This window comes from Vulpes vulpes, chromosome 2 (genome assembly GCF_048418805.1).
Source record: "Vulpes vulpes isolate BD-2025 chromosome 2, VulVul3, whole genome shotgun sequence".
In the NCBI taxonomy this organism is placed as follows: Eukaryota; Metazoa; Chordata; class Mammalia; order Carnivora; family Canidae; genus Vulpes; species Vulpes vulpes.
In genome coordinates this window covers 161,215,237-161,284,531 of record NC_132781.1, presented here as the reverse complement: position 1 = coordinate 161,284,531, position 69,295 = coordinate 161,215,237, and the positions used below count along the sequence as shown (strand labels likewise).

General features: G+C 58.8%; 1 protein-coding gene across 2 annotated transcripts; it reads right to left on the bottom strand.

Annotated features, from left to right (window-relative positions):
* Window positions 1-24,026: 24,026 nt before the first annotated feature.
* Window positions 24,027-51,654, bottom strand: EPHA2 (EPH receptor A2). Of its 2 annotated transcripts, none has more exons than XM_072751104.1 (17): window positions 51,497-51,654; window positions 46,853-46,920; window positions 44,265-44,934; window positions 35,528-35,683; window positions 35,090-35,422; window positions 34,500-34,615; window positions 33,705-33,858; window positions 33,156-33,255; window positions 32,608-32,663; window positions 32,234-32,359; window positions 31,952-32,137; window positions 31,703-31,764; window positions 31,413-31,622; window positions 31,034-31,183; window positions 30,170-30,363; window positions 29,423-29,578; window positions 24,027-24,984 (listed from the first exon to the last, which is right to left on the bottom strand). In XM_072751104.1, the coding sequence occupies exons 1-17, from the start codon at window positions 51,579-51,581 to the stop codon at window positions 24,879-24,881; spliced, it is 2,928 nt and encodes a 975-aa protein (XP_072607205.1). In that variant the 5' UTR covers window positions 51,582-51,654; the 3' UTR covers window positions 24,027-24,878. The 2 variants fall into 2 exon arrangements, with proteins under 2 accessions (XP_072607205.1, XP_072607206.1); XM_072751105.1 differs by lacking the exon at window positions 51,497-51,654 and adding an exon at window positions 50,479-50,682.
* Between the last annotated feature and the right edge of the window lie 17,641 nt (window positions 51,655-69,295).

The window sequence follows — 69,295 nt, the reverse complement described above, 5'->3', positions numbered from 1 at the left end:
GAAGCAGGGGCTCCTGACTGGGTAGTTGGTGGAACGTGTGACTCTTAATCTTGGGGTTGTGAGTTCAAGCTCCATGTTGGGTGTAGAGATTAATTAGCAACACAATCTTTAGGGGAAAAAAAAGGAGAAGAGGAGGAGAGGACACAGGTCAAAGACACACACAGGGATGGCAAGCAAATCCCCCCCAAAAAAGAAATTCTTAGGATTTTCACCTTACTGGATGACTGTCCTTATGCAGTGTCCCTTTTTGTCCTCACCACCAGCCTAGGGAGTGGAGATCGCAGGGCCACATGTGCATAGGACACAGGCTCAGAGAGGCAAAGCTAGGGTTTCGAATCCCCAGGGCCTAAGAGCATGGAGGGGAGGGGCAGCACCTTGAGGTCAGATGAGGATGGGTCAGCAGGGACTTTGTCAAGGGCTACTTCCTTTGGCGACCTTGAGCTTCAGAGCAGAGCTCCTGGGACGCCTCCATGGCCTGGGGAAGGGAGCAGGGTGGAGGTCACAGCTGAGCAGGAGCAAGGTCAGGCCTTCTGATCCTGGAGGTGGGCAGTGGGCAGTCATCAGTGTTCGCCAGGCCTTGGAGACTGACCGGGAGGAGCTGAGTGACAGTGGCCACCTCTCCTCCCCACTAGGGGAGCCATGGTGTCTTGCTGGAAGCACCCAGGCCCTGCCATCTCCCCGGTTCTCACTTAACCCGTATGGTGCCCGGACCCACAGCAGAGTCCGGCAAGGGGGCTCTGGATGCTTATCCGAGTCCCGAGGAAGTGCCACTGTGGGGAGTGTAGCCACTTGTCCTGTCCCCCGCCACTGAGAGGACTTGGAGCTGAAAAGAGATTACCCAGGCTGCGGGTGGTGGTGTGGTCGAGGCAGATGGGTGGGGAAACCAGAGCAAAATTCTGTAGGACCTCAGGCCCCCAGCACGGAGAAGCAGGCTCCCTGCAGGGAGCCCGATGCGAGACTCGATCCCAGGGCCCTGGGATCACGCCAGGAGCCGAAGGCAGACGTTCAACCACTGAGCCACCCAGCTGCCCTGTCAGGTGATTCTTGCTCCCAAACTGGCTGACTCCTTCCCAGGCCAGCCCTGCAGGCCATTTCTGCACCCCCCCGCACCCCTATCTCTCTCCTTGCTACCTCTTTCTCCCCCCATTATCAGCGCCTCTCCCCACGATGCCCGCAGCCTCCCTCCACTGCCAGCTGGGGCAGCAGGCCTGGAACACTCCTAACACTTCTCTCCTCTCTCCGGCAGCTGGGCCGGGTGCCTCCTGGGGCGGGGGCTGCAGGGGGCGGTAGCGATGGGGAGAGCAGGTCTCTGAGCAGGAGATGGAGGCTGGACAGACAAGGGAGAGTCCACCTGTAGCCAAGGGGCTTAACACGCCCGCACGCCCGACCTTGCTTACAGGTGGCCGTGAGGACCAGGGGTGCTGCACCTGGCACGGAGCAAGCGCACAAGGAAAGTTCGCCCTTATCATTGGAGACGGCCTCTCATGACCTTGTCTCACCCCCTTACTTCTCACCGGAGAAACCGAGACTCCGAGAGGGTGTGGGTTCTCTCTCGGGCACACAGCGCTCAGAGCCAGCTGGGCTGGCGCCTCCCCGGGGTGGGTCCCTTGGGGCGGGCTCCATTGTGCTCTCCCCAGCAGGAAAGCGCTGTGCTCAGCAGCCTGGGCAGCGGGAGAGGAGGAACTCGTTTGGCTACGTGACTGGCAGGCCCTGGAGGCTGAGCCGGGCCCGGCACCATGAAAACAAGCTGCCGAGGGCCGCCTGGGCAGGGCCCGTGGGGTGGGCACCAGGGTGGAGATCTCCCTGCCCCGAGAGGGCGAATGAGGGCGGCTGCAGCCTCGCTCGGGGATGGTGCCCGTGCCCCAAACCTACCTGCGAGGGAGCAGCGGGAGGCTTCCCTGCTCCCCTGACACGGGGAGGAGCGGGCATGTGGGCAGCGGGGCCAGTGGGTGTGCAGAGCCCCCGGGGTGATTTGCACGGGCTCACCCCTGCTCACCAGTGAGGCCTATAGGAATCTGGGTGGCTGTCCAGGAGGGCAGGAACCTGGGAGGGATTCGGCCCTGCCCACGGGCAGCTGGCTCGCAGGGGGCCTGGGTGCCCATGGACGCAAGACCCAAGGGAGAGGCATTGGGCCTCTGCCAGAATGCCCGACCTGGAGCAAGGTGGAGTCCCTGTCTGGGCCTCAGCTCCCCTCGGGGACTAATGGAAGGAACCGTGGAGTCCCTCACTGCTAGAGGAGGCCCAGGGCCGACTCAGGGCATGGCCAGAGCACTGAATGCTGAGCCAGTGGTCAGGATTCATAGGGAGGCCAAGTGGGGCCACTGCGGGTTTCGGCACAGGGGAGGCGAGCGGTCAGCTGACGCTACCGAGAGGGAGCCGACTGGAGGCCGGGAGGCCAGAGAGGAAGGCCCAGCTTGGGCAGCAGTGGGGACCTGAGGGGCCAGGCTTAATGGAAGCCGAGCAGATGAATTAGAAGTGCAGACACCAGTGGGCTGCCTGGGGTCATTCCTGGCTCCTCCTCCTGCCAGATGAAGTACTGACATATGAATGGGGTGCTAAACCCCTTGTATCTTCTTTGAACATAAAACAGAGCAAGCCTGGAACAGGGTCAGAGCAGAATGCCTCCCTGCCTCTCTCGGGACACCCCAGCACTGCAGGCCCCCGGCAGGGGGGTGCCCAGAGCCAGGCACCAGGGCACGAAGTAGCAGGGAACAGCACACAGTGGGGAGGCGGAGCTGTCACCTGGACCCCAGAAGGGCTGATGGGGAAACAGGTGACCCCCCAGGGGGCCCAGCAGTAATCCTGTGAGCTGGGGGGGAGCAGGCAGTGGACAGAACCTCAGTGGGGGACGGGGCAAACCTGGATGCCAGTCAGTGTCACTAGGGGAGCCGCTCCTCAGCCCTGAGCTGTTGCTTAAGGGAAGACCCTGCCTGGATGAGAAGTCCCCCGTGATTGGGGGGTGAGCTGTGCCCTTAAACTTCTCCTGCAAGCTGCCACACACCCAGGCCACAGCACCGCCTCGCTCCATCTCTGAGAGAGGGGACACCCCAGCTCACCACCAGTCTCCCTCGGACTCTCAGTAAGCCCCAGTTTCCTCATCTGTGAAAGGGAGCTGTGCTGGTGCCTGCCTCAGAGGGCTGATGGGAGGCAAAATTAAACCATGTGCAAGGAGGCGTGGCGGGTACAAAGTGTGCCACACAGATACAACCTGCCCATTATGCAGAAGAGGAAAACCGAGGTGAAAGGGATGGGCCCATGATCATCTGGCAATTCTAACCATACAACTCCCCAGCTTGGCTTCTCTGTGGGGTGATGGCTGGTGTGCAAGGAAATGGGTGGGGGTGGGGGGCTGCATGCAGTATCCTCATGCCCCTCACTTGGTATGAAGGAGAGGGGATCCAGCCTCCACACCCCAGCCCTCTCCCCCATCTGTCCTGGCCTGACTCCCCACCCCTGCCAAGGGAAGGCCGTGAGACAGATCAGGCCAGCAGCCCCAGCCCCATAAGCATCCCTTTCTGACTCCAGCATCCCTCGTAGGGCTGTAACGACTCTCTTGGCTCTAACCCCAACGCTTCCCACTTTACCAACAGCCTGTTTCTTTCCCCACCTGCCTTCTGGGCTGGCAAACGGCAGCCACTCTTACTGAGACACTCTGCAGCCCAGTGATGTGGAAGGGAGGTCACTAACCCCTTCTTCAAGGCCTCATCCCCTCTGGCCCAGGGGTGTCCGAAGCTCTACCCGCCAACCTCCGGCAAGAGCACCTGCTGTCCCTCAGACTCAGAGGAGTTGCTGCTGGCCCAAGAGAGAAATCAGCCAGAGAGGGAAATCAGACATCTGGTTCGAAGCAAGGAGCCAGGATCATCCTCCTCTGGCTCCCCTTCCCGGGCCCAAATCCAACTGGGCTGGAGCATTGAATGCCGACAGGAGCCAGGCAGGAGCTAGCCGATGTCTCCTGGCACACCTGGCCAGGTGAGAAGGCAGTGAAGCCAAGAGCCAGCTCATCGCTTGGGTGTAAACAGCAGCCAGTGGGGAGTTGGCAGCCGCCTCCTCTGCCCTTTCCCCAGCCCCCTCCCCGTGAGCCCTGCCCAGGGGAAAAAGGGTGTCCCAACTTGTTGGAGGAGTTTCCATCCCACACCTGTGCCCATACTAGGTGGGTGTGTGGGGTTGGCTGAAGGGGGCCCACAGAGGGTCTTTGTCCTCCAGACCCGCCCCCTGGCTTCTCTTCCCCGGTCCTGGGAAGGCGCCAGGGTTCTTGGAATGCCGCTGCCCCCATCTCATCCAAGCCATCTCAGATGCCTTGGCTGCTCATTCCCAGGGCCCACGCCAGCAGAGCCGAGCAAGGACAGTCAGGCCCTGAAGGAGGACCCCCTTGGTTCCCGTTCCCACCAGCTGAGAGCTATGTCCCTTGGAAGAAAGGGTGCAGCGCCAAGGTTTCCAGAAGCCTGAAGACAGCAAATCTCCCCCTGAGCACTTAGACCCTATGGCCTGGACTTTGCAGACATGATCTGGGAGACGGTATTGCTGCCTCGGCCTTAAAGATGGGGAAGTAAGGCTGGTTGCATGAGAGCCTGGGCTCTGCCTTGATTGCCCCTGTCTCCCCGGTGCCTGGCACACAGCAAGAGCTCAAGGTGTGCTTGTGGAACAGATGAATGAGGCTCAGCCCACGGAAGTGCCCGGGACAGGTTCACACGGCCAGAAAGTCACTCAACTGGGACCCAGGCTAGTTTGAATCCTCAAGTCAGGCTGTTTTCAAGATGCACGCACCAAGGCGGGGGTATCACACATGCACACGTGAATCTGCACACACAGCCCCGCTGTCAGATCCGGCCCACGCACATATACACAGCAGCCCTCAGCTGGGAGCCCCCACCTGCCATACCACTCAGACCCGTGTAAGGGGCCCTCCCCCCCATTATGGGCACACAAACTTCCTTCTGTGCTGGCCTCTCACGCCCTCCTGTCACCACCCCTTCCTCCACGCCTGGAGAAGGCAGGATGGAGCATGCCCTCGTCCACCCCCACAGCCTTGGCACCCTCTCTGCCTCCCCAGGCCCCAAGAACCACATTGGCACCATTGCTCTGGAGGAGGCTGGGAGCTACAGAACACCCCTGTTGGGTGAACACCCCCCGCCCGAACAGACCTGCTTGGGACCAGCCGGGGCCTTGGGTCCCTGGGCAACAGGGGCAGGGGACTCACTCTCCAAAACAGGCTATACATGGACAGGGCTGTCCCTGTCCTGCTTCCCCGCCAATGAAGGCCTCGCAAGGCAGGGGTGGTCGGGGAGGCAGGAACCCCACGAAGTACAGATGGCACATGCCAAACTGTGCTCGAGACTCTCCACACAGTCTATTGAATCTTCCAGCAACCCTGAGGGACAGGCACTCTTTATCGTAGGTGCCAATATTATTCCCATTTTCTGGAGGGGTAAATTGAATCCCAGAGAGTTAAGGCACTTGCCCAAGGTCCCCAGTCCCTGGCAGACAACAGGTGTTTGTTAGATATTTGTCAAGTGGATGAAGCTACAAGAAGGGAAGTGAGTCGTCCAAGAGCATGAATAAAATCAGGGTTTGAACCCCGGGCCTGACTCCAAAGCCTCTTGGCTTCCCTGCAGAGCTTCCTCTGTAGCCTTGGGACAGACAGACATTTACCCCTCACGGGCACCCTGTGTGACGTGCCAGCTTTCCAGGGCTCCGTGCTGTCTCCTTTCACATGGAGAAAGAGAAAAACAGCCCCTGACAGCCTGGCCCTCCCCGTGAGGCCCTGGTGTGCTCCTGTGAACACAAGCAATTTCACAGATCACCAACATCAGACAAGGCCACCCAATGACCTTGATGGATCAAGACAAAGACAAGACCACTCGGTAATCGTGCCTGAACACAGACAAAAATGAACATGGTCCAAACTACAAAAATGACCAGACGTCCCCCTATCTGGCTAAATGAGTGATAGCTGCTTCTTTGCCAAACACAGCTTTAGCCTCAGTTCGTTCCTCTTCCTTTCCAGATTAGAGTGATTGAGGCACCGGGTCACAGAATACCACTGCTCCCTGACTGCGGCCAGCGCACAGCGAGCCTCCAGGCCCCTGGAGTCCTCCCCAGGAGCACCTGTCACCAGCCCAGACCCCTTACCGGGCCAGCTCCCTCTGCTGGGACCCCACACCTTCCTGAGGGCTGTGACTCCCCCTCACCTGGACGGTGAGCCCAACTTTGTTCAGGTGTGTTTCCGATGGTCTCTGGCTGGAAAGCATTGGCAGAGTCTTAGCACAAATGAGCGAGATGTGTTTGTTCAGCCCATTTTGTTGATGCCTCCGGAGCTGCGGGCCAGGAAAGTGTCAGCCTCCGTTGAAGCATGACGGGGAGCGAGGGGAGCCCACAATCTCCCTCGGTCCCCAGGAGGCCGCGTTTCAGGCTCTCGGAGCTGGGGAATGGTTGATTCCCACAGCACCTGCAGCCTCATCCACCACAGCCCAGATGTGAGTCTTGAAGCCACCCCCAACCGTCACCACCAGGGCTGGGCATCAGGCATCTGTGTGGGATGATCAGAGGGAGCCGTGAGCACTGGGCCAGGAGTCGGGAGTCCTGGGTTCAGGTCTTGCCTCTGCTTCTCATTTGCCATGTGACCTGAGCCTCAGTTTCCCTATCTGGATAATAGGCTGGGGTGGGGCCAAGTGGATTTGATGACGAGGGGACCTCTCCCCAGCTAGAATCACTCACCCAGCTGGGTGCTATAAATCAGGACAGAGACCTAATCCTGCTCAGCTCCTGGCTCCCTGGGGTTAACCAGCTCTTCCCTCCCAGGCTTGATGTTGGAGGGGTCCAGGGAGCAGGTGAGGGACTGGGGTCCTCTTTGTCCCCAGTCGCTAGAATCCTGGCTGGGTAGGGAATGGTATCAGTTGGAACCATTCCTGAGGGTTCAGGGCTCAGTGTCCCCGCACCCTGTCCCTCCTCTCCATCAGGGAGCCCGTCCAAGTCAAATAAGATGGAGCCGGAGGTTCCGCAGGAAGGGCCCCAGGGCCTGTACAGAGGACACTCTGGCAGGGGTCATCAAGGAAGACAGTCTCTGTGGCTTCATTCAGCTCCACATCCTGCTTCTCCTGAGACAAGGGGATGTGGCCTCCCTCCATCCTGCCCCAGGCAGGAGAGGAAAGGAGCCGAAGCTACACTTGAGGAAAGAGCCAGGGACTGGGACCTTTCCTGAAAGGAACTCTTTAGAACAGAAGGTTAAGGAAGTTTGCTTTTCCTCAAGTGTAGCCCCTTCTCTGTCCAGAAAGTGAGACAGGTGCCAACCCCCCCTCCCAGCCTCACCCACTGGCTCCTCCTCCCCACTCCTGATTCACCAGCACCTCTTGGCAAAGACATCTCTTCATCTGTCTGAAGACAGATCTTCATTCTGCCTGGAACGCCCTTCCTTCCCCCACCCCTGTGCTGGGTAATTGCTACACATCCTTCAAGCCTCAGTTTAAGTATTATTTCCTCTTGGAGGCCTCCCCTGGTTGGATCTCCTTACAAAGTACTCTGCTTCCCTCTCCCAACCTTGATACGGCCCGGCTGCAACCAGCCATCTATCACCCTCCTCCAGGGTAAGGGACAGCCTCTGTGTTGTCCACAGCGCAATCCCCAGGGCCTGGGGTGGGCCTGGCATACAGCGGGTGAAACATAAATGTTTGATGATGGATAAATATACAGCAATGGAGATGTGGATTCGAGGGGACCATGGCTGAGAGCAAGGGACCCTGAGCTGGGAGAGCTTCTAGTGGCAAAGCTCTGTGTGGGGCCTTGAGGTTAAGAGAGCCTGAGATGAATAGAGGAAGGGTGTCTTCTGGGCACAGCCTGGGTAAAGGCAATGAGATGCCAGTGGGAAGGTGTGGCTTTTCGGGAACTTCTGATTCCAGTAATGGGGGGATAGATATTTTGAACCAACCCTATCCTGAAGACAGTCAAAATCTCCAGAGCCAATTCAAAAAGATCATCTGCTTAAAACCATCAAAGAATTAACTAGGTGTCAAAAAAGTTCCCCAGCAAGAATCTAGGAGAAGGCAAGAACCCAGGGAGGAAAGCCCAGGGTAGAAGAACACATCTGTCCCAAAGGCATTTGCCAATCTGGAGGACAGGGCTTCGAATCAGAGTTGGGATCTGACAGCCTCAAGAGACGCCAGGAAGGAGGGAGGACGAAAGGTAAGCCCAGCTTTTTGTCCAAGATGGAGAGCCTGATACTCTTTAAACTAAGATATCCTCAGAATAAGGGTGAACCAGGGTGCCTGGGTGGCTCAGTCACTTAAATGTCTGCCTTTTGCTCAGGCCATGATCTCAGGTCATGATCTCAGGGTCCTGGGATTGAGCCCCGTGTCAGGGCTTCTTCCTCTTCCCCCTGCTCATGCTCTTTCTCACTATCTCTCCTTCTCTCTTAAATAAACAAATAAAATCTTTGGGGGGGGGGGGGAAGGAGGGTGAACCAAAAGAAAACCAAGCCTTGAGTTCAGGCACCTGTGTGAATCGGGAAACTCAATTTTGAACTTGAATTAAAGTGGCCTTGGATTAATAGTGTCTCCAGGTGCTTGCTTGATAGAAGCATCATCTTAGGCCTCATGTTATTTTCACAAATAATTTTTAAATACTGAGCAGAACACAAAGATAGGCAGACATACAAGGAAGTAAGATACCATGAGCAAGAATCAGCACAATTAAAAGACAACAGAAATAAGTAGTATGTAGGGACTCTTGGGTGGCTCAGTGATTGAGCATCTGCCTTTGGCTCAGATCATGCTCCTGGGGTCCTGGGATCGAGTCCCACATCAGGCTTCCCACAGGGAGCCTGCTTTTCCCTCTGCCTATGTCTCTGCCTCTCTCTCTCTCTATGTCTCTCATGAATAAATAAAATCTTTAAAAAAATGGAGAAGGGATTTGAATGGACACTTCTCCAAAGAAGATATGTGAATGATCAATAAGTACATGTAAAGACACTTGACATCATTAGTCATTGGAAAAATGTAAATCAAAACCACAACGAGATACCACTTCACACCCACTAAGATGGTTACAATACAAAAGAAGACATTAGCCACTTTGGCAAGGGTGTGGATAAATTGGAACCTCATACAGCGCCAGTGGGAATATAAAATGGTGCAGCAGGGGGACCTGGCTGGATCAGTCAGAAGAGTGTGTGACTCTTGATCTCAGGGTTGTGAGTTCGAACCCTACACTGGGTGGAGAGATTACTAAAAATAAATAAATAAACAAAGACATAAGTAAACCTAAAAAATAAATACGTAAAATGGTGCAGCCGCTTTGGAAAACAGTTTGACAGCACCTCACAAAGCTAACTGTGGAGTTACCATATGACCCAGCAATTCCGCTCCAGGGAAGATGCTTAAGAGAATGAAAAACATGTGTACAAAAAACTTTTTAAAAAAATATTTTATCTGTTTATTCATGAGACACATGGAGACACAGGCAGAGGGAGAAGCAGGCTCCCCTCAGGGAGCCCGATGTGGGACCCAATCCTGGGACCCCAGGATCATGCTCTGAGTTGAAGGCAGACGCTCAACCCCTGAGCCACCGAGGCGTCCCTGTTTACAAAAAACGTGTCGCAGGTGCCTGGCTGGCTCAGCTGGTAGAGCAACTCTTGATCTCAGGGTCATGAATTCAAGTTCCACACTGGGGGTAGAGCTCACTGGAAAACAAAACAAAACAAAACAAAACAAAACAAAACAAAACAAAAAAACTCTTATACTTGGATGTTCATAACAGCATCGCTCATAAATTGCCAAAAAGTGGAAACAACCTAGATGTCCATCAACAAATATGGCCCATCTGTACAGTGGGATATTATTCAGCCAGAAAAAATGGATGAAGTGCTGCCACATTGGGAACAAATCTTGGTAACAGTGCGCTAAGTGGAAGAAGCCAGACACAAGGATGCGTATTGCATTTATATGAAATGTCCAGAATGGGCAAAGCTCCAGAAACAGAAAGTAGATTAGAGGTTGCAGGGGGCGGGGGTGTGTGGGGGGGGTGGAGATGGGAAGTGATTCATCTTGGGGTGACGAAAAGATTCTGGAATCAGACAGTGTTGACAGCCATACAACCTTGTGAGCCTACTAAAAACCACTCAAGTGCATGTTTTCAAGAGGTGATCTTATGTCAATCATATCTCAATTGGAAAAAAAATTCCTTAGTTAATGTTAGTTTATTTTGGTTAGTTTTAGTTAATATTAATGACCAATATCTGCTAAGCACTAACCGCATACCAGACTTTACATGTATTAATTCACTTATTCCCTAGGTAAGTACGATTATTGTTCCACTCTACAGGGGAAAACTGAGGCAGAGAGGGGGCACTTGCGGGGGGTCACAGGAAGTGGCAGAGTCAGGATTCACACCTGGGTGTCTTTGCAGGACCGACTCTCCTTGATCATCCAAGCCAACTGGTCATTGTTCAGATCGGAAGCTTGAGGCCCAGAGAGGGGCGGCAACTTGCTCAGATCACACAGCAACCCGATGACACAGCCAGGATGGGAATCCGGAGCTCCTGTCTGGGTCCCCGCAGGAGGCCCTCGGAATCAGGTGTGGGCTGGGGGTTGCCGTCAGCGGGGGTCTGTGTGTTCTAGGGGCCTCCGGAAATCCTTTGTGAGAATAAAGGTCAACGGGCAGCCCAAGTGGCTCAGTGGTTTAGCTCCACCTTCGGCCCAGGACGTGATCCTGGAGACCAGGGATCGAGTCCCACGTCAGGCTCCCTGCATGGGGCCTGCTTCTCCCTCTGCTGTGTCTCTGCCTCTCTCTCTCCCTCTCTCTGTGTCTCTCATGAATAAATAAATAAAGTATTAAAAAAAGAAGAATAAAGGTCAACAACAGCTCCCATTGTCGAGCTGAGCTCAACCTTTACCACAAGCTGAGCTCAACCCTGATGCCTCATCCCAGGGAAGCCTCCCAAAGCCCTGTGTACGTCCCCAAGTGGGGAAACCAGGCGCTCAGAGAGACGATGACACTTGCCCGCGATCACACAGCTGCTGAGTGGCAATCGGCCACGGAGATTGGCGTCTGAGCTGGGACCACCGCACCCTGGGACGGTGCAAGGCTGGCCGGGGTGAGGAGAGTTCAAGCACCTCCTGGCAGGTCCAGGTCCAGGGTGCCCCTCGATTGGCTCTGTGGACGATGGGAGAAGGCCCAGGGCGAGGGAAGGCCGTGTAGGGGCGCTGGGCCCGCTGCCGGCTTGACCAGAGAGCCTGGCGGAGGGGCCCGGGCTGTGCCAAAGGGTGGGTGGTGTGGTGGGTGGTGCCAGCGGCCACCAGGCTGGGACTCGGGCCGGCAAAGGGCTCCAGGCAGCCCCTCTGGGCCCTCTCCCCATCCGCAGCCCTCAGGGGCACCCACAGCTCCCCACTGTCCCTGCGCAGGCCGCCCTCCTGCTTGTAGCCCCTCATGGGGGTGCTGCCAGCTGGGCCATGGAGGGATTCACCCCAATGCCAGTCCCCCCGACCCCATCAGGGAGGCAGAGGGAGGGGCACGCCTCCTCCGCAGCTCCCAGGGGTGCCTGGGAAGGTCAACGGTGACTCAGGGCAGTGGTTGTGGCCTCAGGGCTTTGGCTGTGGCGGGGGATCCCCTGGCCGAGGAACCCCACGTCCCTGAGTCTCCTCACTGTCAGAATCTGCCCACGGGGGCCTTCTCTCCCTGTAGACTTGGGCCTCCTGCTTCTCAGAACCTCGGTTCTGACCCAGCTCCGGGCCGGGGGAGAGGCGAGAGGGCCAGGGTGCAGGGCCAGGCGGAGGGAGAGATGGGGCTCTGGGTTACCAGGCTGTCAAATCTCAGCACGTGCACTGACTGGCTGGGTCACTTTGGGCCAGTTACTTGACATCTCTGAGCCTCAGCTTCCCAGTCTATGAAATGGGTATACCGATGGTGCCTACCTCTTAGGACTGAAATAAAGTAATATATGCGAAGAGTTCTAAGCAAAGTCCTTAAAATAGCCCCTGGCTGTTCTAAGTGAGCTCTCAGTTTTAACACCCAGTACTCAGCGTCTGGGTACTGCTGAAAGCCAAAGTCCCCAGCCTTTATGGAGCTCACAGCCAAGGGGAGGGCAGACAAATTATAATAAAGATTTGAATAAAAAAACAAAATTGTCACAATTGGGGCCTAAGTGCTGGGAGGGAAACAAATAGAGGTTTATGACAGCGAGTGCAGAAGGGGGTGGCAGCGTCAGGAAAAACTGCTCTAAAGAGGGGCTGTTTGAGCGATTCTGGAGGAATGAGAAGACAAACTGCACGATGATCTGGGGAGATCCTATTCTAATCAGGACTAACAGCAAGTGCAAAGGCCCTGAGGCAGGAACTGACTTGGCTTGCTCAGGGAATAGAGCGGAGGTGAGTATGCTGGACGACTCTTTGTTGGAGGGGCTGTCCTGAGTGCTATCGGATGTTTAGCTGCACCCGTGGCCTCTACCCACTGGATCCCAGGAGCACACTCCTCCAGGCATTGCCAGATGTCCTGGGGTGGGGGTGGGGGTGAGGGTGGGGGCGGTACCAAATCCCCACAGGCTGAGAACCACTGGGGTAGGAAGAGCATGGCGGGAGGTGAGGTGAGCCAGATGCAGGGCCTGGATGATGGGTGGGCCCCGCCCGGCCTGGCCCTGCCCAGCCTCCTTAACTGCAGCCTCCTGCTGCTCCTCCAGAGGAAGTCGGCCTCCTGGCCTTCCCCCTCCCCTCCTGGCCCCCATGCTCTCAGCGCAGATGGGGGGGGGCCACTCTGAGCTTTGCTTCCTCAGGGGAGACCCCCCTCTGGGATGCACGCGCAAGAGGTCCTCAGAAAACTGTCTCAGGGATGCGCGGTCTAGATGTGCAGCCCCCGGGGATCCCTGGGTGCCTCAGCGGCTTGGTGCCTGCCTTGGCCCAGGGCGTGATCCTGGAGACCCTGGATCGAGTCCCATATCGGGCTCCCTGCATGGAGCCTGCTCCTCCCTCTGCCTGGGTCTCTGCCTCTCTCTCTCTGGGTCTCTCATTAATAATTAAATAAAAATCTATTAGATGCGCAGCCCCGGACATCGGGGTTCCTCCCTCTGTCCCCCACTCGGGCCAGCAGAGCAGGGAGCCTCAGCCGAGCCCCCTCCCCTCCAGGGCTGCTCCACCCTGTGCTCTGCTCACTGGCTCCCCCTTTGTCACACCCCCATCCTCTGTCTGGGCATCTCTTGGGGCTCTCCCCGCCTCCCCACCGGGCGTGTCCTCCATCAGCCGTCTGTCTGTCTGTCTGTCTGTCTGCCTCCCATCCCACCGCATCCCTCTGCCTCTGCATCTCCTCTCGGCCTCGGTCTCTTTCCCTTCTCCGGACCCTCCCCCCTCCCCCAGGCACCCGCCCCCCCCCCCCCCCCCAGTCTGTCTCTCTCTCCTCTAGTGGCTCCAGTGGTTTGGACACGCTCAGCTCCCTGCTGCCCAGTGACCTCATTTCCCCACCACACGCATGCACGCAGGCACTCCGTGTCACACACGTCCCCACAGGCGCGAATGGCACACACACCAAGCACGTGCACACGCACACGCACGCACACTGCTCTCGGGCTGGGTTTGCCCGCATCTGCCCCACGCGGCCAGGTCCTGGGAGAGGGCCCTGCCTACACCCCGCGGGTCTCTGTCAAGCAGCCCCTTGGCCCCCTCCCATCAACCGCCTCCCGTCTTCCCCTGGGGCTCGGGGGCTGACTCATGGGTCCCCCCACCCCAGGATGGACTAGCCATCTCCACTGCTCCCCACCCTCCCCTCTGCCTCCTGCAAAAGCTACCAGCCCTGGCCTGGGAGCTGGACACCTGGGTCCAGCTGGATCGGCCACTGAGACCCTGGGTGACCTGGTGCTCGTGCCTCAGTTTCTCCGTCTGAAAAGGTAATCTTGACGTCAGCCTTGCAATACTGGGAGGATCAAAAGGGCTCTTTAGCCCTGTGCCTGGCACGCAGCAGGCGCTCAGCAGTGACGGGCATGAGGATTCTGCGGAGCCACCCACCCGCCCGCCTGGCCGCTCAGACTCCCCCAGTCTGGGCCCTGGGCACCTCTGTAGTTAGCCCCCCACTGGCGGCCTGTCTCCAGGAGAACTTCCCGGCAGACTTGGGGGGTCGGAGGCAAGGGGGAGCCGGCCTCCTGCCTTCTAATTTAGATTCCTGGGTTTATGGCAGGAAGCGCAGGGAAGCTGACGCTGTAATTAAGGCGATTCCTGAGGCTGAGTGAGGAGGCAGGAGAGGAGCCCACCACAGGGCTGGCCCCCCACTTCTCTCTACCCTCTGCCAGAAGTCCCAACCTCAGGCTGCAGCAGGCTCTCTGCCTTACACCCCTGTTCCTGTGCTCCCTCTCCGTCTTGCAGCCCAGGAAACCAGAGATGGGCAGGAGCATACCCAGGTCACACAGCACACAGGGACACATGCCTGAGCCACCCTCGGGGGGGCCCTCTGCCAGCTGTGGTCCAGCCCTGGGGGTGCAAGGAGAGTCCAGACACGTGGCTTCTTTGTTCTATCCGCCCCTGGACCCCAGGCCCCATCTTTCCTGAGCCCCCTCCCCCCACATTCCTGAGGTGTCTGGGCAAAGTCTGGCCAGGGCTGCGGCATGAGGGGCAGATCCTCCCTGGGGGTCAAGACCAGGGCAGCAGCCTGGGCCTGAGCACCCGCCTCCAGGTTGGGCCTGCCCTAGCTGAGGCCTGGGGCTGGGCTGGGGCTGCCGTGGCTGGGAGGGCGTCTGGGGGCTTGGCACCTCTGACCATCCCTCCCACCCATGGGGGCCTCAGAGCTGGAGCTCGGCTCCTCCCCCCCCCCCCCCCCCCCCCCCCCCGCTCCTCACTGGGTAACGTGCAGCTCCCCCCGCCCAGCCTTGGTGTTCTCATCTGTACAAAGGGTGCGACCTTCACCAGGCAGGCCAGTTCTCCCCCCTAACCCTGGTGAGGCTTGGGCTGAGACCCCACCCTCTGCCCTGGCACCCCCTCCCCACCACCGCACCAGTCCCAGCCTGGCCCGGCTCTGTGGCCTCTGCACCCTCTTTGGTCAAAATTCGAGGTTTGAACAGAGTCAGGGGCTCAGAGGCTGGGAAGATTCAAAAACTGGGGCAGGGGTGGGTGGAGCTGTGACTTTTTGCTTTGTCAAGTTAGGGTATTTTTAAAAATATCAGGAAGCACTAAGACACGGGAACGGCCAAGGTGAGGCAGGGCCCTCGCACTCTGGCCCTTTCTCCAGCCCAGCCAGCTGTGGGCATCTGCGCTCCAGACTGCCTGGGATTCTGGACTTAGCTCAGGGCTCCCATCTGAGGGCTGAGCCGTTTGGGGGGTGCACGTGGGTATAGATGTGGGGGCACGTATGTGGAGGTGGGCAGGGGAGTTCCCATCCCATAAAGGGCCAGGGCTGCCTCACAGGCTCCAGGCAGGGCCGGTGCCCAGCCTGGGCCCCACAGAGTCAACCCTGGGGTCTGGGTCTCCACATAGACGGAGGCGGCGAGAGGGTGCCAGGCATTCCTTGGGCTGGGGAGAAAGGGGGCTTTGTTGCCTGAAACTGAGCCACCCCCAGCCTCCTTGCATGCCCGAGTACCCTGCCAAGGATGGCGAGCCCACTCCGGTGGTATTAGGGTATACTGAGCCCCTCCCGAAGCTGCCGCCTGTCGGCACCTAGGCATCTCCAGTTGGTTGCACCCTACTCCCAGCCTGGGGCCAGACACGTCCTTCAAAGGGTCCAGCTACCAGCCTGGGAGGGGCCTTGGCTGTGGGCTGATCCCCAAGGAGGCGGGTGGGGGTGGTAGTGCCAGCCCTGAGATGCCCTGCCCTCCACCCTCGGCTGGGCGCTCACTGTGTCTCCTCCAGTCGTCACTACAACCCTGGGAGAAGGGTCCGGTTAGTCCCATTTTACAGACGAGTAAACAGAGGCTCTGTGGGGGGAGGGCCTGCAAGTTCACTGCAGAAGAAGAGCTGCAAATCAGGCCCTCTGACCCCTGAGCTCGAGCCTCGGAGACACCTGGGAGAAGGACAGGCCACCTAGCTGTCCCCAGGCTGGGCCTCCTGCTCTGCGTGCCTGTTCAGTGGCCAGGTCTGTGGGTTTTTTTTTTTTTTTTTTTTCAGGTCTGTGGGGTTGGTCCTGGCTGTCACCTTCCAGAGTTTCCACCAGTACGGCTCTCAGTAGGAGTTTAATTAAAGTGCTCACTGGGGAACACCTGGGTGGCTCAGTAGTGGAGCATCTGCCTTTGGTTCAGGCTGTGACCCCGGGGGTCCTGGGATTGAGTCCCGCATCAGGCTCCCCACAGGAAGCCTGCTTCTCCCTCTGCCTGTGTCTCTGCCTCTCTCTGTGTGTCTCTCAGAAATAAATAAATAAAATCTTTAAAAGGAAAAAATCATAAGTGCTCATTGAATCTGCTGGGTGGCAGGCCTGTCCCTCTCTGGGCCTTGGTCTGCCATCTATGTCCTGAAGCTGCCTTCCGGGCACTTCTGGCTTCTGTGGCTCCAGCTGACTCGGCCTCCTTCTCCGGGCCCAGGGTCCCCTCGAGTCCCCCGGGCCCTCCCTAATCTCACAGGCTGAGCTCTCATCATAGAGTGGACACAAGAGGGGTGCAGCCTGCAGCCTCACATCACAGGCTCTGGCCCCAGATCCCAGGGTGAGATGCATGAGAGGCACAGGCCCTGACATGGGGGACAGTGGCTGGTGGTGACAGCAGGGCCTGCAGCCTGACCTGCAGGCCCAGCTGGGGGAGGTGGCAGGCTCCGGAATGTACAACCTCTTGCCATCCCCTCCCTCTGCAGCCTGTGACTCACTTCAGTCAGGGTTAAAACACAAAGCGCCTTCCTTTGTCCCCAGCCCATGCTTAATAGGATTGGGCGGGAGTGGGAATGGGGCCTCTGGTGGGGGGCACCTCGCCTTCCAAGGCCACAATGGGGCCCTGTGACATCACGCTGCCCCCTGCTGTGATGTCAGAGGCCACCACAATGGACCTTCCCAGACAGATGGCTGGGGATAGGGAGGTGGGGGATGGGGCGGGGACACCTGCGAGCTCTGGGGCTCAGTCCTGGGGGCCCTCTGAAGAGCAGGCCTGAGGGCCAGTCAGGCAGTGGCTCTGGTCCCACAGTGGCATGCAAAATAAATCACCTTTTCTTTTTATAGGTCAACCCTTCGATATGTGTACACACACACACACACACATTTTTTTTCCAAGGGGACAGCACAATTTTGAAAATCATGCAAGTTGAGATTTTTCTTGCCTACCTCCACTCCCTCTTCTTCCAGACAAAAACCACTGAGCTGCTCCCTGGTGCCCACCCTTAGGATAAGAGGAAAATCCCCAGCAGGGCAACAAGGCCCTCTGCGCTCAGACCCCTGCACACCCCTGCAGGCTCGAGCTCCCTGCTGCCCGCCCTGCCCTCAGCGCTGCCGTCACACTGGCCGGCCTTCAGCCTCGGAGCCCCTTCCTTCTCCACCCTCCCACCCCATCCTTCAAGTCAGCTCAGACACCACCTCCTCCCGGAAACCTCCCCTGACCTGCCCTACACTGAGCAAGTGGCTCTTTCTCTGGGTGCCCGGGCTCCCATGCTTGTCAAACCACAGGATTTATCTTTTGGGCATTCTTGGCGTTCCCCTGGGTCTTTCTCCCCAGCAGACTGGGAGCTTCTGAGGGCACCGCCTGGGTTCTCCCAATCCCGACTGTCTCCCTGGTGCCAAGCACCATCCATGGATTCCTTCATCAAATATGTGGGGGTACTCTGGGGGGGGGGATCTGGGAGCCACCAAACAGACTGGTCCTCACCCATGGAACTGGCCGCTGGGAAGGAGGTGAGCATCAGTGACAGGTGTTTAGCACATCCTGCGAGCCCATAGCCAAGAGGAATCGAAAGTGCAGGAAAGAAATACGGTAGGGGGTTGAGGGCATCTTTAGGAAAGGGAACAGGGTGGCCTCTCTGAGCAGAAAGGTAAGAGGAAGCTGGGGTGTCCCACCCGGGGTGGGGGGAAGAGCTCCAGGCAACGGAGGGCGCATAGCAGGCCCTGGAGAATGCCTGGGCTCATTCACGCCCAAACACACGAGTGTAGAGCCGGGCTCTGGGCCAAGGTGCCGGGTTCAAATCCTGACTCGGCCACTTGCTAGCTCTAGGGCTTTGGGAAAGCCCCTCCCTTCTCCATGTCTCACAATAGGGTGACCAAATAACTTATCATCCAAATAGAGGCAAAGAGTAGGGCAGCCCAGGTGGCTCAGCGGTTTAGCCCCTGCCTTCGGTCCAGGACGTGATCCTGGGGCCCCGGGATCCAGTCCCGCATCGGGCTCCCTGCAGGGAGCCTGCTTCTCCCTCTGCCCATGTCTCTGCCTCTTTCTCTCTCTGTGTGTGTCTCTCATGGATAAATAAATAAAATCTTAAAAAAAAATAGAGGTGCAGAGGAGCATTACTACTAATTACATAGGACAATCTTTGTCAGCCGGGTCCTGGACCAATGGGGTTCACAGTGCCCCCCACCCACGGAGTAGGTGCTCACAGCTCCCCTTCATAGAGTTCTTGAGGAAAGGAAGTTAGGCTGCTCCGAGGATGTGTCAGGGACAGACGGACACACCTGTGTGCCATAGGCTGAAGGGGGTCGTGGGAGGCCTGGGGCTGATTTTCCTCAACTCAGTGAGCAGGGGTGGTTCCGGAGGTCCCTCAGAAGATGGGGAATCCCGGCTGGGCCTGGAAGGCTGAGTACAGTTTTCACGACAGAAATAGGGAAGGGGCGTGGGGGGGAGAGGCTCCGACGGGGAAGCCAGGGGAGGTTGGGGCGCCAGGCTGGGCAAGAGTGTGCTGGGAGGGTGTAGAGTCCGGGGAGGGGGCGTGCTCCATGTGCCCTGCGGCTGTGGGGGTGCAACAGTCCCTGCCCAGATGCTGGGGTGCGTGTGACTGACCCCCGAGAGGAGGGGAGGACCCCTCCGCCCAGCAGGAGGCCTGGTCACGCAGCCGCCTGGCTCTGCCAGACCAGTGTGGAAACTGCATCCGTCCATCCAGGCTGTGGAGGCCACTGGGGAATGTGATGAGGCTGCTGAAATGGGGCCCAGGCCCAGGGGGGGAGAGGGGGCCCCCCGCCCCTGGAAGGCCGGGATGCGGCCGCAGCTTCCCAGAAACCGGGGTCTGGTTCTGCCGACTGAGACAGGCTGACAAGGTTTGGATCGAGAAGCCAGACCCCGAGGGGCTGGAGTGGGGCCTGCTGCTGCGGACGGCCTGGGAAGGCGGCCAGGGCAGGTCTGTGGGGGGGGGGGGGGGCAGGAGCCCCTCACCCCGGCCGGGATGGACTTCCATGAGCAGGCCAACTGAGACCCAGAGACACCGAGGGACATGCTCAGGGTCCCCCAGCGAGATCAATAGGTGCCCGATACAGCCCCTGAGGGATCTTGGCCTGATACCATCACGGAGCCGAGCCTCAGTGTTCCCCATCTCTAAAGTGGGGACAAATCCATGCCTTGCAGGGTCATTGTGATCCTTCAGCGGGACAACATGGGTTTAGGGCTTGGCACATAGTAGTTGTCCAGAAACGCTTATCCCTTCTCCTTTACCGCCTGCATGGTTCCAGCCCACCTCCACCTCTGCAGGGGGTGGGGTGGGGGGACTGCTACCGTGTCACACGCATCCCACCCCCAACACAACCTTAACCTCCTTTGGGGATATTGAACAATCTGGCTCCAAATGGCTCCCCACTGGGTCCTGAGGCCCCCCTTACCATCATTCATTTGTTTATTGAGCTAGTGTTTATTTTATTTTCTTTTTTTTTAAAGATTATTTATTTATTTATTCATGAAAAACAGAGAGAGAGAGGCAGAGGGAGAAGCAGGCCCCATGCAGGGAGCCTGATGTAGGACTCGATCCTGGGACTCCAGGATCACGTCCCGGGCCGAAGGCAATCGCTAAACTGCTGAGCCACCCAGGAATCCCCATGAGCTAGTGTTTCTTGAGGGCCTGCTAGGTGCCCGGCACTGCCCTGGGGAACAAGTGATCCAGGCGTGAAGCACCACATGGGTGAAGGCATGGGGGTGGCAGAGCTGAGAACTCCAGCACGTCAGGCCCCGTTTCCTCAACCTCTGCTGTAGCAGCATCTGCTGTGCGGCAGGCCCTGTCCTGGGGCCTGGAGCCGGTGGGGAGGAGGCGGAGCCTGCCCATTCCTCTAGGATTCGCTAATTAATTAGGGAATCTGAGCCCCAGGCCGGTGATACTGTTTTAACTTGCCACCTAGACTGGGAGCAGCGGAGAAAGAGGGCAGCCCCCACCCAGCTCCCTCCTAATTGCTGCCTTCACCTTCTGCAGGGCTTTGTTGGGTGTATCAAAGGGCTGCCAAGGGCCCTGCAGCTCAGAGCCGGGGGAGGGCGGCGGGCCGAGAGCCCACTTCCCAGCCCAGGCAACTGAGGTCAGAGATGAGGTTTGCTTGGGGTGGGAACGCGAGTGGGGCTGGCATCATAGGGCTGCTCACGGCTAGACAGCAGGGGCTAGGGTGGCGTTGGGACCAGAGCGTGCCTTGTCCTGGCCAAATGGGGGAGACTCGGGCCCTGCACACAGAGGTCTAGAGTCTGGAGTGCAGGGACAGGCTCTTTTGGGGGCCACTTCTCTCCACCTCATCCAGTAGATTCCCACTGACCTATGTTTCAGCTTGGATGGCTCCTCCTCCTCCAGGGAGCCTGCCTGAACCTCCCAGGCTAGGTCAGGTGCCCCCTTCTGGCTCCTACACACCCAACTCCTCCCCCTCTTAGCCTGGGTCCTGCTGTGAGGCCACTGCTGCCAGCAGCTGAGAACTCCCGGATGAAAGAGAGGGGCCTGATTGTGGCTCCACGGCCACTGAGTGGGCCACCGCCCACTGAGGAAAAGGGGAAGCAGCAAACCCATCTCCATCCTCAACTCCCCCGGCCCCAGTCTGAGTGCCTGGGGAGTGGGGCACTGAGGTATTTGGGGACCCTGGCCTCAGTTTCCCCAGAACCAGTGCTTTTCAGATCATATCTAGGGAGGCCCAACATGGCAGAGGCAGTGAGCATGTCCTGTCTAGGCAGTGGAGAGTGGCAAACAAAGTTTTTTTTTTAAGTAATCTCTATACCCAACATGGGGCTCGAACTCATGACCCTGAGATCAAGAGCCATTGAGCCAGCCGGGCACCCCTAGAGGAGCATTGGATTAGGGACTCTGTGGCATGGGACCGAGACTGCCTGGCCCTGATCCCTGCCCCTGCCACGCACGAGCAGGGCTGCTCCTGCAAGTTCCTTAACCTCCCTGCGCCTCGGTACAGGGAGAGCGAGCGGTGGCTGGCACCCGGGAAATCCCACGTAAGTGTTTGCTGATAGCTGATCTTGAGTTCAAGCAACATATCCCTGCTGCCCTGGCTCTGTTTGTTTTCACTGATGATGTCAACTTGGTTACGGTTGTGCTTGCAGGGTTGGTCCACTGTAAAATTTGTTTCTCCATCTTCTTTTTTTTTTTTAACCATTTCTGGGGTTCCTTTCTTTGGAAGGGTGTCACTAGGTCCAGCTCACACTCAAAGCTTGAATTTGGAATTAACCTCTACTTGCTGGAGGTGAGAAGCTGCACAGATTATGCAGAACTCTTCCGTAAGGAAAATTTGTCTAGCCACCCCTATTTATTTCTTCAATCCCTATTTCTATCAGCTTGGACTCATGAATATTCATTTTATTGGAGCTGAAATTTATGACTATGTTATTGTCCTGTTGTTTGACTTGGTTGGTCCAGGTTTGGCCATTGGGTTCTCTTTCGGGCTGGCTGCTGGGTCTGACATCCCCGCCCCCCACCCCGATCTGTTTATTTTTTGAGCATTTCCTTGCCTTCCATCCCTACAGGCAGCTCCAGGCTCATCCTGTACTATCCCTGCCTCAGCCTTGGAATCAGCCAGTTCTCTAAGGAGCCCTGGGCTCTTTTGTTAGAGAGTGGTGCTTAGGAGCCAACATCTGGGAGATGGATGTGCTTATTGCTACGGGGGTGTCAATGCTCCTAGTCCTCTAGAAGGCAGAGCTGGGTTTATTTTAATTAACATTTTTTAAAAGTTTTTTGGGATCCCCGGGTGGCTCAGCAGTTGGGCACCTGCCTTTGGCCCAGGGCGTGATCCTGGAGACCTGGGATCGAGTCCCGCGTCGGGCTCCCTGCATGGAGCCTGCCTCTCCCTCTGCCTGTGTCTCTGCCTCTCTCTCTGTCTCTCATGAATAAATAAATAAAATCTAAAGAAATTAAAACTTAAAAAATAAAAATTAAAGTTTTTTTTTTTGGATTTCCCCTATAGCCAATCACTGGGTCCGTTGGAAGCTTCAGACAGCTGCCCACTGGCCTTTGAGCACAGATCCCTGCCTGCAGCTCAGAGGCCTGTGCCTTTGGAGGGCGTCATATCCATCCAGGCCCTGAGGCAGAGAACACATGAGGCCATCTGCCTCCCAAGCTCAGCCACTTTCCTATGTCCACCTCTGCTCACCAGTGATCAGGTGATCATGTGCATCGAGGGGCTGAGTTGCTTTGGGAATGGGACTCAGGCCTGGCCTCGAGTGCCCTCAAGGCCCCAGATCGCTGTGGGATTGAGGCTTGCTCCCTGCTGGACCTACACTTCTGTCGGTGGTGATGGCAGTAGCCGTAGCCCAGTAACAGAGCCATGGTGGCCAGCCGGGCAGGCCCGGCAAGGGTCAGGTCCCAGGAAAAGCCTGACTCAGCCACCACATCTACCACACCCAGGTGGCCTAGCGCTAACGGAGGAAGGCCTGCCGAGCTGGTCCCCTGCTTCCTTCCCTTTCCCACCCCCCAGTCCCACCCAACGCTGCATGGCTCCCTGATGCTCAGTGGGCTGGACCCAGACCGGGCTCCCCACGGAGGCCACCTTCCTGCCGCGGCAGGGGCTCAGGGCAGAGCAGGCCGGGGTTGAGATCCCAAGGCAGGCTGAGTATCCTCACAACTTTGCCATCGTCCAGCTCCAAGCTGAGTCAGGAAGCAGGGGTTCCGGGCCTGCCCCTGCCAGTGCCTGTTTGAGGCACAGTAATCACGCCTCACCCTGCTTAAAAATCTTTAATGGCTCCCCACTGCCCTCAACTTAATGTCCCCACTCCTGGACCTGCCTTACGAGGCCCTGGAGACCACGTCAGCCCCCCCACGTCATGCCCTACTAACAGCAAAGTGCTTGTGGCTCCTGCTTGCAAACCTGCGTGGCTTCACCCCTCCAGTTCCCTCAGCCTGCACTGCCCTCTCCCGCTGCTGCACCGGTTCATTCCCGCTCGTCCCTATAATCCCTACTTGTCTCAGCTCCAGGGCCGCCACCACCAGGAAGCCTTCCTCCTCTGCCCCAGACCGTCTCTGCTCACCTGGTCCACGTCCCTGGTCACCTGTGCATGATACCTTCCTAAGGCTCACTGTGCATGACCTCTGGCATGCAGGGCCTCCGCGGCGTGGTATCCTGGAGAAGGCTCAGGGTTTGAAAAATAAGGACTCTAGTTTCCCTGAAGGCCTCTGCTCCTTCCTGCTGTGTGACTTAGGGCAAGTCACTGCACATGTCTGAGCCTCAGTCTCCTCATCTGTGAGAAAAGCGTCTGATTGGGATTCCCGGCCCTGCTTTCAATTCAGGCCTCTGCCTCTAACTTGCTGTGTGGCCGTGGGCAAGCCCTGTCCCCAGGCCCAGCCTCGGTTTTCCTCTTCTGTAAAATGGGGGTGCCCACAAAAACTCAGAAGAGTCGTGAGGCTCCAACAAGCCAAAACTTGTAAAACAGTTTTGTAAACCTCAGAGCCCTAGCATGGATGGTCGAAGAATCTATTTCGACAAGCTCTGCAGAGATGTGTGGGAGGAGGCACTGTTCTGCCACCACCTGCCCCCCCGCCCGCCCTCCAGAAGTCTAGAGATCAACAATGACAGAGGCCTGTTGGCATGGAGGCCAGGCTCAGCAGGGCCTGCTCCCTGGCCCCCTGCCCACCTCCCACGCACCCCCACTCCCACAGTCCCACAACGTGTGTGCCTCGGGCAAGCAGCTCTGTTTGGGTGCTCGGGGTGAGCTCTCCGCCCCCCACTTCCAACACATAAGGGCCCTCCAGCCCCGCTGCTCCACCAAAGACTCAAAACCATGATCAGATTGAACCATTTTCAGCTTTATTCCAGAGCAGAAATAAGTCATTTCCTAACAATAAATATAAAAAAAATAATAATAAATTAAGGTTCGAAAAAAATATCCAACGAAAACGAAATCAGTAACACTGACAGAGTAGTGAATGTTGCCTGAAGGGGAGGGAGGTCGGACGGACCGGCCCCCAGCCTGGGAATGTCCGACACAGGCCACCGTGTACCCCCAGCCCCGGCCGGGCCCCCTGCCACACACACATACTCTCCACAAAGTACAAAATATATATTTTAAAAAAAAACCTCAACACAACCAAGCATCCTGCGAGGGCCCCGGGGAAGCGAGATTTGGCCCATTGGGGCCGAGGACAGGGCCTGGGGGGCTGAGGAAGGCACCAGAGGGACAGGGGAACCACTTTGGGTCTTGCCCAGCTGAGTTTGCTGGCTGTCCTCTTCTCATCTGTGGGTGAGGCTGGAGGTACCCTGTTCACGGGGCCACAGGCCAACCCCTCCACCTCCCGAGACGGCGAAGGGGTTTGGAAATGTCCTGTGTGTTTGTCCACATGTCTTGGCGGGGCTCCTGCCCCAGGGGATGCTGGGAACACGGCGGTGCCTGCTAAGTGCTTGGCGGACTGTCCTTTGTAGATGAAGAGGCCCCCGGCTTGGGGTCCCTGAGCGTCTCCCCGGTTTAGGCCAAGGTGTCGTCCAAGACGCTCCCCCCCCCAGCAGAGGCCTCAGGGAGGCATCAATAAGGAGTAACTAGAAATAAATAAGGTCCCTGGTGGCCCAGTGCAGAGCTGGCAGGGAGGCCACTCTGTTTCTTCAAGTATTCTTGGCCAAGGGGGTTTGCGGCCTGCCGGGGTTCAGATGGGGATCCCCACTGTGTTCACCTGGTCCTTGAGTCCCAGCAGGCTGTAGGCGATGCGTTTCTGGTGGCCGGGCAGCCGCACCCCAATCCTCTTGATGTCACTGTGGGTGAGAGAGAGGGGGAGTTAGGGGCTGGCCGGGGAGAGGCGGGGAGGGGTGGGGAGGGGGTGGGGGGCAGAGGCTTGGCAGGAGGAGCCACATCCCGAAAGCTTGCTGACATCGACAGTTAGGAAAGGAGAGAAGTGCCCACGCTGTGAGAAGCTTCTCCCCTCCCCCATGAAACCGGCACAACCGCCTGTGAAGCAGGTGCTCTCTCCCCCACTATTTTGCAGATTCGAGAACTTGAGGCTCAGAGAGGGGACGGGACTCGTCCAAAGTCACACAGCCAGGAGGTGGAGGGGCTGGAAATCGAAAGTGCTATGAACACACGCCTTCTCTGCCCCGGCCTGGGTCTGTCCTCACTGTCCCCAGCCAAGGCCTCCTCCCTGGGCAGCACTGGTGCCATCACTGGGTGCAGGGGGGTGGGGGCAGGGACCCCCTAGGGGTGTTGCTCTCAGCTCTCCCTGCTAGGCCTCTTCCCAGCCACTGCTCTATTCCACCCCGACTCCGAGCGCCCACTGCTGACAACTGAGGAAGAACTCAGGACACACTTTGCAGCGGGACCTCAAGGGTTAACGTTCTGCTGAGTTCTTCTAGAGGGAGAGGCTGGCGGGTCACCAGGCAGGTGACCAGGTCACCCCGGAACTAACTAAGTAGGTGTTCTTCCTTTAGGATCCTCAATTGCCTCACCTGTAAGATGGGATGAGTGTCTAGCTGGAAGGTGGAGGGTGGGAGACCCCCGGACACGGGTGGCAGAGGCGGAAGGCGGCCTCCGTGCCGAATGGAAAGATGTGCCCAGGAGCCCAGAGCCCTCTCCTGCCCCCCTCCCCATGCCCCTCCATCCCCTTGTAAAACCACTTATGCTCCCAGGAGCCCTGGAGCAGGACGTTTATTGCTCACTCTGGGACTTTTCTCTACCACCACCCTCACCCACCAGCCCAAACCCATGAAAACACCCAGGTTTTTATGGGCCGTCTCCTGGCTGTAAATGAAACTAATTATACGGTGCGAGCTCCTGTTTGCAATTCCGGAGACATGACTTTCCCACAGGCTCTGGGAGCCCTCGGAGGAGAAACGCTGGGCAGGGAAGGGCAGACCCGGATGTGTGGGGAGGGGAGCTGGCGGGGAGGGCTCCAGGAGGGGCTGATTGCTCCACTGCAGCAGGAAGGCCAGCAGTCGGACGGCAGGTAGAACTTCCTAAGCCACCGCCGTGGGCCAGTCCAACGGAAACAGCTGTGGCTGTCGAGGAAGCAGCGCCACTTCCCCCGCACCTGGAGGTCTCTGAGGGTGGCTCCCAGGGAAGCATTCACAGCACCGGGGAAGGAGGCGCTACTGAAAAGCAGGATCCTGGGCCTCGCTCCAGACTCACTGACCTTGAAGTTCTGGAGGTGGGGCAGGGAGTCTGCATCCTACTGGGTCCCAAAGACCCTGATGTGCAGCTTAAGATGCAGGGGGTTAAGTGAGTGCTATTAGGGTGACGGCAGAGACCTGTCCCCTGGGCTCCAGGATGGGCCTGGTACATAGTAGGTCCTTTGAGGACTATCTGCTGAAGGAATGAACGGCCGCTAGTGGACATGGGGCCGCCGTGGGCCTGTCTCCCAGCCTGCTGCAGTTAGGCTGACAGGGTGGGGGCTGAGATTGCTCCTGAGACCCGTCTAGGAAGCAAAAGCCCTGGGCCGGGAAGCAAGAGGCCAAATTCTAGTCCGGGACGTCATCAAAGCCTCGGCAGGTCCTGTCCTGTCCTGCCTCTGGGCCTCAGTTTCTGTACATGGAAAGTGGGAAGCTTTGCTTAGATGCTCCCGAGCCACCTACCCCAGCTCCACTCTTTTTCAACACACACACACAAAAAAACCCCGCCGCCTTCCCTGCCTCATTTGCTAACCTGGGAGGTGCACAAGATGAGACTCATAGGCCAGCCTGGTCCCTGTGGCCCTTGCAGCAGACCAGCCCAAGACTGTTCCTGAACCAGCCTCGGTTTCCCTCTTGTCACTCCCATCAATTCTCATCACAGGGGTAGGGAGACACCTGACCGAGGCTACCTTTCCTCTGAGCACTCTCAGCGCAGGTCCCAGCCCTGGGAAATTCAGAGGCCGCACGTCCCCAGCAAGCACCACCTATGTGCTGGCCCTGGGCACAAGGAGGGAGAGAGGCCTCCTGGAGCCTCACATGTCAATGCTTCACTGTCTCAGCAAACAGTGCATCAGCACTAAGCCTATGCTGAGGGTACGCAGTGACCATAAAGCCCAGCGGCCTGTGCCCCGCTCCCAGACACTGGACAGTGCCTTTGGCGGGACTGGGCATTTTTCTGGACTACAAGATCCACTGCTTCCTTAGTTCCTCAAAAGACAATTAGAACCCTAGTCTAGCTAGAGACTCAAGCGACTCCGAAATAACGTGGTGAACGCTCAATGTGAGAAAATGTGGCCGTCGTGGGATGGCCCAGGGCCTGCCGGGGAGTGAGCAGTGGGTCAGGGGCCAGGAAGAGCAGGGAGGGGACACTGAAGCCTAAACCTCAACCCCATAGGGAAAGTGCTTAAGTTCTGAGACCAGCTCACTGGCTCCCACTGGGACTCACGGCATGTGCAGACACAGCCTTTGGGGTAAAAAAGTGGTCTAAGATCCCCACTTGTTTCACTGATTTGAACTAAAGAAGTAGGCAGGGGTGGTGAGTCACGCAGGCCCCAGCTCTGAGCACCACCCAGCTGGTAGGAGGCGGAGGGAGCGTAGAATGACTTCCTGCCTTTATTCAGACCTTTCCAAACACAGTGCACATGCACACACACACACACAGCCTCCATCCATCCAAGACAGCCCTGTCCTTGCTCGTGGGAAAGGAATTGGCCAAGCAGCACCCCGGGCTATTTCGGGAAGCTTCTAAGAACATGTGTTTCCTGTAAGCGCTTCTTGCCCCTTGCTCTGCTCACCCACAAGAGTAGCTGTGCTGTCCCCACTGGGAGCCCCCAGAGGCGCAAAGAGGCTGCTCTAGGTTCCCGGGCGAAAGGAAGGGGCCCAGGAACCCTGGCATTTGCCCACAGGCTGCAGGCTGAAAGCAAGGGGGCCGAGGAGAAGAGGACAGTGACATGGGTTAAGTCCCTACTAGGTACCAGGCATGTCACCTGCACTGCACCCATGCAATCTGCACAGCAGGGAAACAGGGAGCAAGCCTCAAGGACGGAACCTGATCTGAGCAAGGTCTCCCACTAGGAAGCGTCAGATGTGGGACCTGAAGCCAAGTGTGACTGCAGAGCCCGAGCCTGGAATCCTGCCGCTGGCTGGAGACAACAGATATCCTGGGACCCATCTCCTCTCTCCAGGCCTCCCTCTGGCCAGCTCCGTCCCTGTCTGACTCCCCGTCCCCTGGGATGGGCCACGGCCTGGCCCGAGAAGCTGTGACCAGCAATCAGAAGCCCAGCTCAGCGGTCTTCAGGGGCCCTGGAGAATGTTCCTGCTTAGGCCCAGCTCCCAGAACTTCTGTGACCCAGAACTGCGGGAAGCCCGGGTGGACCCCCTCCGTGTGATTCCCAAAACCTCCCAGCCCCCAGGGCCCATTCCAGCCCTGACCTTGGACCCTGTACATGCTGGGCTCTTGGGGCCTAACACTATTTTTAGAGGCACAAAAGGCTGAGAGGATAACGTCTTCTCCCTCCTGGGATGGGAAGAGGTGTCCGTGCCAAGGCCGTGCCGGGAAAGGTCCCCAATGTTGGAGGGGAGAGTGGAGCTCCCACAGGGTCGCCTGACAAAGGGCTATACCCAGGGCTAGGGCCGGGGTAACTGGCACTTCTTGCCAGGCTGGACCACAGGGCTGAGAGTCAACCACGCGGGGAGAGGTGTCCGGGAGGGGTTGGCCCAAGGCACTCTCTCCCGGGAAACGGCCTAGAAGCCCAAGGGCTCTGCCCATTTCTCTTCAGCACCCCGGAGAGGAACGCTGCCCCTAACCGCTGTGTGACCTCAAGCAGGCTACGTAACCTCTCAGTCTGTTTCTCCACTACTGACCTCCATGGTCCCCGAGCTCCGGGCCCTCACCGACCGACCAGGGCTGGAACCCCACTGGGCCTCTAGTGGCTGTGGGACCCTGGGCAAGTCATTGCACTCCCCCCCACCCTGTTTCTCACCTGTCCGTAGATATACGGACAAGGCCCACCTGCCAAGTTATCGTGAGGACGGATTCAAAGCGCTCAAGCACACAGCTGGCACACAGTTAGCCCACCACCAACACTGCTCTGATTATGACAATTACTATTATTTTCCCCTTCTGGAAAAGAAAAGATGCAGGAAGAGGGGGGAGCCAGGAGTGAGTGCCCAGAACTGCTGGCTGCTGGCCTGGCTCTGCCCTTCCTGTGAAGCCTCTCCCCACTAAAGAAAAGGAGAGAGAAAGACGAAGAGGGGAGCAGTGGGTGGCCGAGGTGGCCTCGGAGGCAGGAGAAGGCCGGGCCAGACTCACTCGTTGGTCATCTGCACCACCTTCTCGATGGCAGTGTAGCCAGCCGCCAGGAAGTGCTCTGTGTACTGCTGCATCTTGATGGACTCAAGCCACTCGGACACCGTGCGGAAGGGCACCCCCTCGGAGCCACTGGTGCTGGGCAGCCGGATGGACACCCTGAAACAGGCATCACCCACCTGCAGGTGAGCGGCTGCAGCACCCAGCCCGCCCCGGGGGAGGGGGGGCCCAGGCCTGCCGCTCCCCCTAACCACCCTGCACCTCAGTTTCCTTATGTGGGTAACAGGGGAGCCCAATCAGGTAGGCTTCAGGGAGACAGGCTGGCATGTCATGAGCGCTCAGTGTTTACAGCTCCTGCGCCCCCCACGCCCCGCCCGCTCCCCCTGGCAACACCACCACCGATAACCACAAAATAACAAAATGTTAAGATTCAGGTTCCTGGAGGCACAGCCCCAGCCTGGCGACCTGCCAGCACATAAAATACTTAATCGCCCTGTCTCAGCTTCCTCATCAACAAAAGGCAGATAATTACAGGACCCATCTCATCGGTCGTTTGAATGAGTTAAAACATGTTAGGTGCCGAGCGCAGCGCCCGGCGCGTTTCCCATGTATGCCGACTGCTGCTATAGGTTGGAGCCCCCGCCCCGGGCAAGCGAAGCCCACGTGTGGGTGCCCACCCCCACCCACTGGCCCCAGCTGGCCACCACACGGAAGCAGCTCGGCCGTGAAACCGGGGGCGACGGAACTAACCGGGGGTCAAAGTCAGCCAGGGTCTTGAGGGAGTCGGGAGCGCGGATGAGCTTGTCGAGGATGCTGACGATGTCGGCGAACTTGGGGCGGCGGGCGCGCTCCTGCTGCCAGCACTGCATCATAAGCTGGTAGATGGCGGAGGGGCAGTCCATGGGCGTGGGGAGCCGGAAGCCGTCGTTGATGGCTTTCATCACCTGGGGAGGCAGGATGGTCAGTGCCGCCTGCACGGCCGCCAGACCCCGCGGGCTCCCTGAGGAGGCCCCGGCCATGCAGGCAGGCGAGGGGGGCAGGGAACCCCAGACACACGTGGGGACGAGCCTTCTCTCTGGAGTCCGATACACAAGCGTCAGAGGTACGGAGGGCAAGTGCTGAGGGGCTGTCCCCGGAGTTCCATGGAGGAAGGGGCTCCTGACCCCGCTGTGTGCCCTGCAGCCAGCCTCCGTCCAGTCTGGGGACGTCTGTACCAGCCTCTCCCTGCAGCCAGAGCCCTCCTCCCGCTCCGTGTCTTCACCTGGCTACTTACTGCACCTTAGTCTCCAGGCTGCGTGAAGCACCGGGCACCCACACTCACACACAGATGCATCTATCACACGCACATGTGCATGCACACCCAGGTGCATGCACGCAGGAATGCACGCCCCCTCCCCACTCCTTGTTTCCTTGTCCTTCCACTGACCATAAGCAGACACTGGGTCTGGGGCCCAGCACAAGCCTGGCTCATAGGGGGCCCTCAACAGACATGTACTGAATGTGCCAGATGAAGATTAGCCCCTCCAAACTCTCCTCTGCCCAGCCATCGGGGTGTGGAAACGAGAGGGCTTCCGTTCAGGTCAGGAGAGGGCTGGGCAGGGTGACGGGGCCTACCTCATGGTTCGACAGCTCCCAGTAGGGCCGCTCGCCGTACGTCATCACCTCCCACATAACGATGCCATAGCTCCACACGTCGCTGGCTGAGGTGAACTTGCGGTAGGAAATGGCCTCCGGGGCTGTCCAGCGGATCGGAATCTTGCCACCCTGCAGGGGACCCAGGCTCGGTCACTACTGTCCCTCTGGCCCACCCTAGGATGATCGCAGCCAGGCTAGATAGAGTCAGGGCCCCTCGTCCATGCTCCCTGGAGGTGTTCTCACCTGTGTGCCTAAGGTCCACACTCAGGTACGTAGGTGAGAGGACCTGGAGCAGCATGAAGGCCGCTTCACCCTCAACCCCTTCATCCCGGGGGGCGACAGCTGCCCTAGCACTTACACTGGTGGTGTAGGTGGCCTCGGGGTCATCCTCCAGCACGCGGGACAGGCCAAAGTCTGACACCTTGCAGACCAGGTTGCTGTTGACGAGGATGTTGCGAGCGGCCAGGTCGCGGTGAACGTAGTTCATGTTGGCCAGGTACTTCATGCCGGCCGCGATGCCCCGCAGCATGCCCACCAGCTGCAGCACGCTGAACTCGCCATCCTTCTCCTGCCAGAGCACAGGCCCTCAGCCACCAGGGCACCCCGAGCAGCCCCAGGTTCCCCACCTACCCCAGCCCACATCCTCACCCGAAGGAACTTGTCCAGGGCCCCGTTCTCCATGTACTCGGTGATGATCATCATGGGCTTGTCTGCAGAGGGTGGGCACAGGTGTGAGGGGGTGGCCAGAGTTGTAGATGGGGGTGCAGGGAGCGGGGGGCCGGGGGGCACTGCTACGGACAGAGCCCCTGTTGAGTGGCCCTTCTTCACACCCACTGCGGGTGGTCAGGCCCTGGGATGGGTTGGGTCTCCCGCCCCCACCCTGGTGCCCGCGCTCACATTTGGAGACCACACCCTCCAGGCGGATGATGTTGTGGTGGCTGAACTGGCCCATGATGCTGGCCTCGCTGAGGAAGTCCACCCGCTGCTTCTCGGTGTAGCCGGCTTTCAGCGTCTTGATGGCCACGGGCACCTCCTTCTTCCCCGACGCCTTCAGTGTTCCCTTATACACCTCCCCGAACTCTCCTGCGGGAAGACGAGGTGTGAGGAGCACCCAGTCAGCCTGGCCATCAGGCGCCCCCAACAAGTCCCAGGCCCCCTGGGCGGGCGCACTGCACTCACCTGCACCAATGACCTTCTGCCGCGTGACACAGGACGGGTGGATCTCAGTGGTGAACTTAAGCACAGCCTGGTTGGGGTCCTCATATGTGTGGGGGTCCACATATGTCTTCAGGGGCTTCAGTTGCTCTGGACGAGAGGAGGAGGGGCAAGGTCACGGTTTGGGGGAGCCCCCTGTGAAGGGTCATCAAGGGGAGGAGGAGGAGGAGGCCACGGGATCACTGAGCTTCGGGCTCAGCCCCTCTGAGCTGCCCAGGGAAGCCCCGGGCCCCACCGCAGAGCTCTGGGAGCGCCCGGCTGTCCCCGTCTCCACCGCAGAGCTGGAGGGCAGAGTTGGGGGGCAGCCTGTGGGGACGGCGGGGGGCGCTGCGTCTCACCTGACTTGGAGAAGTAAACGTCCTCCGAGGACTGGCGGGTCCGCAGGCTCTTCCTCCTGAGAGAACCCCACGGGGAAGCCACGACATGGGGGAGGTCAGAGGCCTGCTCTGGCCATGAGCCTCCCGGCCCCCCACCTCCCTCTGGTCCTGAGCGGGGGCCTGGTGTGCCGGGGGCTCTGCTGAGCAGGCAGTGAGAGGCGGGGAGGAAATGAGCAAGCAGGGCTCGCTCCCGGGGCTCTACACCCCGTAATGGGCCCTTAAGTGGCCATAATGAGGGCTTTCCTCATTAGAGCTCCCAGAGCTTCCTGCCTGCGTGTCCCGAGGAAGTGTGGACGCAGCGTTACTAACGAGGGCACAGATGATGACCGCCACATCCCGAGCCCCCGCGGCGTGCCAGGCGCTGTGCTGGGCACTTTACAGCCCGCTGCGTCCTCTCGGCCCCGGGGGGGCTGGGGTCAGATCACCAGCACCAGACAGGAAACCGACGGTCCCGCCCCGCTGTAGCCCACCTCGGCCCTCGGGGAGCCCAGGCGTGGGCTCCAACCAACCTGCGATGGATGAAGAGGCCGATTCCTGCCAGCACCAGAAGCAGGACGATGCCAACGGCCACACCGCCAATCACTGCCAAGTTGCCAGATGCTTCCGTGGCTGTCAGGGGAGAGTGGCTGATGACAAGGGAGCCCCCCAACTCCAAAGACTGGCAATGTCCCCTTTGCATCCAAGGCCCACTTTAGGGACCTGAGACATATGCCGGATGCTTTTACTTGTGACGGTTCATGAGAATATTTATTCCCATTTCATAGATGGTAAGTAGCAGGCCTTCCCTAGGGAATACGGTAGGTGCGGCCAGGTGCGTGGGACACTTTCCGTGACCCAGTCCGCCAGTGTCAGGCCCCATGTCCTTCCTTCTTGCAACACTGCCCTGAATGCATGTCCCTGGTCCCCCTCCCCCAGACTTGGGGCCAACTCCCACTGGGCTCTCCTAGGCCCTGGATGACCAGGAAGGGGGCATTTTAAGTTCTCTGATCCATTTGCTCCTCCCAGATGTCCCAACTATTCTGTTTCAGAGCCTGCCCAGGCCCTGGTGCCCGACTCACACAACGTCTGGAACTCGTGAATCTTGCTGCCGGCACCCTGGCCCTCCTGCGTCAGCGCCTGCACCTGGATCAGGTAGGTGGTATCCGGAGCCAGGTCGTCCAGGGTCACGGAGAAGCCCTCAGTGCGGCGCACATTGTAGCTGTTGGAGTCCCCCTGTGGGTGAGGGCAGGGCATCAGCTGGGCCCACCAGAGGCTCCCCCAAGCCTGGTTTAGCAAGGCAGCTCGCTTACATCAGCAAACTCAATGCTCTTCTCTCTCTTTTTTTTAAGATTTTATTTATTTATCAGAGAGAGAGAGAGAGAGCGCGCGTGTGTGAGAACACAAGCAGAGGGAGGGGCAGAGGGAGAAAACAGACTTCCTGCTGAGCGTGCAGCCCAATGTGGGGCTCCATCCCAGGACCCTGAGATCATGATCGAAGCCGGAACCAAGATTCAGACACTCAACCAACTGAGCCACCCAGGTGCCCCTGGATGCTCTTCTTATAGATGAGGAGACTGAGGCTCAGGGAAACGAAGTGAGTCGCTCAAGGTACTGCCTGCAAATGCACGACCACCAGCAATGTCTGATCACCGAGACCCGGCTCTCTCCCCAACCCCGACTATCTCTTCTGGGGAGACTCCAGAACACTGTGTCTCCTCTCCCACAACTCTCTGCTGTGCTGGCCTGGGAGAGGTGACTCTCAGGAAGACCTCAGACCTCAGTGTCCTCATCTGCAGAACGCGGTAAGCATCTGTCTGTGACCAGCCAGCCCTCTGCTTGCCACCCAGCCAGGGCCAGCTCCGACCCCTTGTTACCTTCTTGCGGTAGGTGACCTCGTACTTCCACACACGGCTCTGCTGCGGTGGGGGGATGCTCCAGGAGACACTCAGCGAGGTGGTGGTGCGGCCCTCCAGCTTGACCTTTGGGGGCTCTGGTTGGGGGGCAGTGGGGGAGGGGTGTGAGGAGCCATGTCGGGGGTGGCTGGGGGTGGGTGGTGGGGTGAATGCCCCCAGACCCAGACCCAGTCCCGTCCACAGCCGGGGGCTCCTCAGACCCCAAGCCCGCATCAGCACACAGCCGCAGGCCCTGGACCCCAAGGGCTGGCACATGTAGGGCACCCCGTGACTATTTATGAGTGCATAAATAATAAAAGTAAAACAACAGCTGACTCTTGCTCTATCCTCTCTGCGGACAGGCACCGTCCTAAGAGCCTTATATATAATTTATTGAATCCTCTGGATAGCCCTGTTATTACTCCAATTTTGTAGGTGAGGGCATTGAGAGAGGTCACAGAGCTCGGAAGTAACCCAGACTGATTTTCACCACCTGCTGCGGCCTCTCTCTGGACACAGCCGAGCCCTGGGTGGCCATCCTCCCGAGGCCCCACCTGACCCCCCGCCCTCACCTGTCTGGTTGATGCTGACGCTGGCGGTGCGGAAGCTGCGGCTGGCCACCAGCTCCGACACCCCGTTGCGGGCCTCCACTGCAAAGGTGTAGTTCATGTGCGGCTCCAGGTCACTGACTGTCACGCTGGTGCGGGTCAGCGCGTGCGGCGGCTCGGAGTAGCGCACACTGGCCTCGCAGGGCCCGCACTCGCCCGACTCGGGCCAGCACTGCTCGCAGGTGACACTGTAGATAATGTCGTCCCGGCCCCCGCTGTCCTGGGGAGGCGTCCAGCGCAGCTCGACTTTGGCGCCCATGCCCACAGCCGTGAGGTAGTGCGGGGCGGAGGGCGGGCCTGCATGGAGGGCAGAGGGCAGAGCTCAGACCTGGGCAGCCTGACGTGTCATCCAGCGCGCCGCGTCCACCGCAGCCACCCTCCCTGAGCCAAGGCAAAACTCACGAGTGCAGGGCATGGACAGCAGGTCCTGGGGGGCTCGGAAGTAGCCTTCCTCACAGTCACAGAAGGTGGCCCCCTCGGAGGACAGCACCGTGTGCACGGGGCACTCCAAACAGGGGCTTTCGGATGCCTCGGACTTGAAGAATCCAGGCGAGCAGGCTGGTGGACACAGGGACAGACGTCATTTTAACCCGAAGTTCCCACCCAAAGTGACTTTTCCAGTGGGACCTCGTCCCAGAACCCCACACAGGTTGCTAACCTCCTCTGGGCCCATTTTCTCATCCCTAAGGCATCTTGCGATGACAAAGTGCATGGCAAGCACCTAGCTCACGCTGGGCACCCAGGACGCGCCTCGCCCATGCGCTCCAAACCTCTGCACGCTGCTCCCCACCAGCTCTCGCAGGCAGGGCCACACCCGAGCCGGGCGTTCAAGGCTTACATCTCACCTCTCAGCTTCCCGAGAATCCTATCTCACACCTGGCTCGGCCCCAGATGGAGCCTGCTGCCCGCCTGCCTCATCCCCTTTAATTTGTGCAGACCAGCCTGATGGGTCCCCACCCAGGCTTCCAGCGGCCCAGGGCAGTAACTGCATCTTCCCCGCTGGCCTCTGTCGACCCACTGTCACCACCACCACAGCCATATCAGCCAGGCACACCCGCTCAGGATGCCACCCCTGCAGGTGTTCCCCCACCCCAGGACCCGACCGCCTTCCTGTTCCGGGGCTGGCCCACCAGGAAGCAGGAAAGGCCAGGCCCCCAGCATCATCAATGGAGCTACTTCCAGGACAGGTCATTTTGGCCATTCAGGAGGGCAGCCAGGAAGCAGCTTTTCCTCCCCGGTGGAAGGTCCTGTCCTCGCCAGGATGACAAGGGGCTCAGGCACCTGACTCCAGAGGCTTCTTCCTCCCACGATCCTATCCTGCCCCTGCCCCAAGCCCCTTCCTGGCTTCACAGGCAGGAAGCTGCCTAGACACGGGGCCCACCGTGCAGGGCTGCTCAGGGCTTGGACAGCTGCCAGAAGGGCCAGGGTGGGGTGGGATCACCCTAGGGACCTCTTCTACAACCCCACCATTACTGTACCCGCCTCCATCTCATTCTGTGGACAGCAGCCTGAGACCCTCCAACCTCAGTGCCATGTTCATTGCTCTGTGACAGGGACCCTGAGATGGACAGAGCCCCTGAACTCAGGGCGTGGGAGCGCATGACTATGTCTGCCATAAAGGGGTAGGCAAGAGCTAAGGAGGCTGAGGAGTCATAGCGGGGATATTTCAGCCCGGGCTTGGAGGCTGAGTAGGAGTTCGGCAGGGTGGAAAAGTTGGAAGGAGGAGGTAGGGGTGAGAAAGATCCACACAGAAAGTATGAGTGGCTTTCTGGGCATAAATGGGGGAAGCAGGAGGCAAGAAGGCCGAGAGGTTTTCAGGGATCACACGAGCAAGGCCGTTAATGTTAGGCCAAGGAGCCAGGACTTTATCCAGGGGCAAAAACAGCCACTGATGGATTGATGTAGAGCCAATGGCACAGTCAGATCCACACTGTCAAGAAAATTCTCGGACAAAGTCTCCCTCCTTGTCCAGTTCCCTGTGTGAGTAGAGCTGGGGAGCAGGACTGGGGACGCCCCTCGCCCACCGTGAGTGAGCAGCCTGTCCTGCCACCACATCAAAACCTCAGCAGAGGGGCGCCCGGGTGGCTCAGTCGGTTAAGCATCTGCTTTTGGCTCAGGTCATGATCCTAGAGTCTTAGGATCAAGCCCCATGTGGGGCTCCTTGCTCAGTGGGGAGTCTGCTTCTCCCTCTGCTTCTGCCCCTCCTCCTACTCCTTCTCTCTCTTTTTTCAAATAAATAAATAAAATGTTAAAAAAAAAAAAAAAAAAAAACCTCAGCAGAGGCCCCGAGGGTGTTCGTCCAGGACAGAGGGGGCCTGGGACCCAACTCCTGCTCTGTGCAGTGACACAAACAGTGACTGCTGACTAAGCACCTACTGTATGCAGCTCCCGGGCCACGTACCTCACACTCACTCGGTCCCCACAATGAGCCCGGCACACTTGGGCACTTTATCGTTCACTCTACTTTCAAGGAGAGGAACCTGAGGCCCAGAGAGGCAAGACCACTTGTCCAAGGTCAATGAGCTCCTAAGACCCAAAACCCAAACCTAAACCCAGGAAGCCGGACTTTGAGTCCCTCTCCTCCCACAGGCATCTAGCTTTAGAGCAAAGAAATCGGGACGCCTGGGTGGCTCAGCGGTTGAGCGTCTGCCTTCAGCCCAGGCCATGATCCCGGGGATCTGGGATCAAATCCTGCATCGGGCTCCCAGCAGGAAGCCAGCTTCTCCCTCTGCCTCTGCCTGTGTCTCTGCCCCTCTCTCTCTCTCTCTCTCTCTCTCTGTGTGTGTCTCTCATGAATGAATAAATAAAAATCTTGAAAAAAAAAAAAAAAGAGCAAAGAGAAATCAACATTCTAAAAGGAGCCTGAAGAGACCGGAGATGAGTCCTGACCCATTTCACCAGTCAGAAGATCCCAAGACTAATTTCAGAGCAGCTGGGGGGGCGGGGGGGTGGCGGCATGTGTGCGGCACCTCCCGACATAGGTCTTCTCAAATGGGGCACACTATGGCCTCTTCGAGGAGAGAGTAGAATCAACCCCGGAACATCGACTGGGGAACCAAGTCTCCTATCATACTTTAGCAACCCACGTGTATTTGTTTTAAGATTTTATTTTTCAGTAATCTCTGTACCCCACGTGGGGCTCACACTCACAACCCGAGACCCACCGCCCAAGCCGGGCAGGCACCCCTCATGTACCCTGCATTCCTCCTTATATATATGTCACATTACAAAAGTAGCTCGCTCCTCCCCAGATCTTTGAATGAAAAGGAGACTCTGCAGAGCTGGGCCACTTGATCTTGGGATTTCAATTCCCCCCAGTGCCCTGACTTGTCGCTGGAGGGGCCGATACCCCAGGTAAGTGCTGGCTCCAGGTGTCCAGGCCCAGGGAGTCGGGATACTCAGGGGCCCCCAGAACCACCTTCCCTCCCGGGCCCTCAGGCTCAGGGGAGGGGACACAAGCCCCCACAGCTCGGGCTGGGTTCTACCGAAGGCCTTAGCCACCTGCAAACCCCCACGATGCCCCCGCGCCCCGCCACGTGGTTGCTCCCCAGCACCCCCCTCCCAGTCCTATGCCAAGAGGAGGAAGGGGGGGGAAGAGTCACGTTCCATTCTTTGGCCCCAGAGCCCGGGGGTGGCCTGACTGCTGCCGGCAGGAAAGAGGGAATTTGGAGAGATTTCCGCTGCGGATATGCCAGATAATACAGTGGAGAGGCGGCGGCAACAGGGCATGTGCCTGCCTGACGAGAATGCGCTGCCCCCCCCAACCCCACAACCACACGGGGCTGTCCCCAGGGCCCTGCCGGAGTGGGCCTGGCTCAGAGGCCCCGGAGTCCACGGGTAGGACACCAGCAAGCCCCCGTGTCTTCCTGACTTTGCCTGGCTGGATCTCCTGGCGTCCTGGGCACGTCGGGTGTTCACACACACCCAAACACACCAGCAAGCACAGAATACCCACGGTCCCTTAGCCGACCAGGGGACTCCTACGTATCCTTCAATACCCAGCTTGAGCTCCTCTCCGCAGCCCTCCCGGCTGCCCAACTTCTGACCCTTTTCTGCCCCACCGGGGCATCTGTTACTCAATCTTCTGTTTACCAAATAGAAATGGAGCACTTCCTACGTGTCTGGCACCATCTAGGATATGATGGTGAGACTGATAAACACCGTCACTGCTTCGGGGGATTCACAGCCTGGCTTTCATGCTCCCTTTGAAATTACTTCTGCTCCTATTAGAATCTTCTGTGAGAGCGGCAGCAGGTACAGAGTCTGATCTCTCCGTGGCCCATGGCCCGGCACAGGGTCCAGCACACAGTAGGGGTGCAGGTCACGTTGGTTGGCTAGGTGGACGGACAGGTGAATGAATGAATGAATGAATGAATGAATGAATGAATGAATGAGTGAGTCAACGACTAAACCTAGCACGTGTGCATTAAACACTCGCCACAGAAGTGCCCTGGGACACCCTACAGGGACGGCGCCCCAGGATGTCCACCTGCCTGGCACAAGAGCCTGGCCCGGGCACACCTATGGAAGGCTTCTCTGGCCCGGGGTTCCCTGGCGGGCCCGGGCCACCCCAAGCAGGGGGGCAGGGGAATTGGGGCACGGCAGCTGCGCCCAGAGCTGCACCCCGGTTTTTCCAGTTCCCGATGCCCGATGCCCGCCTCTCAGGTGGCAGCGTGGAGTGACTTAGGGACACCCGCCCTCTACAGTGACGCAAATCTAGCCCAGGGCAGAGCCCCTCCCCCCCAGGCCCAACCACCTCCCCAACTGGTCGTGGTGAGGTCACAGGGTCAAGAGATCACGGTGGCAATTCACCCAGGGCCAGTCACCTCCCCAAGCCAGGGGGGCAGAGCGTGGACTTTGTCTTGTGCCCTCACAGGCGGCAAATGGTGACCTGTAAGTCATCGACCCTGCCAATGAGGGCCACTGAGAGAGCTCCAGACCGGGGGGGGCTTCTCTTCCCCAGCAGGCCCGCGGCCCCATGTGGGGATGTCCCCAGGCCGCTAGCACCTTGCCCCCTTCACACACACCCTGAGAATTATCTTCAGGCACATTCCTCCACGGCCTGAGATAAGCGCCACTCCCCCCAGCCTCCGCCTCCTGCGGTCTCCCCTCCACCAGCCTTTTATCTTCTGTTTGCTTTCCCTTTGCCTCCTTCCTTCCGTTCTGGGGACCCACTTACCTCCGGTGAGGGCGGGAGGGGCCACCCCATGGGGCTGCCAGGGTGTGAATTTGCCCCCAGCGTGAACTGAGGCGGGGCGGGTAGGGCAGGGCCCAGACATGGGGAGCTGCCATCCATCCCCCCCACGGGTCAGAGGACACCGGGTGGCACTCCCCAGGCAGGGACGCGCCCAACAGTCAACAGCTCACAGAGCCCCCAGCCTGGGGACCAGTCACATCCTAAGCGGAGCTTCTGCCCACAGCTCCTGACACAGCCAACCTGCCCCAAGGCCACCTAAACCAGAGCCATCCCCCCCACGGGGCTGGGCCTGGGCCACTCAGGATCCCAGTACTGGAACCCTGCTTCTTGCCCCACATGGTGAGATCACCCAGTTAACAGCTTACCGGGGCAATCCGGGTTCTCAGGCTCTCGGTAGAAAGTCCCAGGATGGGACCCCTGGGTGGCTTAGAGGTTGAGTGCCTGCCTTCGGCCCAGGGCCATGATCCTGAAGGCCCGGGATCAAGTCCCACATGGGGCTCGCTGCATGGAGCCTGCTTCTCTCTCTGCCTATGTCTCTGCCTCTCTCTCTCTCTCTCTCTCTCTCTCTGTCTCTCATGAATAAATAGATAAAATATTTTTTTAAAAAAAGGAAAGTCCCAGAAGATAGATTCTGATCACTAGGTTAGCAAGGGTCCAGTCTACCCATTTCACAGGTGGGGTGAATGAGACCCAGAGGGGACTGGCCAAGGTCACACTGCTTATGGGGAGGACACCAGCCAGGGGCAGCTAGCTGGGGACAGCACACTGGCCCTCCTTGTGCCAGGCCCCAGCTCATTTGGTCACTGGTCACTGTTTCCTCTTGCTGGGCCTCAGATTCCTCATCTATAAAATGGACCTACCACCCTCAGCCTTTTGGGGTTTGTTTGCCTAAAGGAAACCACAAGAAATGCTCAGCCTGGTGCCTGGACTGGGGGTGTCCCTGTGAACTGGGGGACAGAGAAATTAGGAGACGTCCCCAGGGGGCTGGGCCCTTGAAGGAGCAGGAGCCTCCACAGAGGGAATTCCCCACGGTACCCACTCCAGCGCCAGCCTCCCAGCTGCTGGGCCGAGCCTTTGGCCAAAGCCGCCGGCCACCTGCTCACCTGGCCGGCAGAGCCCATGGCCGAGGCGCCAGGCAGGGCCCCAGCAGCTCCGCCGCCTATGCCAGCACAGGAAGCAGAGACAAAGCCGCCCCGGGGGAGATGACGGTCAGCCTGAGCGACTCCACTGTCCCCCAGGCAGGGCCGGGGGTAGGGCGGGGGACTGGAGCGAAGCTGGCTCATTCCTGACATAGCTCGGAGAGCTCCCCGGGCAGCGTGCCCACCTGTCCGATCGCAGCACCTGAGCGGTGCCTCCCTTCTGCTGTCCATTTAACTCTTTCCTGAGAGCCAAGCTTCCTGGGGAAAGAACCCCAAAAAGCAGTGAGCTCTGAAGATGACCCGGACCAAGTGCTCGGCGACCTCAGGGAATCCACACCCCTCTCTGGGTGCCATGTGTCATCAGTAAAAGCCCCAGTGGGAGGATCTGGGTCCTCGGCCCCGCGGAGGGGCGGGCGGGGAGGGCCGGCCCTGTACCTGCCTCCATTTCTCCCTCAGTGTGCTCAGTAAGGGCCCCCGATCACCCACCCTTCCGTCATCTGGGGGCTGCCCAGAGAGCTCGTGCCCCGTCCCCCTGCCAGGAGCTGAGTCAGGGATTCCAAAGGAACTGGTCATTTCCCGCCCCGTTTCCTGACCCATCCTCCAGCCTGGGCGCCGCCGCATCTCCTGGATTCAAATCCCAGTGTGACCACACATCGCTGTGTGGCTCCAGGCAAGTCTCCTCACCTCCCTGAGCCTCAGTCTCCCGACCGTGCCTCGAAGACAGGTGGGCCCCGATTCAGCAAGCGTTCCCACAGAGCGCCCGCGGGGCTCCCGCCTGCCCTGGAGAGCACCTGTCCGTAGGAGGTCCTGTTTTCCTCTCCACTGGCCTCGTGGTCAGGGGGGGGTGGGGGGGGTGGGCTGCTGCTGGGAATGTTGCAGGGATAAAGAGCAGCCAGGCTGGGGCTTCCCAGCTACACCGAGGGCCCCTAAGAGCACAATGAAGGGAATCTGGGTCGAGGGATCTCAAGGAGGAAAAAGCAGGGCAACAGGTGGCTGGCAGTTGAGAGGTTTCCACCAGTAAAGTCAAAGATTTTGGTCTTGGAAACGAGTCCTCCCAATCCGGGGCCTTTACCCAGCGCTTCACAGGCAAAGCCCCCCCTGACCGCCTCTAGGGGAAGGAAGGCTGCCCCCCCTTCCTGGAGAGAGTCTCCCCCCCACCCTCACCCCCCTGCAACCCCAAGGTCCACTTATCTCTGCAGGGCCTGAATCACCAGCCTGTGGAAAGTTTTCAGCTGCCCCTCACCCCCCACCCCTGCATTCCTGTGTGAGGATGTCATGTGGGAGGAGCGTGCTCGACCCACTGGGCTGCCTCGGCCCCCCCCACCCCGCAGTCATTGTCTGAAACTGGGAGTGTGCACTGGAGGTCACCTAAAGCAGCGGCCTCCTCGGGAAGAGAGCTGGAAGGACAATGGGGTGGTAGGAAGGACCGGAGCAGGGACTACACCACAGGCCTACTCAGGAACTTCTCATCCAGGAGTTTATAGGCTGTGTTAAGCAAGGTTCTGAGGATTTGTTTGAGGAGCCAGATAGAGCCTATCAGAAAAGGCTTTCAGGCTCCTCTGACATTTCAACCTACTTCGTGTGTTGCAGGATCTATGTCTTGAAAAAACCAAGTAGAAAGCCTTCTTATTTGAGGCCAGAGATGAAGAGAAATTTACCCAAGATCACCCAGCTGCAGGGCTGAACCCCGATTTCTCAACACCCTGCTTATCTCAGCAAAGAAATTCCCAGAGAGAGAGCGAGAGAGAGAGGATGAGCTGGCCTTCCAACGGTTGGCCTGCATTCCACAGATGCCCTGCCCCACAGCCATTTCTAGAAAAAGTCACCCATTGAAAAAAATCCCCATTGCTGTAGGGATTTCCGCTGTCACAGGCCCTGGCCGTGCCAACCCACAGCCTCCTGATGTGAGCTCACTAAAGCCCAGGCCCCATCCCCAGACACAGTCCCAGAGAATCGGCCTCTATTTGTTATCAGTAGATGTCAGGGGAAGCTGAGTCGGTGGCCCTGGGGCAGGCCGGGCAGGGAGGACGGACCTTGCACCTGCCTTCCACTTTGACCTCAATGTAGACATTTTTCAAAAGCTGATGGTTCATGTGCAGCCAGGGGATGTGAATCCCGGGTCTGGTTCCCCCACAGCCGTGTACGAAAGGGCCGCCTGAGACCCAGAGAGATTAAGTGGCTTGCCCAAGGTCACGCAGTGAGTTAAGAGAGATGGAACGAGCCCCGGGGACTGTCCCATGTGTTCACAGGGCTGGTACACAGCAGATACCGAAGTTACATTTGCGGGATGAATCAAAAATAACAACCACACTTTAAAAGCACTTATGTGTCAGGCACTGACCTAAGCACTTCGCGAGCATTAGGTCATTTGATTATCATAACAACCCTATGAGATAGGAGCTGTGTTCATCTCCATTTCACAGATGAGGCAACCAGGCAACAGAGAGAGGTTAAGCAACTGGCCTAAAGTCACACAGCTACACGTAAAGCAGGGTTTTTTGTTTTTTTGTTGTTGTTGTTGTTTTTTTAAAGCAGGGGTTTGAACCCAGGCATTTTTGTCCTAGAACCCTTGCTCCTAACCTCCACGCCACACTATGCTTCAACACGCCCACTGTCAGTGAATGAGTGAATCCCACCATCAACGAGGAAACCGAAATCCAGGAAGGATCGGTGATTTCCACTAACAGCACCACCGCACGTCAGGGCCAGAGGCGGCCTTACCAAGATCCCAGCGGTGCCAGGCCCAACAGCAGAACCCGGGACCCCGGCCCCGCACCCCGGCCACGCCCGTACGGCCACTCACCCTGGCAGGCGTCCTCCACCTTCTCGTAGCCCGCCTGGCACAGGCACTGACCGATGGGCACCAGCCACTCGCCGTCCACCGCGCAGTGCATGCGGGGCTCCTCGCCCCCGGGCGGCACCACCGCGTGGTCCACACACGTGCCGGCCACGGTGGCCAGGGAGGGCGCGTCGGAGCCCGCGATGGTCTCGGGGAAGCGGGCCAGGCCCTGCAGCAGCTCGGGGCACTTCTTGTAGTAGACGCGGACGGAGAGGAGGGCCACGCAGGCGCCAATGTCCTGGAACGCCAGGTAGAAGCCCTTGCGGCTGAGCGGCCCCACGGAGCGCTCCTCCACGTTCAGCTTCACGTGGCGCGCCTCGAAGTCGCTGCTGACCGTGATCTCGTCCGGCGCGATGGTGTCGATCTTGGTGAACTGGCGCTTCTGGAAGTTGGTGCCGTAGTCCACGTCCGACTCGGCGTAGTAGAGGTTGAACGTCTCCTTGCAGGAGCTGGCGCCACCGGGGAAGCTGTTGCAGTCACGCACGGTGAACTTGAGCTCGATGAAGATCCGCTCGGCCTCGCCGCGGTACACCCAGTTGGTGCGAAGCCAGTTGTCCTGGTCGCCGGCCACCACGTTGCACACGGAGTACATGTAGATGGGCATGTCGTCCATGATGTTCTGCATCAGGTCCCACTGCGCGGGGTGGGGGGCGCAGGAGGGTGACAGGTCAGTGTGGGCAGGCAGGCCCAGGGAGGGGCTTCGGGTCAACCTCACACTCTAAAAGTGGCTGAGCTAGGACCTGTCCCTCTGGTGTCTCTGATCCCAGTGTCCGGGTACTGGACCTCTATATGGGACTGGGAGCTGGGGGAGTCTGGGGAATCTGTGTGACCTCGGGTGGATCACTTGAGCTCTCTGAGCCTCAAAGTCTGCATCTGTACGATGGGGACAAGATCTGCCTCGCAGAAGTGCCGTGAGGATCAGTGATAGGGTAGCTACGAAATGCCAAGCACATTGCCTGGCATGGGTAAGACGAAGCAGCTCTCAGACAGGCGGCTGGTGTCATTAATAGTAATATTTGCCGCATGTGTGTGCGCACAGATGGGGTGAGTGGCAGGGAAAGGGTTAGGTCAAAAAGAATGGATGAGGAGTGCTTGGGTGGCTCAGTTGGTTGGGTGTCTGCCCTCGGCTCAGGTCATGATCTCGGGGTCCTGGGATCAAGCCCTGAGTCAGGCTGTCTGCTCAGCAGAGAGCCTGCTTCTCCCTCTCCCTCTGCTGCTCCCCCCACTTATACTCTCACATTCTCTCTCTCACTTTCTCAAATAAATAAAATCTTAGAAAAAGAAAAGAAAAAGAGTAGATGACTTCCCATTATTTAGATCCTGGCTTTAGAACAGATCAGCATACGTTCTTCCCTCCTCAGAACATAGCTCAGTGTCCTCTGGGAAGACTCCCCAAGTTGGGCCAAGTACCCCCTTCTGGCCCCCCCCAGTCTCCACACCCCCTTTATCACAGCTCTAGGCACCTATGTGGTGACACCTACATCTGGCTCCCAAACTAGATTCTGAGCTCGCTGCGGCAAGGACTGTACCGAATTCATTAATGCATCCCCAGGACCTACCTGGAACAGAGTGGGTGCTCAGGAAAGGATTTGTTGAATGAACAAATGAATGAGTGAATGAATAAAAGCAGAGGGGCTGGGGTCAGAGGCCTGGGCTACACCATGTGACACTGGCCAAGGCTTTGCTCAAATGCCCTTGGGCCTGTTTCCCCCTCTCTGTATAATGAGTTGTTCCCTCCCAGCAGGATTCCAGGATCCTGGAGATCCACAGAACTGTATCTCAGGCCCTCACGGGGCTAAGGTGACCAAGGACAAGGAGCTGACTCACGCAGATCTGGCCAGCAGTGAGAACTGCCCCAAGGAGCCCCCTAGAAACATACTTCTCCCCGGCACAGGGCCCCAGGGCAAACTCAGCAAGGGTCCATTATACAGAGGGGAAAATCAAGACCCAGAGAGCAGCAGTATCTTCCCCAAGGTCATGCAAAGCTGGGAAAAGGATCCCAGTGTCTTGCCCAGCAGTCCTGGTGACAGCCAGGCAGGGCAGGCATGGATGACTTGGGTGGGGCTGAGGAAAACAAACTCAGCCCCCAGCAGGAGGGGGAAGTAACAGCCGGGGGAAGGGGAGAAGGCAGAGGGGCGCAGCAGGAAGAACCTGGATCCAGTTTCCTGGGGCTATGGGGACCTGGGAGCCCCTGTTCCGTCTCTCCTTTACCCTTCACCCTCTGGGCTGCAGCCCTGAAGACAGGGAGCCTTTAATTCCTTCCTCCCAAGAGGTAGATGGAGGAAACCAGAGGGGGTTGCTCTGAGCATTGGCCCGCTGGGGCGCCCATGGGCCCTGCTCTGCGGGGGCCTCCAGCTGTCTCCCCAGCCCTGTCCGCCTCCCCCTTCCCCACCTCTCAGCCCCCAGCCTACCCAGTCTGGGGTGGCAGACTGAGCTGGTGTGGGAGGCAGGAGTTTGGTCCCTGGCTGAGCTGTTCAGATTCAGGCTGGCCCCATCCTCCCTGGGTCTCAGTTTCCCCATCCCCATGCCCCCGCTTGACCATGAAGGCTTACCCCTTTGCCATATGGGTGCGTGAGCCAGCCGAGTTCCCCTTTAGCTGCAGCAAAGTCCAGCAGTACAACTGGAAGAGACAGGAGGGCCAGTGAGCTTGGGGGCATCTCCAGGACTCAGGCCATGGAGGGAAAGGTGACAGTCCCCCAGCAGCCCCAAGAGGCCATGACAAGGGCTTCCTCAGCTTTCAGAGACTCCACTATATGGGGTCACTGTATCCCAAAGACCTGTCCCCAAAGACCTGTCCCTCGACGGATAGGGAAACAGGGAGGGATGGGCCCTAGTCAAAACCACACGAACTGCTGGGTAAGAACCAGGCCCCCTGTCTCCCAGGCCACCAGCTCCACCACGCCACCCCCCTCGGTCAGCCCCCAGCTGGGCAGAGCAGGACAGAGCTCAGCCCAGCGGGGGGACAGCAGCTGGCCACAGAGCTGGGGCGGGCAGGGCTGGTAAGTGACACCGCGCCCGCCCCGTCTGCTTCCGGAAACAAGGCCCCTCAGCAGCACTTCACACATGCACGTGGGCCTCGGGGGCACTCGTCCCTGCTCCTGCCACAGCCCCCCCAGCATGAAACACCCCCCACCGCACCCGGGCCACGTAGGCGCACACATAGGCTGCACACGTATGTCCATACGTGTCTCCTGGCACTCCAAGAAGAGAGGACTGTTAACAGGTGGGAATAGCTCCAGGGAGGAGAGGGGGGATGACGAGTGGGGGGTTTTCTGGAAACTGATCTTCCCACCACAAAAGCCACAGAGCAGGCAGGATAAAGCTGGGAACCCATAGGGGCCTCAGGAGGGGCCCAAAGATACACACAGCTGGAGAGGTTCCCTCCCTGGGAAAGTCGCTCCCACTGCCCTGTCCTTCACACCCTGGCTACTGCCCTGCCAGGGGTGCCTGGGGGAAGAGTTGGAAACCTTTAGAGGGGACTTCCAGCCCCAGAGGGATCATGTACCGGGACCGTACTGTCCCCAGAGAGCCATCTGGAGCCTGATGGAGGGACACGCTGCCAGCACCTTCCCTAGACCTAGTCCTGCCCTTGGGTAAATCCCATCGGTTCACCCCTGGCTCTCCGCCAGGCTCAGTGGCTGTAGCCAAGACCCAAAACCTAAGACCCAAGATCCTGGGTAGTGTCCCTCCTCCATTTCCAAGTAGAGTCCAGGTAGCTGCCCATAGGTGGCACCCTCCCTAGAGAGAAAGCTGCTGCGGGCACTGTGGGAGCTCAGGCAGGGAACCTATATGAGGTTGTACCCCCACCCCCACCCCTTCAGAGGGTAATACCCTCAGGTGGAGGCGGAGGGGACCAAGCACTCCCTTCCGTGGACTCAGGAGCATGAGGAATATGGCATATGAGGAAGAAGCAGCATTCCTCAAGACCAGGACTTGGAAGAATGACTCTAAAGGTGGACCTGGGCAGGCAGCGAGCAGAGATGGGCCTGATTTAGGGGCAGGGATGGAGGGAGCTGAGAGAGAAGTCTTAGGAACCCGCTCCTGGAGTTAGGATGGCCTACTCCCCTGGGCTGAAGGCCCCCAGGCCTGATGCGAGGCATTGCCACCGCTGCTGACCTGCGCCAAATCTCAAATCTCTCGAGGAAGGGCCCTGCAGCCCAGACCGGGAAGAGGAAATCCGATGTGGCACCTGTCCCAAGGCTATGGGGATGGGGAGGGTGGCTGGAGCCGGTAGGGTAGGGGCACAGATTTGTTCGGACATGCCCGGAGCCCAGGCTTGGAAAACTCACTAACCCCACTAGCAAATGGAATGTTCTGGCTACAAAGGAAACAATCTGGGGGTTCCTGGCTCCAGCTGAGTGGGCAGGAGGACGATAGTGAGTGTGCCCCTCGGTTCCAGTACATGTCCCTCCCCGACCCTTCCCAGACTGGTAGGAAGCTGCAGTCTGCACCCCTGAGGGAGGGGGCTCGTGGCTCCCAGGCTCTGAAGGGTTAACCGGCCCAGAGGGATCCCACCACCCCTCCCAGAGCACATTCCCCCTCCCAGCCCCAGGCCTGGCTTTACAAGTATCACGGGGCTCAATCTGAGAAGAAAAGAAGCCTTCACACAGGAAGGAGCCTCCCCAGGGGGCTTCCAGCCACAGCCCCCTCCCTGGAAATTCCCTAGAAGCGATCACCAGGAACAGGAGCCCAGCCCTGTGTGGCTCTCTCTCCCTGAGCTCTTCCAGGGACAGAGGGCTCTGGTTCCCTGGAAGGGGTGGGGACCTGGGAGCCACTTGGCTGCCCCTGGAACCTTCACTGAGAGGCCCTGGCTAGTCAGGGCCCATCCAGGAGCCCTCAATCCCTCTCGCCACCCCCAGCAGACCTCCCTCTCTGATTTCTCCGCCTTCGTTCCATCATCAATGTCATAAGGCTTTCTTTACTCAAACACGACACTACCTGGAGTCACCTCCCTGCTCCCTGCTTCCCACTTTAACCAAATCCAGCTAATTCCTAAAGAAAGGAGTAAGGCAAGGGGCTCTGTGGGGGAAAAAGGGAACAGAGGGGGAACCTGGACTCTTCTTACAGAACCAAGCCAAGGACTTTCCAGGACCCGAGCACACTCCAGCCCCCCTCCCATCAGCCACCTCCTCAGCGCCACTGCATCCGTGCCCAGCTATTCTGATTCCTAGGAAAATCAGCCACGAAACCACAATGGGCTCCAGCAGCTCTAGAAGCCAGACGCCCAGGCCTGGCCCTCTGTGCAAAGAAAGGGCCCTGCCTGGCAAGGGCTTAGCCGGGGCCTCCCTCAGTTTCCCCATTTGCAAAAGGAGGACAGATTCAGTGGCTGCTGAGAATCCAACAGGCTCCATCTGGGTCTCCAAATCCAGACTCTACCCACAAGGAGGGGGCGAAAAAGGAGAAGAGAAGTGAGCAGAGCCTGGGTTACGGGGTGGAAGGGGCCTGTGTGTCCTTTTGTCTGCCCACACCCCCCCACCATCTACTCCCAGGGAGATTTACCACATTTGGCCTGAAAACCAACGAACAGAACCCACCAGCAGCTGCCAGCTGGGCCGCCACCACCAGCACCAGCACCAGCACCAGCACCACCGTAGGCATACCTAGGGAGTGGTTCACTGGGGCTCTTGGAACCTAAGCAAAAATGTTCCCCCACCCCAGGACTCTCCAAACACACCCTTTGCCTCCTCAATCCCGCGGAGGGGGAGGGGGCTGCGACTCTGTCAGGCTGGGGAGGGCACAGTATGGGGCACAAGGACCAGGCAGCTCCAGGCTTCCAGGCCGGAGGCTGGGGCTGCTGCACACCCGCTCAGTGGCTCAGTAGCGTGGGTCCTGTCTAATCCCCTCACCCCCAGGACAGCCTTCCAGAAAGGCCTGTAGAGATTCCAGCTGTCTCTCCCCTTCCCTCGAAGCCCAGTCCCCCAGGAAGGGGGAGGACCACAAGCTGGAGGGTGGGGAAGGGAAAGGAGTATTGCAGATGGCAGCAATCCCTGCCGCCCACTCCTGCAAGTTGGGACCGGGAGCCCTGACCCATCCAGGAACTCGGACAGGATGCGCCCCCCACCTCCACCTCCAAGAGCTCCAGCTCTGGCCTCTTTTCCTCCCAACTTGGAAAAAGCAAAACCTCCCGCCCCTTTTTGGGAGGCAGAGAAAGAAAGCGAGGCTCAAGGAAACTTCTCACCGGCCCGGGTTTCCTCTGCACTTCCCCCTGCTGGAGCCTGCGGAAGCCGCGCTCGGCCCAGGCCCACGGGGAGAACTTGCTCTCACTGGGGGAACCCGAAGCCCGGAAGGTGCTCGGCCGAGGGCAGGAGCCCCCATCCTCTCCGCGCCCCCGGCCCAGGGCGGCGCCCCCGCCCACGCACCTGCCCCGCCCAGGGCAGAGTCTGCGGGCCCCTCGCCCCTCGCCCTGCGCCCTGCGCCCCGCGCCCTGCGCCAATCGCTCGGGTGATTCAGGCCCCCACCCCCGGATGCCCGGACTCCGCGGTGGCCCTGGGGTGACGGCTCCACACCTTGAGAGGCCGCGCCCCCACCTGCCGCATTTCCTCGCCCTGAGTCACCCCTTGCTCAGAACGCTCGACTTTGGGACTTCCTGTCCGCGCTCGCGGCCCTCGAACCTGACCCCTGCGCCTGCCCCCGAGCCTGGCAACGCGGACTGGGAGGGCCGGGGGGAGGCTGTGCGTGGGCAGGGTGGCCCGAAACCCGCCCCCCACCCCCTCCACACTCTCCTGCCCCGGCTGGAGGCAAAGGGGGCGTGGAGGACAGCTCGGGGCGCACGGGCTTCTCCAGGGGGCTCCCCGCCCGCCCCAAGCCCCCTCCCCGCAATGAGGCCCCGTAGGAATCCTTCCCCGCGAACTCGGAGCGAGCGCGCTGCTGAGCGCGGATCACCGCAGGCCTCGGCCGCCCCGCGCCCCGCTGTCCAAGGGACCCCCGCGCCCCTGAAGCCGCCGCCCGGGCCACGACCGCGTGGCGGGCGCCGCGGCCCCTGCTCTGCGGCCCCCGAGCCGGGGCGCGGCCGCTCAGTCCCCGGAGGCCCCGTGACCCCGGGGCGGGGGTCCCCGATGCGCCGCGGAGGCAGCGCGCGCCCTCCCCGCGGACCCCCCGGGCTCTTCCGAAGTTGCGCGCGCGCCCCGCGGGGCTCCGGGCTCCGGGTCGGGGTCGGGGTCGGGCGCCGGGTCGGGCTCCGGGTCGGGCACACTCACCTTCCTTGCCCTGCGCCGCGGCGGCCGAGGCCAGCGCGCAGCCCCACAGCAGGGCCAGGCAGGCGCGGGGCCCCGGCCGCTCCATGCCGCCCCCGCTCCCGCCGCCGGCTCGCGCCCCGCTGCTCCGCGCGCAACTTCTCGCCTCCTGCCCGGGTCCTTAATGGAAGTTGGGTGAGAACCGGCTCGTGTTCATTCATGCCCCGCGCTGACGTCACCGAGGCCACGCCCTCAGGAATGTCTTTAAAGGGGCCGGGCTGGCACCGGGCGAGGAGGGAGGAGAGTCCCGAGGGGTTTGGGGAGGACCTGGGGCCCCCCCGGACTCCCTGCAGCCGCCCCCCCCCCCCGCCCTCCCAAGTTTCCGGATCCTCGGCCCAGACCGGGACGTAGGGATGGTTGGCCCTGAGCCATGCGCACCCTCTCGCCCCTGCCCTTGGGGAGGGGGCTCCACGGCGGCCTGCAGGCCTGGGCTGGGGGGGCCCTTGGGTCCTCAGCCGCACGCCTTGGGGGGCAGCTGCGAACAGACCCGGAGGGCCTTCTTCCTGGGACCAACCTGGCGGAGGTCAAGGAGAGCATCTCCGCTCAGGAGCCTTTGAGAATCCCGCAATCTAAGAGCAGCCACCTCTAGGAATGAGTCAGAAAGCATTACCTGCTGTAACTCTCAGCGGGGAGGCAGGTATCATTATCCCCATTCCACAGAAGAGGACACATGTCCGAAGGTTGCAAGGCTCAAAGCTGAGCCAGGATTGGAAGCCAGGTCCTAGTCTCTGCTCCAGACGCTGAGCGGCCAGGTGCCCGGGAAGGGCAGGCAGGGGGCGGCTGTGTGGTGCGCCCCATCCCCAACCCCGGGCGCCACTGAATCAGTCCAACTGTTTCAACACTTTGCAGGGCACCTGCCTCCCACCTGCCCCTTCAAGGAGCCTCTCCCCAAAGTTTCTTCAGACGTGAGCTCATCTCCCCTCCTGTCGGAAGCGGCTGGCTTTTGTGAAACAAACGGGAAATGTCCTCTCACCCTCGGCGGCCACCCACGGCTAGCTGTTGCCCAATAGCCATTTGCCCAGTCCAGGTGGAGCAGCTGTAGCGGCCTGATTCCCTGGGAGGCTCCAGGGCCTTCTGTCCACCTCCTTCTCTTTGACCCCATCCTTGACTCTCCTTGATCCTCCTCAACCTATTTGCCCAAAACCCATGCTGGGCTACTCCAATACCCACGTCCTCCCTCCCAGATGTGGACATCTTGGCCTCTCGGCCTTGGCGCCTGCCCTTGGGAAGCGGGTCCAGACACCTCCTCTGGAGAAGGAGGAGGGTTAATTACAGGTGTTGGGGTAGCGTAATTAAAGCCTTTGACCAAGATGATAGGAGCGTCTTGGTGTTCTGAGAGTCTGTGAGCGTGCAAGTGTCCATGAGAGTAAGCGTGTGCGAGAGTACATGTGGGTGGGCATGTGGGTGTGAGTGCGTGCAGATGTGTTGGTGTGAGTGCATGTGGGTGTGGGGGGCACGTTGACATATGAACATGTGTGTGAATGCATGTAGACATGTTGGTGTGTGTGTGCTTGTGCCGTACGTGGCAAGGGTGGAGAACATAGGCTGTAGAGCTAACCCACGGGTGTTTGGACATTCCCTTTCTCTGAGGCTCAGTCTGCTCATTGGAAATATGTATAAACTAACTTCAGAGGGTTATTGTGAAGATCCAGGAAGGTCGCGTGGGTCAAGCACACAGCTCATAACTGTGGGACACACTTGTTAAATCCCAGCTGTGACTACAGTTACAGGAGGTTAGGCCAGAGGAAGTAGCATCTGTGCTGGGCGGGGCCTGTGGCATGTACCGGGCATCTCGATGGCACACGGACAGTGTGTGTGTGCGTGTGTGTGCGTGTGTGTGTGTGGTAAATATATGGATAAATGTTTTGCATGTGGTGTTGGATGCTCTGGGCCTTGGTGAATACAAGATTTCAAGCGTGTTGTATGTAGGACCCTGCCCATACATGTGTGTTACTTGCCATGCAGGCTCTGTATGTTGCAGATCCTGCTCCAAGAGTGCAGGGGACATTTGTCTGTAGAAAACAGACAGCAGGGCACCTGGGTGGCTCAGTGGTTGAGCATCTGCCTTTGGCCCAGGGTGTGATCCTGGAGTCCCAGGATCAAGTCCCACATCAAGCTCCCTGCATGGAGCCTGCTTCTCCCTCTGCCTGTGTCTCTGCCTCTCTCTGTGTCTATCATGATAAATAAATAAAAATCTTTAAAAAAAAAAAAAAAGAAAGAAAACAGCACTGGACACGTGGCAGGGGATCAGCAAACCTTCTCCGAGTGAACGAAGTAAAGAGTGAATGAAGGTGTTGGTAAGTTCTGCATCTCCTGAAAGTCTCTGCGGGCTGCGTTGGCAGATCCTTCGTGTGGCACATGTAGTGGAGGTGCCCCTGCACGGCCCCACTGGGATGGCCCCACGTGCCAGGGGTGCGGGCAGGCCCTGCCGGTTGAGGGCCAGGCCGTGTGCCTGGAGGTATGTGCTCAGCTGGGGACCGACCGAGAGTGCAGAGACAGGTGTCGCTCACCTCTGACATGTGAGCAGAGGCCTGTGGGAAGGGGTGGTGTGTGGTGTGGTGTGCGCTGGCAGGAGGAGGGGGGCGGGGGCAGCTCCTCCATTTTTTTAGTCACTCACCTGATGACACAACCTTCCCTCTCTTCCTGTCCCATCCCGAGTCCTTCCCGCTCAGAGTGACTGGATGCTGACAAGGAAAGTTCCTTGGTGAGTCTTACAAAGCAGCGGCACGGAAAAGTAGTATTTATTGTGACATAATAAGCCCTAATGGAGATAGAATTACCCCATAAAGGCCCCAAAAAGCCCGCGGGGCCTGAGTGCCACTGCAGGAAGCAAGGCTTCGGGTACAGGCAGGTTGAGCCTGGGTATGTCTGTGTGCGGCTGCGCCGCCTCGCCTGCTCTCCCCACCTCCAGCCCACCAGCCTGGCTCAGGTGTCCACCGAAGCTGGGACTTGGCTGTGGCCTGGGGACAAGCAGACCACAAAGATCAACATTTGAACAATAGCTTCACCCACCCCACCTTTGATCTGTGCCTGCCTCTGGCCAAGAGCAGCAGGAAAAAAAACGATCTTTGTAACCAACACTTACGTAAAGCACTTAAGCGCCAGGCCCAGTTCTAGGCACTTGACCTATACTGACCCCCTTCGTTCTAGGATAGCCCCACAGGGTGGGCACTGATACTGTCCCCATTGTACAGAGGAGCAAACCTAATAGTTGGAGCTGGTATTCTAGCCCTGGCAGTCTGGATCCGGCGCACACCTCACAGGTAACCTGTCTTGTCCCCTGCTTCCGGAAGCGCTGAACTCCCCAGAACCCCCCAGAGCTGTTCTCTGACTTGGAGTGATGCACCTGCTGAGTGCAATCAGCAGTGTCTGCTGTGTCTCCGAGCCAGTGTCTCCGAGGCCAGTCTGATGACTCTCTCTTCGGTGAAACCCCAGGGATCAGGCCTTCCCATGAGCCCCTGGGGCCCCCATACCACATGCCCCCCTGGATCCTGGTCTCAGTCAGCTGAGCTCTTTGTTGTCTCTCCAACTAGATGATAAGCTCTCCAAGGCAAGGAAGGTGTCCGACACCCCTCTCCCTTCCTGACAGGGCTCGAACCCAGAACCCTGAGATCAAGAGTCTCCTGCTGGGATGCCTGGGTGACTCAGCGGTTGAGCATCTGCCTTTGACTCTGAGCGTGATCCCAGAATCCCGGGATCGAGTCCCACATATCTGGCTCCCAGCGAGGAGCCTGCTTCTTCCTCTGCCTGTGTCTCTGCCTCTCTCTCTCTGTCTGTCTCTCATGAATAAGTAAATAAAATCTTTAAAAAAAAAAAAAAAGAAGGGATCCCTGGGTGGCGCAGCAGTTTGGCGCCTGCCTTTGGCCCAGGGCGCGATCCTGGGGACCCGGGATCGAATCCCACGTCAGGCTCCCGGTGCATGGAGCCTGCTTCTCCCTCTGCCTGTGTCTCGGCCTCTTCTCTCTCTCTGTGACTATCATAAATAAATAAAAAAAAATTAAAAAAAAAAAAAAGAAAGAAAGAGTCTCCTGCTGTACCGACTGAGCCAGTCAGGCGCCCCAGTGGTGACAGCCTAAGTCAGTTCCCTTCATTTGTTTCAATTCACATTTCTCAAAGGCCTCCTATGCGCCAAGTCGCCTTCACACAGGAGAACTCATTCACCCTCCAGCAGCCCGGGAAGGAAAACCTAAAATTGTGGCCGTTGCTGTGGATGAAGCCTGAGGCCCAGAGAGAACCGGCTTGTCTAATGTTGCAGCTGCGACCGGCCGAGGTAGAACCAGACAAGTGCGTCTCACCCCGGAGCCCAGTCCCCTGCTCTTTCCTGAACACACCACGTGTTTTCAAGCCTGTGTGCCTTTGTCCAAGTTGTATCCCCCATCTCCATGGCGCTCTGTCCACCTCGGCAACCCCGACACATCCGGTAAGACTTACCTTGGGGCAACCCAGGAGAAGGAACCCTGGAACCCCGCATGTGGGGGAAGTGCGGGGCTATGGTGTGCACAGAAGCAGATTTAGGGGGCGAATGAAGGAATGGATGGTGGGTCCAGCGGACCCGGATTCTGCTGCTTAACCAACTCTGTGGCCTTGGCCGAGCCTTATAACCTCAGCTGCCTGTCTGTAAAATGGGCACAATAATAATGGTTTCCACCCGCCAGCACTGCCGCTGGATTAGGTGAGAATCCATAATGTAAAGCTCTTGGCGCAGCGTCTGGCACACAGTGAATATGCACTAAATCTTAGCTATTTGTTACCTTCACAATCAAAAATGACTTCTGAAAAGCCGCTGGGCTCCCCCAGGCCAAATTGTTTCACCCTGGAACAAACCTCAGCTCTCACGTTATAATTACTTCCTCACCTCCTCCCCTGTAGGCAGGGCGCTCCTCCAGGGCCAGAGGCCGCTTTGCTTCACCTTGCCAGGCCCGCTAGAGCCCCGGCGCCCCGGGGAGCAGCAGGCGGTCAGTAAATGCTTAGGGGGTGCACGCGCAGGCGGCCCCGGACTCCAGGTTTTGTTTCAAAATAACACATTTCTCAATTGCAGCCGCAATTGGACTCGATGTTCAGATTTTCAGGTGAGGTTTTTGGGGTGAACTTGCCGCAGTAGAAGTTTGGCTGAGCTCTCCTCCCCGGACCCCCATGGACAGGCCTGAGGGGGAGGGGGTACGTAAATGCAGGCTCCCGCATTCGGAGGAGAGGAGGGCAGCGTGGGAGGGGGCCCCCCCTTATATAATTGCGGGGCTTCCCCCAATCCCAGAGCTGGGTTAGAGGCTGTGCCGCTTCCTTTGGGGCTTGCTCAAGCTTCCGGGGACCCTTTGAAGTGGGTTCCTGGCAAATCCTGCCCCGGGGCTCTGGGGGCCGGGCGGGGGCGGGGCCTCAGCTGGGGCAGTGCTGGGGGCTCCCCTGCCTGGGTGGCTGGGGGCCCGCCCTCTGGCCTTACATCCACCTCCCACCTGGGTTAACAGACCCCTTCCTCCGGACTCTTGCTCCCGGTTGTCACCTCTCATTTCTCTTGGCCTTCCTTCCCTCTCTGGCCACATCCTCCTCCTCCCCTTCCAAACTCAGCTTGGACCCTCCACTCCGGGAAGCCTTCCCTGACCATCCTGGGCCCCCAGCCTTCCTCCCTTCCTTGAGTGCCAGTCTTTAACCAGGCGTCTTAAACAGCAGAGTGAAAGCAGTGCCCACTTGTGAGTACCAGCAGGTACCACTTGTGAGCTTCGCAGCAGGAAGGACCTCATCCCATGCACTCAAGCGCCTGGAGAAGTGGGGACTCTACTCCCGTTTTACAGATGAGAACACTGAGATTCAGGCAAGTCTGAGTCACTTGCTGAAGGTCAGGAGCTCAAGGGGCAGAAGTATCCTCAAAGTCCTTGCTCTTGCAGTCCCTCTGTGCGCACACACGCACACACACACACCCTTGACCATGTGTGGGAAACCAGTCACAGCATGTCCTGCAAAAGAAAATCTCCAGAGATGAAGCTCAACCTCTGTATTTTACTAAATTGAGGCCCATAGAGGGGAAAAGCCTTGGTGGAAGTCACAGAAACAGCATGAAGGCTGGAATTCCCCCCTTCCGACTTCAAAGGCTGTCAGGTACCTGGAAGGTGCCTCCTCAGGGCCTGTGGATTGAGGAATTTGAAAGACAGAAATAGGCAGCCCTGCCCCAGGGCTTTTGCACTTACCTTCCCTCTGCCTGGATCACTCCCTCCCTCACTTCCTCCCTCCCCTCCTTCAGGTCCCTGCTGGAGGTTCACTCAGTTCCTTGCGGTACTTTATCTGACCATTCTGTGTAACCGGGCATCGGGCACCCCCACACCTGGACTCCCTATCTCCCTTCCTTGCTGTGTTTTTCTCCATGGCACTTACCACCAGCCCCACACCCTACGTAGTACTGTTTTTGGTCTGTTGTCTGCCCCATTAGTGTGTAAGCTCCAGGAGAGCTGGCACTGCCTGTTTGGTTCATGGCATTGAGCTTTGTTGAACAAATGGGTATAAAATGTGGTAGCTTTGGTTGATCTTAAAAATAAAACAGGGGTGCCTGGGGGGACTCAGTGAAGCGTCCGACTCTAGATTTCAACTCAGGTCATGACCTCGGGGTTCAAGTTGGAGCCCTGCATCGGGCTCTGAGCTGGGCATGGAGCCTGCTTGAGACTCTCCCCTTCCCTCTCTCTATGCCCCTCTCCTCACTCACACACACACACTCTCTCTCTCTCTCTTTCTCTCAAATAAGTAAGTAAATAATATTTACTTATTTTTTAAAAAAATAATAAAACAGCCACTGATGAGCATCAAACAAAAATCAGCCAACTATTTTACCAGTAAAATGGGTAAATGGGTTTATTCAGGAATAGCAAAGAATTGGAATTGAGGAAAAGCAAGCCATAGGCAAGTTCAACAAGCAAAGGAGAGGAATGTTACTTGATGGAGAAAAGGGAGGACGTCAGTAGAGGTTGTTGGGTGTGGGGGGAGTCCACTGGAAGGTTCTGGGCGGTGACAGTTTCTCATGGGCTGAGCTGCTGATCGGGAAGGAAATCTTCCTTCCTGCCTGAGTGGTAAAGTAGTATCGACTTGCAAGGTGCATCTCTTCCTGGCAGAGTGGTAGAGCATGAAGGCTCCCACTTTGGGCTTCCCAGCTCCATTTTAATTAACTAATCTATTTATTTATTTATTATTTTAGGTAGGGAGGGCCAAAGGGAGAGAATCTTAAGCAAGCTGCACACCCAGTGCAGAGCTGATCTCATGACCCTGTGACTGTGACCTGAGCCTAAATCAAGAGTCAGATGCTTGAACAGCTGAGCCACCCAGGTGCCCCCTCCCAACTCCATTTCAGATGGGGTCCCTTTTTGGGGGGCACCCGGGTGGCTCAGCAGTTGAGCATCGGTCTTAGGCTCAAGTCGTGATCCCGGGGTCCTGGGATAGAGTCCCGCATTGGGCTCCCACAGGGAGTCTGCTTCTCTCTCTGCCTGTGTCTCTGCCTCGCTCTCTGTGTCTTTCAGGAATAAATAAGTAAAATCTTAAAAAATATATATGGGGTCCCCTTTTATTACTTTTCACACTTCCTACTGCAATGGTAAGAGAATGCAGTGTGATCTGGGCTGGTTACTCCCGCTTTCCCTCCATTTTCCTCACTGCTACACGGGGGCTCTTCCTCTTAGGGAGGCAGAAGGATGACACAGCTGCCGCGACGTGCCAAGAGCAGTGCTCAGCCACACGCAGTGGCCCAGGATGAATTTGGGAGACAGGAGCTGATGGGACGAGTGGGAGATTCCTGCTGCTGTAGAAGGTGGGGGGCTTCTCTAATTTCCAGGGTTCCCTCCCTGCCCCCCACCCACCCCTCTGTAGCCCTGGGGTGTTCTGACCTGCTAAGTGCTTTTCCTACATTATCTTATTTCATCCTCACGTCAGCTCCTGGAGCAGCACATCCCCATTTCACAGACAAGGAAACTGAAGTTTAGCCAGTACAGTGACCTGCCCAAAGTCACACAACTAAGTCCAAAGCCAGGATCCGAATCCAAGCCCTTGGGCTCTATGCTCTCAGCACTACTGAGCTAAGCATGGCCTTTGGAGATCCTCTTGTCTCTTCTCCACCCTGGTCCCCTCTCTGTTGTGAGTTGTGATGGTCCAGCCAACCAGGGTCCCCTGCGTCGTGGGTGGTGAGGGGCAGAGGGCATGCTTCTGGCTTCCCACAGCCACCACTTACTGTGAGCCCCGGATGAGGAGCTTCTGTTTTTTCCTTGGTCAAGTGAGGATAAAAATATTATAATACCCGCGTTGTGGGGGGAGCCATGAAAGTGTGAAAAACTCTTGGCACAACGCCCGGCACATGGCAAGTCCTCCATAAATGTCAGCTGTGATTATTTTTATCACTGACACCATATTTGGGGGCCAGGGCTGGCACAGTACCTGCCAGGTGCCACCCCCCTTCCTGCATCCTGACAGTTTGGCTGCTGGCCTGGTGGAGGCTCTGATGAAGAAGGGAGGAAGGGTGGGGAGGCCGCTCTGCTTATTTCCTGAGGTCCTCCAAGTCTGAGGTCCCATTCACTGGGAGCCCTGCTCCTTCTGGCCATGCTCCCTGGGTAAACCTCCCAGGATCCCATCCAGCTCCTAAGGGAGGAGCAGAGACCCCCCGCTCCAGGCCCTCATTCCCCTCCCCAGCATCAGGCCTGCACCCTCAGGAGTCTACACACATATTAAGAAGTGCTGTGAACACAACCACAACCCCAGCAACACATTATCTATGTGCACGTGCAGGCGCGTGCAAACACACACACACACACACACACACGCACACCTGTCCAGACACACGGGTCTCTGTAGGAACCACTGCAGGACAGAAAGGCTCCTAACCCTCCCCAGCCCTGCCCCTCCTGCCTATCCTGTCTCCTTCCATCTGTCTATCCACCTCCATCAACCAGTCCAGTGGGGCCCTGGTCGCTCCTTCCCAACTCCCCTTCCCATCTACCCACCCACCCATCCATGAGTCCATCTGTCTGTCCTGCTGTTTGTAGGCAGCCCAGCAGCGAACAATCCGTCCTCACCCAGTCCCCTGCATCATCTCTGCCACAACCTCCCCAGCAAGACCCTGTCCCTTCTCTTTGGCAGGGTCTCTCATCATTCACACATCCCCTCCGCCAGCCCACCTCCACCCCCTCATCTGTCTCCCTGATCTGTCAGTCTATCCATCTATCCATCCTTCCTTCCTTCCTTTCTTCCCCCATGGGCCCGGCCCCATCTATCACTTCCCAGACAGTCCTGCCCAGCCAGGTAGTCACCTCTTGGCAGCTGCTGTCTATCTGTCTGTCCCCAGCCCATCCATCCGTCTGCCATCCTATCCATCACCCGACAGCCACTTGTCCACACTTGCCACCGATCACATACCCCCTGGTCAGACCCCCTGAGGTGCCCCTCTGTCAGCCTCGGGCAGGGGCAGGGGCAGGGGTGTGGCGTGCATATGAACACAGGAGCTCACCTCTGTAGCCACCCCTGTGACCCGGGACCTGCAATGTGCTGGATCCTGTGCGCAGCCAGAGGGGACCGGAGACCTGGACACAGCCCTGCCTTGAGGAGCACGTGCTTGGTGTGTGTGTGCGTGAGAGAGAGAGAGAGAGAAACCAGGAACCTTGGTGGGGCCTGGGGGGAGGGGGTGACTGCCTCCTTGGCTGTGCTCTGTATGCATTTTGCACCGGAGACATCAATGAGCTCTTCAGACAGGAGCCCGCAACTTGAACGAAGTGCCCGCCTCTAATCTTATCTCCTGGTTGCGGAGGAGGGGCCTTAGGGACCCGGCCCAGCCCCCGGCCCGGCTGGTCCCTGCCCCCCGGGCCCCCCGGGGCCCTGCCGGCTCTTCCCGCGGCTGAGGCCACCCTGGGAGCCGGAGCCGAGGCGGGGGCGCCCGGGAAAGGCCCGGAGGGCCCGGCCACGTGGACCCCGGGAGGCGGGAGAGACAGGGCGGGCGGGGACGGGGCGGGGGGATGGGGTCTCGACCCCCCCCCCGCACCCGCTTCCGCCCTCAGGTGCCGCCCTGGAGGGTCGGCGGCCCCCGTTGCCGTGGAAACAGGGGCGGTCCTGGGGACGGCGACAGGGCGTCTGGGGGCGCGGTGGGCGACAGCCGCTCCCCGTGCACCGTGTGCAGTTTGCTGGTTCTTGCCCTTGGGCCCGGCCCGGCTCGCCCGGCTTATAAGTCACCTCCTCCAGGAAGCCTCCAGCCACTACCACCTCCGGGCGGCCTCTCAACAGTAACAATGAAATAACTTTTAAAAAAATTTAAAAAAATGGGATCCCTGGGTGGCGCAGCGGTTTGGCGCCTGCCTTTGGCCCAGGGCGCAATCCTGGAGACCCGGGATCAAATCCCACATCGGGCTCCCGGTGCATGGAGCCTGCTTCTCCCTCTGTCTGTGTCTCTGCCTCTCTCTCTCTCTCTCTCTCTCTCTCTGTGACTATCATAAATAAAAAATAAAAAATAAAATTAACAGTAACAATGATGCGGTGACCCTGAGTCCTGTCTGGGCACCAGCTGCCGCTTGTCCTTCAGCACCTTTATCACCTTTGGCCCTCAAACCAGCCCTGCAGGGAGAGCAGATGGGGAAACTGAGGCTGGCAGCCAGTGGGCGCAAGGTCTTCCAGCAGGAAAAGCCCATCCTCATTCTGGTCTCAGTTTCCCCACCTGGAGGAGGGGAAGGCAGCCCCTGGATCTCGCCAGCTGACCAGCCAGAGGGCAGGGGCCTGACCACAGGCTTGTCTGGGTTTGGGCTGAGTAACATCCCGGCTCCGAATGCTCGCCCCACTTTGGCCCCGTGCTGTGCCCCAGGGTGAGTCCCAGCCTTGTGGTCCTGAGTGGGTCTCCCAGGCCAACCCCCACCCCAACACCGCCACCACCCCCCACCCCGGGACCCAAGAGACATCTCTCAGGGGCCTCCCCACTCCAGCTTTATGAAGAGGGAGTGACTTGCCGTACTGCCTCCTGCTCTGACGGGGTGCCTCTCCCATTAGACTGGGTGTCCCTAAGGCTCAGTGCACCTCTGTCACTTCTCCAGGTCTGCGGTCACCAGAGACGCACAGATCCAGGTGGTGGACCACGTCTGTCCATGGACAAGCACGTCCTGGGGGTCACCCTGCCCCAGAGATGAGGCCCCATAGGACTGGGTTCCTGGGAGGAAATGCAGGCTGTGCTATTTAGACTGGGGTAGACTGGCCCCAGACCCTCAGACCCCCCCACCCCAGGCTCAGAACAGGAGAAAGGGACCCAGGGAACACCTTCTGGGCCGCAGCCACACCAGAGTCATGAGCCCTTCTGTTTAGTGAGTTATGAGTCCAACACGTCTTGAACTTGAACCAGCCCTGTGAGCTGGTTATTTTCATAACCATTTTCATAACCCATTTTATGGATTGGGAAACTGAGTCTCAAAGAAGAAAAGTCACTTGACAAAGATCACCCCCAATAAGAGGGAACCCCATTCTTGCCCCAGCACCCTGCTACCTCTCTGTTCAACTCCCGGCATAACTCATGCAGACTTGAAATGGGCAGGTGCCACGAGTCTGTAGTGTCGAGTGAGCATCTGTTTTTTTTTTTCTTAATGTATTTATTTATTTATGATAGTCACAGAGAGAGAGAGAGAAAGGCAGAGACACAGGCAGAGGGAGAAGCAGGCTCCATGCACCGGGAGCCCGACGTGGGATTCGATCCTGGGTCTCCAGGATCGCGCCCTGGGCCAAAGGCAGGCGCCAAACCGCTGCGCCACCCAGGGATCCCTCGAGTGAGCATCTTGAGGGAAAGGAGGAAACAGGGTTTTCTTTTGCTTTGTCTTAAATCTGAGGCGCCAACGCTCAGCTCAAGGCCTGGGACATAAGGTGTTTGTTGAATACACCCGTAATACCTGTCATCTTCCACACTCTGGGTAGGTTCTGCGTCCCTAAGTCAGTCCAGCCAGCACTCACTGAGCATCTACTATATTCTGGCCCTCTATGCATGTCACACTTGATCTAGATCATCCCGTGGAATCCCTCCCCTGTCCTGTGATCTTTCAATGACTGGTTATATCCCCATTTTACAGATGAGGAAACTGAGGCTCAGGGGGCAGAGTTGGCATTCGAGGCCAGAACTATATGTCTCCCACGCACTACCTCCCTGAAGCCTGCGGACCTTGCCTGGGGCCTGGCTGACTTGGGCTTTACCCCAGAGACAGAATGCTGCTGGTGGGGGTGGTGGGGGCCTCTCTTCAGGGTCCTCGGGACCCCGCCAGGGCCCCCAACTTCATATCCATGCGTGCATGCAGCTCTGTGCAGGCCTTGGGGCAAGACAATGTGTGGGCACATTGTGTGAGTGTGAGTGGGGGGCCGAGCAGGGCTGCACGGGCATAGGTGAGCACCCAGGTGAGTGTGTAGGAATGCGTGCATGCCCGGGTCTGTTTGTCCTGTCCTAGTGCAAGGGCGCGGGGTGGGCTGGCCTGTGTAGATACTGTACACTCAGGCACACACGCTATTATGATCCTCATAAAAGCCCTGGAAACCGAGGCTTAGGGAGGCGGGGGGCTCACCTGTACAACGAGCGTGTCTGTCTGCACGCGTGTGCAGGTGTGTGTGTCTGTGCCTGGGTGTATGTGGGGGTGGGCAGGGTGGGGTGGGGCGGGAGGGCCGCCTGCAGCTCCAACCCTGTAATAGAGCCTCCCTGTCTCGCCAGGCCTGGAGGAGCAGGCAGTAATAATTGTTTTGCCCGGGGATCCGCCTCCTGTCACAGCCTGGAAGTGTGCCTCGGGGCCAGTCTGCCGGGGAGACTCCCCCGCAGCCAGGGTCTGACCCCAGGCTGATCCCCGACGGGGTGGAGGTGGATCGGTCTTCTCACCTTCAGGCTGGCCAGACCAGGCCCCCAGGGACACGGCCTGGACTCTGAACACAAGGCCCCTGCCTGCCCGCCTCTGACTTCAGACGGCAAGGGGACCCCCAGAGGGAAAGGGGCAGGGACGCCCCCAGCAGGCTGGGGTCCTTTCCCAGGGATGCAGTGTATGCCCTTTGACCAGAGTAGAGACATTTCCGGGGCAGAGGCCGGGCCTCCCCCATCAGCTCAAGCCTCCCCCAGCCCCCCCAGCCCCTAGGGGCCCCTCCCTCTCAGAGGAAGTCTCACAGACTCTGCCCCTTTCAGCCCTAACCCCCCAAATCATTGTCTTCTGTTCCAGTCGCCTCCCACAGCCTGAGAAGGGAGCCAGGGCAGTGGGACAGGCTGCTGGGGATGGGACCTGCTGCCCTTCACCCCCACCCGCCCTTCCTGGCCCTGTCACCTCCGCTTCCTTCCCTTATCAGAAACCACCAAAACCACTCAATCAGTTGAGCGTCTGACTCTTGGTTTCGGCTCACGTCACCATCTTAAGGGCATGAGGTTGAGCTCTGCATCCCCTTCGTTGGGCCGTCCTGGGCTTGAGTCCGCTTAAGATTCTCTCGCCCTCTCCCTCCGCCCCTCCCCTGCGCTCACTCTTAAATAAATAAGTAAATAAATAAAATCTTCAAACAAAAAACCCCAAAACCAGACATGGAAAGTCCTGGCCTTCTGACACCTATACCTCACCCTGCCTCACCCTGTCTCCCCCACCCTGGCACCCAGTGTCCACGACCCACCAAGGAAGGCCCGAGAGGGAGCAGAACTGGCACTAGGAGGCCAGCATGCAGACCCCTCTAGTCCTGGCCCTGTCCTGGTGCCAGTCTGTCCACCTGCCCCATGCGGCCCAGGATGCCTGAATGGGGTGGGTGTGGGTGAGGGTGGCGGCCCAGGCATCGCCCATAAAGATAAGGAAATCTGAAGGCAGGCACCGCCAGATCAAAGTCTGGCTGGAGGTGGGGGAGTGAGACCCGCTAGGGGTTCCTCGGAGGAAGTTGTGGGGCCTCCGGCTTCCCTTCCGTGTCAGGGAGAGGCGCCTGGGCTGACCCCAGCAGAGAAGGGCAACTGAGGCCCAGCCTGGTCCAGGCTCCAAGAGCCAGGCCCGGCGGGGTCGGTCCCCACTCCCGGTGTGCTGAGCACAGGTGTGGTTTGCCCGCCACTTACTCACGGAGGTGAGGCCCTTTACTCACCGAGGACTTGGCTGCACCTCAGTTTCCCCATAATGAACAATGGAGGTTATCAATGGTGAATTCGTTTTATTATATGAGGTAAGGACCCCGACACCCAGACGACACAGCCGACCCGGCACCTGGCACCCCGAAGATGCTCCCTGGCCATCTGAAGTCCTCCCGGGGGGGCGCCCCGCCGCCCCAGCTGCTCTGCAGGGAGGCCTCACTCCTGGGGAGGCCTCCGCCTGCACCCCGACTCCCCGCTCTGTCCAGCCTGTGGCCCCAGCCGTGACCCCGAGGCCTCCCCCTCCTCCGAGGGAAGTGGGGCTTCCTCCTCCCCCGCCACCACCTTCCTGGTGCTTGGCAGGGAGTGACGGGGCTGGCGCTGCTGACTCAGCGGCCTCGCTTAGCAACGGGCACCGCCTGGGGCCGCAGGCCTGGGGCGCCACACCCCCGCCACAGGAATGCAGCGGCGTTCCTGGGGCTGCCGGCGCGGGGGCAGGTGGGCACCTTCCCCTGCCACCTTGGCACCAGCGGGGAGGGCCTCGTGCCGGGGCTGGGTGCCCAGGGTCCCACAGCCGCCCGCGCCCTGGGGGTCCCAGCCCACTGCCCCGCGGGCGCCCCGAGGAGAGAGGGCAGGAGCGAGGGCCCGGAGTCTCTGAAGCCTTTACACACGGTGTGAACTTGGCCGAGGCCTCCCCCAGCCTCGGTTTCCTCATCCGTCACGTGGGCAGGAAAGACTAAGGAAGAGCAGCCTCCTGGTGGAACCGCCAGGACGGGTGGAAGGAACGCAGGCCCAGAGCCTAGCCACCCCCAACCCCAGGGATTCGGTGACGGGGACCCTCGGGTACAGCCTGCTGCCTCGCTGCAGAGTGAGGGAGGTCTCCTGACTCTGGGGGCCTAGAGGGAGACGGAAGCCCAGAGAGGGATTTGTTGGGTTTTTTTGTTTTTTTTTAAGATTTTATTTATTCAGGAGAGACACACAGAGAGAGAGAGAGAGAGGCAGGGACACAGGCAGAGGGAGAAGCAGGCTCCATGCAAGGAGCCCGACTTGGGACTCGATCCCGGGACCGCAGGATCATGCCCTGGGCTGAAGGCAGGCGCTAAACTGCTGAGCCACCCAGGGATCCCCCCAGAGAGGGATTTGTACCTCCCTGAGGCCACACAGCAGAGCCAGTCCCCAGTCCTCTCCGTCCACCCAGGGCCCTCACTGGCAAGACCCATGGCACCCTGGTCTCCTTGGCAAGTCCAAGTCCCCAGACCCCACGGCTCACCCTGGCTCTGGGCCCCCAACGCCCCCCTCAAGTGGCCCAGGGAAGGGACTCCCCACAGGAGGCCCTCTCTCTCCTGCCTCCGTCCCTGCCAGCAGGTCTCGTCCTCCCCTCTGACATTGTGCTTTTCTTTTTTTTTCTTTTTTTTTTTTTTTTAAGATTTATTTATTTATTCATTCAGAGAGAGAGAGAGAGAGAGAGAGAGGGAGGCAGAGACACAGGCAGAGGGAGAAGCAGGCTCCACGCAGCGAGCCGCAGGACTCCATCCTGGGTCTCCGGGATCACACCCTGGGCTGCAGGCGGCGCTAAACCGCTGAGCCACTGGGGCTGCCCGACATTGTGCTTTTCTGACTCTGGAAGAGGCCACAGGACAGGGGCTTCTTTTTTTTTTATTTTTTTATTTTATTTTTTTTTAACATTTTTTTTAAATTTTTATTTATTTATGATAGTCACAGAGAGAGAGGGAGAGAGGCAGAGACACAGGCGGAGGGAGAAGCAGGCTCCATGCACCGGGAGCCTGACGTGGGATTCGATCCCGGGTCTCCAGGATCGCGCCCTGGGCCAAAGGCAGGCGCCAAACCACTGCACCACCCAGGGATCCCAGGACAGGGGCTTCTTGAGCACAGAGGAGCCTCATCTCGTGGAAAAAGGCCCGAGTGGGAGCCGGGTTACCTGGATTCACGCCCTGGCTCTGATCGCTGTGTGACCTTGGAACAGTCCCCTGCCTTCTCTAGCCTCGCCTTTCCCCTCCCCGCCTGCACTGCCAGGGGCGGTGAGTCCTGCCCAACATCAGGAAGAGGCCAGCACCTAGCAGGGAGTCCCGTGGGAGCGCCTCCAGCCCAGCACCCCCAGCCTCCCGCTGCCTCCCGTAATCCCCCTAGATCTGCCGGCCTTTGATACTCCTGTCGGGGCTCAGGCGGGTTCTGAATAGGAAGCTGAGGGCTCAGGGCTGTGGGGAAGCAGGCAGGAGCGGAGCCTGCCAGGCCGGCCCGCGGGAGGGGGCTGCGGGCCCCTCGCCATTCACCACTAAGCCCGGATCCGGACTCCTTTGTGCCAAGAACAAAACCCAGGGGATCAGCTGTTCTCAGACCTGCCTCTCTCAGCTCCGGAAGGGACGGGAGTCTGGGCCTCAGGATGGACTGGGCCCCCTCCGTGGGCCCTGGGATGCGGGGGGGGGGGGTGTCCCACACCCCAGAAGCTCCTCACTACCTAGGGGTGTGGGACTGTGTTGGATGAACAAACCTGGGTTCAAATCCTGCAACTCACTTGTGACACTTGGTTAAGGGCAGGAGCTCCTCTGAGCCTCAGTTTCATGATCTGTAAAGTGGGCGTTATCGTGGCTCCAGCCTTGTGAGGATTCACTAAGATGATGCCTTCAGGGCTTGGCAGGGCCAGGGTGCAGCAGGTGCTCTAGAAACGGAAGCTGCTATTAAAGTGCTTTTCTTCCTGCCCAGGTATGTGGGGGTATAAGCCAGATCAAATCTTGGCTCCGAGTGCAAAATATACGTGTGTGTGTGTGTGTGTGTGTGTGTGTGTAAAAGAGAGAAGGAGAGCGAGAGCGAGAGGTGGGGGCTCTGAGCAAGCCTGGCCGGGAGTGTTGGGGGGCAAGGCCTAGATCCACCCGCCCGCCTGCTGCTCCTCCCAGGACGCCCTCCGGAATGCCCAGCCACGTGCCCCGGGCCCGGGGCTGCAGGCGCTGGCGAGGTGTCCCTAGACAGGGGGGTGGGGGCCCCCTGAGCACCTGGGGCCTGAGCGGGGGACCAGCTGCTGGGCCCTGCTGACCAGGCCCGCGGTGAAGCCGAGCCTGAGTTTGTCCCTCCTCGGGCTTCCCTCTGACCCGCAGCCCGAGGCCTCGTGTGGCCGGTTGCTCTGGCCTGAAATGCTCAGTCAGGCAGCAGCAGCGCCCTGAGGCCTATGGGAGAAGCCTTGGCCCTCCCCGCTCTGGGGGTTCTCTCCCCAGGAGCCTCCGGCCTGAGCCACCGTCGGGGGGACCGGCTCTGGCGGAGGTGGGGGCTGACGCAGGCCCCAGGCGGCCGTTACTTGAGTCCCCCAGGCAGGGGGCCAGGAGGCCCGTGGTCGCGCTCTGCCTGGGGCCTGGGCTCCGGCCAAACATCAGCCGCCGAGATTGTTGGTTTGGTTTTATTTTAAACAAGAACTTTGAGTGGAAACATGTGTCTCTCCTTCTCTCCCTCCCTCTCTCCCTCTCTTTCTCCCCCCATTTCATTCTCAAATATTTCTCTTTTTTGTGTGTGCCTGCCTCTTCTGTTTTTCTCCATCTTGCCCTATCTCTGTCTCTGTCACTATCTCTCTGTCTCTGTCACTATCTCTCTGTCTCTGTCTCTATCTCTCTATCTCTGTCTCTATCCCTCTATCTCTGTCTCTGTCTCTATCTCTCTATCTCTCTGTCTCTATCTCTCTATCTCTGTCTCTGTCTCTATCCCTCTATCTCTGTCTCTGTCTCTAT

Excerpts from the sequence above, each read along its gene's own strand:
- EPHA2 (XM_072751104.1), bottom strand. The coding sequence starts at position 51,581 with ATGGAGCGGCCGGGGCCCCGCGCCTGCCTGGCCCTGCTGTGGGGCTGC. Across the intron at positions 46,921-51,496 it reads CGCGGCGCAGGGCAAGGAAG|TTGTACTGCTGGACTTTGCT; the intron begins GTGAGTGTGCCC and ends TGTCTCTTCCAG. Across the intron at positions 35,423-35,527 it reads GCTGTCCATGCCCTGCACTC|GCCCGCCCTCCGCCCCGCAC; the intron begins GTGAGTTTTGCC and ends CCCTCCATGCAG.